This window comes from Zosterops lateralis (genome assembly GCF_965231275.1).
Source record: "Zosterops lateralis genome assembly, chromosome: 7".
In the NCBI taxonomy this organism is placed as follows: Eukaryota; Metazoa; Chordata; class Aves; order Passeriformes; family Zosteropidae; genus Zosterops; species Zosterops lateralis.
In genome coordinates, this window is record NC_139767.1 from 29,738,626 (window position 1) to 29,809,948 (window position 71,323).

General features: G+C 45.6%; 1 protein-coding gene across 2 annotated transcripts; it reads right to left on the reverse strand.

The window, feature by feature from the left end:
- Positions 1-45,420: 45,420 nt before the first annotated feature.
- MARCO (macrophage receptor with collagenous structure) lies at positions 45,421-56,421 on the reverse strand. Of its 2 annotated transcripts, none has more exons than XM_083864596.1 (15): positions 56,158-56,421; positions 54,139-54,240; positions 53,494-53,730; positions 53,068-53,103; positions 52,114-52,149; positions 51,646-51,753; positions 50,285-50,392; positions 50,143-50,187; positions 49,506-49,604; positions 49,361-49,414; positions 48,798-48,842; positions 48,548-48,655; positions 47,243-47,284; positions 46,738-46,917; positions 45,421-46,419 (listed from the first exon to the last, which is right to left on the reverse strand). In XM_083864596.1, exons 1-15 carry the CDS (start codon positions 56,336-56,338, stop codon positions 46,289-46,291), a joined length of 1,512 nt encoding a protein of 503 aa, XP_083720722.1. In that variant the 5' UTR covers positions 56,339-56,421; the 3' UTR covers positions 45,421-46,288. The 2 variants fall into 2 exon arrangements, with proteins under 2 accessions (XP_083720722.1, XP_083720723.1); XM_083864597.1 differs by lacking the exon at positions 56,158-56,421 and adding an exon at positions 55,285-55,495.
- Between the last annotated feature and the right edge of the window lie 14,902 nt (positions 56,422-71,323).

Sequence of the window (71,323 nt, forward strand, 5' to 3'; positions counted from 1 at the left end):
CTGTCAAATGGAAGTGTGGACAATGGCAGAAATTACTTTTAAAAATTTGTCTTAGCTCTTACAAACTGGTGGTGGGAGGGAGTGAAGTGAGAGGAGAAATATGATTTTGGGGTAGGATTGAGCAATCACCTCTGTCTGCAAAATGAGGTCCAGTTCTGCCCTCAGACCTTTCTACAAGGCACAAATACAAGGGCAAGTCTTCTATGGGCAGAGTGGCCTGGTGATTTCCCATGTGTTTCCCTGCAGGCTTCACTGTGGGTGGCAATTCCTTAGGCAGGCATCAGAGTTGGCATCAGGTAATGCAGAGAAAACCGTGGATTTAACAGATGTGAATCTGTCTTCTTCCTTTCTCTCTTTAATTCCTCATGAATAAGGAAACTATCTGCAATTGTAGCAAATGACATCCAAAACAACTGTGGAAATATCCTAAATATTGATCATATGATTTGGTTGAATACAGTGAATTCAAATCCTGCTGGGTATTGTACCAGGAGACCAGTCATGGATTGCCAGGAGGAACAGTGTTGTGAGGGACAGTTCCAAAGTGTGTCCTGTGCTCTGCTCTGGTCAGTGCCATCGTTAGTGCTGGGACTCATTAAGCAGAAGACCTGTCTGTTAAATTTGCAGATCGCATAAAGGCAGAGAAAAGGATTAACCTCAAAGTGGCTTTGACAAAATAGAGGAAATAGATGTAAAAAATACCAGGAGAGAATTAGAGAGATGCAAGTTACTTCTACCTGGAGGCAGTCCATGGCATGGACATGTGCTGGAAATTCAGAAGAGATGGTCCTTAAGGGCAAGAGAGGAAGGGAAACATGTTATTGAGATAATTTTGGATAGGGAAGTGTGAAGGCCTTGAGATGTAGTAGCAAGGTCAAACAGAAAGGGAAATTTTTGGATGGTGAGGCGTGGAAGCAGGTTGGGTGGGAAGGCTGTGGGTCTCTGGCACAGAAGGGCTCTAAGAGTGCACCAGACATCCATCAGACCTGGCTGGAACCTGTGTTGGGGTGGGGAGCCGAGCCAGACTCCTCAGACCATATGCACTATTGATTTTCCATCACCTTTCCTTTCTCTGTGGATCTGAAGAGATATATACACCCATCTGCTTACCAGTAATAGAGCCCTCGAAAAATGAAGTTTGGTGTGTTTCTGTGCTCTCTCTGCACACCAGAATGACTCCATCTCTGTTAGGTCCACTTTGGAAGGGCAGGTGGAGGTGCATGAGGTGATGGTGTGTGGGCAAGGTGATGCTGGTGGAAGGACTGTTGCAGGGAGTGAGTTCCTAGAGCTCCTAGAGCTAAGCTCTGTTATCATAACTCCAGACTGCCAGAACTCGTGATGTCCAGGATCCCCTCAAGTCCTTCTGAATGACTGTGCAAAGGTGTTCTCACTACACCAGGTGCTCTTTTGGCATCGCTTCCACAAATCTGAGCACATTGTTTCTGCATCTGAACACGTTATTTTTTGCATCTATGGTAAGAAGATGGAAATATGGACCTGCTGTTCAGCATCTAACACTCAGGTGCCTTTGAAGTTCATGAATTAGAGAAACTTAAATACCTCTGAGCTCCAGGAGTGCTGTGTGTACATACCTGATGCACCAGCACACAGCTCCTTTCACCCCAAGCAAGACTGAACACTCAGTGTTTTCACCATACTCAGTGTTTTCCCCATAGTGTCCTGCACCAAGTGAGAATGCCTCTGAATTTTTTACTTTTTTTTTTTTTTAATCTGTATAATCCACAGATTATGTGTTAAAGAACAACAAGCATAACCTGATGTATTTTCCTATGTAAGTTGCCACTGGTGACTGTGTGAGTGATGCAGAGGTTTATCTCAAAGCTCTGTATCCCTGCACACTTAATTTTCCTGTTCTTGTAGCCCCTTTGTCCAGCATCTCTGGCTTTGTGGGAGCTTTCTGAACTCTCCTCTTTGAGTCCAGATGCACTTCCAGGAGTGTCAATCCTACATGTAGAAAATATAATGTTCACTGAAGGAAAACTTGGAGATGTAAAAGGAAAGGGGATGGCACAGTCTGGGTATCCTGCTTGTGGATTTTTTTGTTTTCCCCTCCTATCTGCTCAGATTAACTAATGGAAAAAAAACCGATAATATTTTTCCAAAAGAAAATACAAAACTCCACTGTAAAAACATTCACTCTTTTTCAAGTCTCAGCTTGAGTTTGCTTCGACTTCCCTCCCAAGGATCTGACTACCCTTGTTTCCATCCCGGGCCCGCGGTGCTCTATTTAATCCTCCGCAGGACGGGGTTTACAGTGGCGGTGCTGACTCACCCTTCATTGAGAGTCACAAACAGTGACTCCTGTGATGCATCAGCCGCCGCCAGACCCCAGTCCCTCCCGCATCCCTCGCAGCCGGGGGCAGGTCCCGGCGCCCCGCAGGGCTGAGCCCGTCGTTGCAGGAGGATGTGCTGCCATCGGCCACCGCTGCCCTGGTGCTTGGCTGGGCCGGCATCACAGGTGGGGCAGCGGTGGGACGTGTTATAGTTGCTGAGATGAGATCATTGGGAAGTGAAATCAGATTCAATTGCATTAGAAATTCATGTCGGATAAAGCCAGCGGAGGTACTGCAGAACTATACACTATACATACATCTGCTTAATATATTTATTACATATCCCTCCCAGATTGATTCTGGGCTTAAATTAAAAAAAAAAAAAAGTTTATTTTTCCTCTTCTCTGTTACTCATCTGGTAGTTTTGTAATATTTAGCTCTTCCTCACTGTTTGATTGGATTTGTGAACTTCCCAGTTGTGTCAATAAAGTGATCAACAGAGAGATGGAGTTAGACTTGGCACAGGGAAATAGCGAGGCAGATTTCCCTGCTCCTGCACACCTCAGGTCTGGTGTCACTTGCAGTCACCAATACCAGGCTGGACTGACCTGTGGGCAGCTCATCTGTGCAGCCCAATAGTAACACTGATTAAAATGTGGCATTAGCAGGGTAGCTTGGACTATACTTCAAGGCCAATTGGGTTGCAATATGCCAGCAGAGTACAGGTGTAAAAGCAGTCTCCAGCCATGCCTGCTTTTTGTGCCCAATGGAGGGTTCCTCCTCCAGCCTCTCTCTGGGGTGTTGTCCTGTCTTGCCTCTGGCTCACAGGGACTGCATTTATTTTGGTGATGGCAGCATGCAGGGCTGTAGAGCTATTGGTGACTCATGGAGTTATCTGGACTTTATTCAAAGGCTGCTGGAACACAATCCTGAGTAATGTGTTTTAGGGGACCCTGCCTGAGCAGGGAGGTTGGACAGGATAACCTCCAGTGGTCCCTTCCAACCCTAACTGTTCTGTGATTCTGTGACTTTCCACCTCTGTAACTGAAATAGACCATGACCCATATGTGTCTCTAGGAAGACAAATCGCCCTTCTTTGGTGGGATTACACTTCTCACCTCCTCAGTGCACACTTTGTCCTCTGTGCTTTGGTGTCTGTGGAAACGTGGCTGGAGCAGGGGTGCCCAGTTCACTGCCAGCACCCAGACCACAAGCTAAATGTTGTATTTCCAATATTGCTTGATCTCATCTTGCTGGGACCTGGCTGGGACCTGCTGAGCCTGATGTGGTGACTTTGCATTGTTTCCTCCATGAGTTCATCTGCTTCCCAAACCACGTGCAAGGCTGGTGTCCACAACACATCCTCCAGTGATGAGTGATCTGTGCTGTGCACAGCAGTTCCTCTTCCTCTCTATCTGTGCTGTCATCCCATCACCTCCTTGGCTGGGTCCCTTCTTCAGTCTGGTGGGACACAGCTGCTCCCTCTGGGCTTTCCCACCTTTCTTATGCTCACCCCTTTCAGCTCCCGTGGAGAAAAGGGAATCTCTAAGCATGGACCCAGAGGGCAATACAGGTCACTTTGCTCTGTGTTTGGGGCCCCTGTGCTGCAGTCCATGCTTTGGTGCAGATGACCAAACCCTTTCTCTGCAAGTACTGCAGGGCCTCTGAAAAACACGTGTCTGGAATAGAGAAGTGACAGTGTCTTCAGCATTAAATAACCACACTGCCAATTTGCATGTTTTGGTGCAGTCTGTGCCACCTGGGAGCAGCCACAGGGGTGGGATCTCCATGGGACAATTTTATTTTAGCCTGTGCAGGCAGTGGGAGTCCATGTAGCCACAGGGTGAGAAAGTGAGGCTGTGCTTCAGAGAGGGTGAAACCTTGGCAGAACTCCCACCTTCTTCAAAAGGGGTCTGTGTGGTCTGCTGATTAAAATGATTTTAATGCAAATCAACATTAGCCTGTTCCACATTGCATGGAGGAAGGAGGGAGAAAAAAGAGAATGGTTTGACATGGTTCTTTTAGCCTTCTGATTCTCAAATTTTGGTGCAGAGTGAGGAAATGTCTGCTAATAACAACCCTGAGGGTAAAGCCTTTTAAAAATATTCCTAGTAGGTTTCTCACCAATTAAACTAAACCAGAAAAACCCTGCCCCTATATTCAGCAGTTGCACTTCATGAAGGGTATCTCTCAGATGTAATTTCATCCTTGATATAATCTAGAAATCAGAGAAATAAAAAACATATCAAAATTGAGGCAAAGCAGTGTTATCTGGAGAGATTAGAGCTGTGAGGGTCTGTGACCTGCAAAAAAATCAGAGTGCAAAGCAAATAGTGTTCTGTGTGTAAGGAACACTGATGAACATACATGGGGATGGGGAAGAAGAGTGCATCAAGCATTACCTGCTGATGCAGACACCCACCAGGCTTGCTTGTATAGTGGTTTGTGCACACACAGACTGGGCTTAATGGTTTTGCCCCCAGCTGCTGTATCAGAGGAAATCTTCATGCTGCCTCTGCCAAAGCTTAGTGGACAAAAACTTGTGGAGGAATGATGCATGGTCAGTGTGAGAGCAAAGAGTTATATTATCTCCTACTTCTTGTTGTACCTACACCTGAATGTTAATTTTTGCTTTCTCTTCAAGGGGAGCTGCTAAATGCAAATTACCTCTCCACCACCAGAGAAGCTGATAAGGTGATGATAAAAAATATACAGAATAAATGATGCTAAGCACTGTTATATTCTAGAGAGAGCAGGGGAAGGCAGAGGGCACTGTAAATATCCTTTATGTACATCCCTATGTAATCCCAGTGGTGTAGTGCGGGAGCGGGCACAGAGCCTTGGGGTTCACCCAGGCACTTATATAAAATAAGATGCAGCAGCAGTAGTGTGTGCTAGAGCTAAGCCATAATTAAACACCCCCAGGTAGTTTAAATGAGACGTACACATTTAGAAGATAGTTTTTAGTGGATCATGCTATCATCTGACTGCCAGAGAAAACAAACAGCTGTGGCATGTACTTTCCAGCACTGTTATTTGCACAGTGAGCATTGAGGGTGTGTTGGCTGTGGGTCCAGAAGTGTGTTGTGCTTGTGCAAGGATGTCAGAGAGTTTCAAGCTGGTGCCTTCTGCTCTCCTTCCCTGTCCTGATGGGTGTAACTCACCCCTTGCTCTGCCTCCATCAGGGCAGGGTGACAGAGGGCAGCTGGCACCTTCACTCACCAGCCATGTTCCTCTCCTGATGCGGGTTGGCACCTGGCAAAGAGCAGCCAAAACCTGAAACCTGAAGCTGCTCTCACTGTCATGGCGAGGATACTGGAGCTGATGGTTGAGGTGCAGCTGCCGGGTGGAGCTCAGGGCTTGGCAACTGTGAGCGACTGAACCAGGGTGCTCTAGAAAGCAACTGTCCCATCAGCTGGGAGTTCACCCCTCATGGGTGGGGCAAATGTGTTAGCTTGAACCTCCAGGAAGGTGGTTTCCTCAAGGCCTGAGCCACTGGAGCCCCTTGGAGCCAGACTTCAAATTGTTACAGCAATGACAGGATTTGCACATGGTTACTGCCCATCAGGTGTGAAGAAGAAACTCCCAGCTGAAGGGGCAGCTGCCTCCCTGCCCAGCTTGTCAAAGCTGTTAAATTGCTCCACCTTAATCACAGGGAACTCTTTGAGCATTTTCGAGGAGAGTATCTGATGAGAATGTGCATAAGCCTCTAGAATTCAATTTCAAGCCAAAAACGAGGAAAGAAAAGTTTACCTACAGCACTGTAAGCTCCTGGAAAGACTCAAAATGGCTAAACACCTTGTGGAAGTGCTGGCAGCTTACTGCAAACATATTGAAGCCTGCCTTTTTGCTCCAGCAAGGAACAGGAGTCCAGCCCTTTTGGTGCCCATCCCCTGTGCACTGCTGGGGTGCTGCACTGGTGCTGACCTGCTGGGACCTTGCAGAATTTGGGACAACGAGCTTTGGCAGGGTTATGCTCATTATTTTCCCAGCCTCGAAGAAATGAGCAATTCCTCCGTAGGATCATTGTGTTTTCCTCATCCAACCTTCTGCAGAGCCCCTGCAGAACAAGAGGCACCCCCCTGATGTCACCTGGCCTCTTGTTCTGCAGGTTTCTGCCGCAGGGACTCTGCAGGAGGTGGGATGGGGAAAACGCGGGATCTGTCCAGCAGTCAGCCGGCTGATGTGGCAGCAGTACCCTTGGTGCTGGGGGAGCGCTGTCCTTGCCTGCGGAGACAGGAGGGAAAAAAGCCTCTGTTCCCAGCGGCAGTGCTGGAGATGCCGGCCAGAGTTAGGACTGGCTTGATGGCTCCTGACGGTAGCAGGACAGGAGCCTGGAGGTGGTTTAACTGTGCCTTTGCCATTACCATGGTGGTTTCTTTGTGTTCTTGGCGGTGTTGTGAATTAAGGCATGCTGTTAGGATGCCAGGTGAGGTGGTCTGGTGAGCTCATTGCATCACAGCCCTGTGGCTGCAGGGGATGTGCCTCCCTGCCTTGGAGCTTTGCTTCAATATTTACAGAGCACGTTGACACGTGTTTAAAAAGCTTCAGCTGGAATGAGCAAGCCCAAACACGGCTGTGGGAATGTCACTGTGTCCCTTTTTAGAGACTGTGTGGGGGGCTGCCTGTGGGGCACAGAGCTCTTTTGGGAGCACGGTGGTTTGAAGGGAAGCTGAGTCTGTAGCTGAGTCTGTCCTAGCTTTTGCATAGGACAGAGGTGAGAGGCATGGAAGGGAAAGGGTGCTTAAGTCTGTGGTAGTAGAATGAGACATGAAGCCAAGATCCAGCTTTAAAGGCTTTGTAAGAGACATCCTAAGAAAAGCAAAGACCAGTTTGGGATAGAAAGTGAAGAGGCTTTGGGTCTACCAGGGAACCTTTAGAGATGCAGCAGAGCACCCTGACTGGGAATAGCTCTGTCCTGCCCAAGGGGATTATCCAAGGGCACCCTCAGAGCCCTTGCAATAACTCCTTGGTCCTAAACCACTTGGTCCTAGCATAATCATTGTCATGATTATTCCATGCTGGGAAAGCTTGATTTTCCTAAGCATTAAGCAGACAGATGAGGAAAGGGTGGTGTCAGCTAAACACTCCAAAAGCTGTTATGGATATTTTAATGTTTCTGTGGACATGTTTTCCAGCTTTCTCTATATGCAGCAGTTTGGGGTGCATATAGATGCACAGTGTTGAGCTTAGTGTCTCTTTACAGAGGGAAAGGAACTAGAGCATCACTTTGCTATTCATGTCCAAAGGCAGGATGTGCAAACAATATCAATAGTTATTAAACAGCTTTGTTTATCCCATGTTTGTAACAAAGAAAGTGACTTAGATTGTGGTGTTTGTCCTCTTTTCAGTGTCCTATTCCTCACCTGGGTTTGCAGGTTTTCCTTAATGCGTATATTATTTTCCTATTTTGAAGACAACTGTATCCTGAATATCTTAAAAAGGGAAAGTCTCACTTGGGTTTTGGTTGCCTCAGTGGTTATATCATTTCTGCTTTTAAGAGTCCCAGCTCTCACTACCCAGGCTCACAACAGAAGCTTTGTTGTCTGATTTTGCCCTTCCACTCTTCCTTCCTTCCCCTCAGCTGCTTTAAACAAACAGGGAAGTTTTAAGTTCAGTGAGACCAGTAAATTTACAAAATCTACTCCTATGAATGGCTTTTTTTTTTTTTTTCACTTCAGCTTAAATCTGATTTCAAGTGACACCAAGAAGAAGAAAAATATTCAAAAAACCCCAAAGCCCACTTACAGCATTGTGAGAGTGCCCAGCCAGCAGTTTCCACAGCAGCAGCTTTGCTGGAGGCTGTTTGCTGTGCCCCTTGCTGATGGGCACATGGAGAGTGCAGAGAGGGATTTCTAGATCTCTCCTGCTCTACAGAGGTGAGAATTTAGGCATTTACTCTTTTTTAAAGATGAGAAAAGTCACTCCCATGCATGGGGAGTCTGCCACTGCTTGTTGCATCCTTACACAAGACAGAAACACACTGTAAGGCATGGTGCTGCTGCTTCTGAAAGATCAGGACTGTTACCAGCTGCTCCCTTTAAACTAATTTTCCCAAAGTCAGTCACAACATGAGCAGAGGGATGATCCTGATGACACTTCCTGAACAATTAGCACCGGGAGCAAGGGGCACCAGAGGACTCACACTATGTTCTGTGCTGCATGTCTTTGGTATAAATAGTGTGGCTGGAGGATCTTTTGCCCAAAATTATGATGAAAGGGTGATTTTATGTTAATTCAACATGTCAGTTGTGTTTGAAACCACGGACACCAGAGCTTTCTGCTCTGCTTCGATCAGGAACACTGGACTGATTAAACTCAACATTGGGCAACAGGAGGGTTGTTCACAGCTGGCTGGTGGGCACAAAGGCTCTGGGGTGGGCATGTTGAGCAGGTATCTCCTATGTACCTCACAAACTGCCTGCTGTGTCCTCTTGCATGAGGAGAGGCCATTCTCTGCATGTGTGGATACAACTGGGATAAGGAGCACTCCTTTGCAACTGTGAGGATGGTGACCTTGTGATGAGGCACCAAAGGAGACCACAGGGCTGTCCCATCAGGAAAGGTCCAGTATGGACCAGCCAGGTGTATTAAAAGAGCTCAGCAACAGCCTGGCTCTGGCTGTAACTGCTGACAGACCCAGTGGTACCTGTGGTTTGCTGAGCTTGGTTTCCAGGTGTTTTGCAGGACAGGTTGGCAGCCACAGTGACCTGCTGCTGGTCCTGGAGGAACTACATTTTCAAGAGGACACTTGGCCATCACAGATCTCATTCCTGCACTGCCTTCCATAGGCAGGAGTCTGTGGAAAGGATGTAAAGCCCTTGGGATGGAAAATACTATTTACAGTGCCAGGAGTTTGCTGAGTCCTTGGCAGAGGTATGGTCCTTACTACATAAGAATTAGCACCCAGCCAAAATGACTCAGACCAGAACTCCTTCAAAAAGTCCCTTAGTGGATGGTTTTCTTCTCATTCCTTTTCTGTGTTTTGACCAGCTGTAGGCTAGTGGAAGGAGAGAGGAAAAAGTCTGTAGACCAAAGGTAACATCACCGTGCCCAAGGCAAAATGTACTGAACAGTGCCTGAGAGCAGGCACTCAGAAAAGTGCCAGAAGTTGCATGGGCAGAGATCCACAGTGATTTGTGTTAATTAGCTAATGAGCAGTCTGTTGGAGACAGCCAGATTTATAGACCCCTCAGCCTTTACTCATAGAAAGGCCAATTGCAGTGTTGAAGTCAAGAGTCAGGGTCCATCCTAAGTGGTGGCAGCATTTTAAGTATTTAGATCCCAAAGAATGATAGCAAAGGCTGGTGGAAAGACAGCCCCCACCTGCTTGCAAGGCCTGTGGAGTTTTTGCTTAAGCTACTCTAGTGGGGAGAATATATATGAATGTGAATATTGGCTGTGGTGTGTTGCAGCTCAACTCTTCCCATCACTGTGGGCTCCTGCCTTATGCTTTTAAGGCATCTGGTCCCTCCAGCTCATCTTTTCAACTTTAATAAGAGATGTGCATGTGCTTCCCTTCCCCCCAATGCGTTACATTTTCAGATCAATTTTAAAAGTAACCTCTTTAATATTGAATTATTCCTGATCTCTATTGTCACTTCTAGCTGATTAGTTTAAGGACTGTGCTTGGTTTGTTTAATAACCTCTTGACACTAAACAAACAATCCTGAAAAGGGAACAATTTGCAAAACAGAAGGAAAACAAATAGCCTACAAGGGCATCCTCTTCAAAATAGAAAGACTGATTACATTAAAATGGCAAAATAATTCCAGACATTAAAAGAATGTATATAGATATTGGCTTATCTATATTCAAGGAAGATTTGAAAACACCGCAAAGTTAAAGTTTTCATTAGCAGTACAGTGAAATCTCTCAATTAGAATTCCTGAAGCATATTAAATGGTATTTAGTTTCTAACTCAATGCATCATTTTCTGTTAAATAATTGATCGTGGTGCAGAGATTGTGTTTGTGTAGTTTAAGAAAGCGATTAGACCAAAGAACATTTGGTAGGAAAGTTGCATTGATAACTGCGACACTACTGGAGGTGCTCTCACAGCAGGGCTGGACACTGAGGAGGACAGGTGTTGGGTCTGAAGGGACTTGAGGCAATAAAAGCTGTACTGGACCACAAGGAACTCATCTTGAACACAGTGAGGAGAGCCTGGTGCCTTCAGGATCCTAAACTGCCCAGGGACGAGACATGGATGGGAGGAGGAAGAGCCTCTCACCCCAAAACCACACTGAGGAACGGAGCAGAGGGTGAAAGGCTGAAACTTCAGAGATGCTGAGAGAAGACCTAGTAAGGAGCAATAGCAGTCCTGGCAAAGGCCAGGTGTAATGAGATTAGCCTGGAGGACAAAACCATCACTAGGCTCTGGCACCTCTGTGACCAGTGCCTGAACCTCAGGGAGGTTATTTTTCTATATGACATTAATTTACCCTCTACCCACTTGGTGCCTGTGGTAGAGGAATGCTGTGATGTTACACCTCTCTGTTGCCACAGCACAAAAGACTCTGTCTTCAGAGTTGTGCATTTAAATAATATTTGAAATGCTTATTTCAGCCTATCCCTCAGCTGTGTTTGGACTAGGAAAAGTTTAATCTTCCTTTGTGGCCCTGCCATGACTGGCATGGTGCAATTGCAGCCACATGGAAGGTTCTGGTGGAATTCCCACTTGTCTGAGGCTAAAGCCAAGGTTTCTGTTGTGCCTTTTATGTGGACAGATCTCCTTGGAAACTTGCTGCCTAGGTGAGCAAAGCCATCTTCTGGGCTGCCCAAACACCACCCAGTTCTTCAGGGCTTCACCCCGTTTTACGAGGTATTTAAGCTGATTGAATGGCACAACACAAAGCCCATAATGTCTAGCCACCAAGACTTCGGGCAGCTTCTCCCCCCGCTCAAGTTTTTAATTTTGATTTGCTTATATTCTTTAATGAGATGCAATTACAGTTTCAGTGTAGTAGGTAGGAGGCTTTATATTTGTACTGCTTTGTAGTAAAGACATAATTACTGCTTTTATGAATCAAATCCCTTTATGTATCATAAATAGTTATTAAAACAGCCACTGGCAATTTTACCTCTACATGTTTCTTCATGAAGTAGGATTTATTGCCTACATAAAAATGCCAGTCTTCCCTGGATCTCCCTCCCCTACAATTGCTTGGCTTGCAGAATCCCCATGCCTGGTTCAGAGTGGTTCAGGAGGTGAGACACTCTACAAAGCACCCAAATATCTGTGTGCGTGCATGTACAGCTCGTGTGCCCTGAAGACACCTTAGTGATTACTGTTTGTGCTCCCGTGATAACTCCTGTCTGTCTTGCTCACAGTGCTGGGAGCAGACAGTAGTTGATGTCATCTTCATCTCAGCCAAGTTTGGGGCTGACTTGGCTGTAGCCTCTGCTCTGCCACCTCAGCCATGGCAGAAGTGTTTGCCCAGTTTGTTCTGTGCACTGAGCAGGGACAAGTGGATTGGTGCTTCAGAGGAGATGTCTCTATAAGTCTTTAAATTCTTCAGTTTTGTGCAGAAAGGTGGGTTTCATGCAAGTGAAGAAAGTTTCTCTTCAAATACAATTTGTTTCAAATTCAAGTATTGTTTCACATTCTCTTCTTCTTAACCTCTGACTGGTTAAGTGGAGTGTCTGCCCCATCTTTAGGGGGAGAAAAAGGCTGGGGTGGGAGGTGGGAACACACCGAGTACAAATCTGGGAAAGACTTGAACATGGTGAATTGTTTGACACTTAAGAGACTGCTGTCAGAAGGAAGATTTGATTCATGGACTATTCAAACAGTAGGAAAGGAGGCTTTGATTTCTGTAGACAAAAGTTCAGAGTCCCGAAGAGTTTAAAAGGAAGGTTGGCAAGGCAAAATCCTGCAAGGTGCTGCCAGGAAGTTCGTGCCAGATTAACCTGATTTGTGTCTCCTTGGCTAAGCTAACAAACACCTTCAACACAAGGGCAGTAAATCTCCTCCCTGAAAATGTAGTCTTGAGAAAGTACTTTACAAGAAGTCATTGGTGAAACTAGAAAAGTTGTTTCTCAACAGATGAACAAATAAGGTTGATAGAGAATTAATTTACAGGCAGACAGCAGCAAGCAAGGAACTTAATAAACATTTTTCTCAAAGGTAGGTCTTGGGACAGATTTTCTTTAGGGACATAAGGACATTTCTTTAATGACCCAAAAAGCCAAAATTTTATTTATCTCGTTAGCCATTGAGACACTTTTGGAGATCTGGTCAGTGTCACTGGCAGAATCACTTAATTTTTTTTTTTTTTTTTAATTTTTTTTTTCTCCCCCAAGAAGCAGCAGAAATGGAATGAAATATTGTGAGAAATCCTACATTTGGACATTGGAGACAATGCCAGGAGCTTGTGGTACACACTGGGGGCTGGGAGCTACTGAGGACAGCCACCCTCTTTGGCCCAGTTACCAAAAGGCAACAGTGACCTAAGGATGGCATGGACTTTCCCCAGATAAAATAAAATGACACATCATTACCAGCACACAAGGTCTGCACGAGTCCTTGCCTGGAATACTGCATATATGGGTCACACATCCTCAAGAAAGATGAATTTACCCTGGAATTCAGAGAAAGACAGATAGAAAGAGAGCAGAGGGGAGAGTTTATCCTGCAGAGGAGACTGGGAGTGCTCAGTGAGCAGGGACAGGAGTTCTTGTCTTCGGGTGCTCTCTCTGACACACATGGGGGTGCAGAAGGAACTGTTTGAGTTAGAGGACAGTGCTGGGTAAGGAAAAAGATGGATATAACATCATATAACTATAACCATGAAGAATGAGGGGGGTCAAGGTTTTTTACCTACCAGCAAAAGAGCTGGGTCAGCTCCTGAAAGGACGTGAGGAAGGGCACAGAGAGCTCCTGGCTCACCAACGGGGCGTGTAACTCAGACACATCTAATGGCAGGGGACAGTAATCCTGGGTATCCCTTTGGTCATCAAGTCACTCTTAATGAGCCCCTTTATGCTCAGTCCTTCACCAGCCAACACATGCAATTTAGGCTCACTGTGAAGGTCCTAACGTGCCTGCCCTAATTTATCCCATGGCTTTTATTCCTTTTTCATCAATAAGGAATAATGACACAATGAGGCCCTGTAGTTGGATCATTAATTAGAAGAGTTTTCACCTTTCAATTAACAAAAGAGAAACAAATGCCTCCTGGATCCTTTTGCTGCAGTCCCGGGGGAAGGGAAAGGCAATCACCCCACACAGGTAGGGCAGCAGAGGAGTTTCATTGAGCAACAAGAGGTGCCGTCTCCGGAGCTGATGGATTGGCCCAGGAAGCTCGTTTAACCTGATATCTATCTTCAAGACTGATCAGGCACAATGAATAAAATAGAAGGCGTCAAGCTCCTTAGTAAGGTGGCTGATAAACAGATAATTACACAAAGCAAAGCTGTCACCACAATGAATGTGTTTTAGCAAGGAGTGACCTCACCATGTGGGAAGCACAGGAGAGTTGAAACCTCACCCTCATCCGAGAGTGAGGGGAATGAAGGCAGATTTACCACATAGCACATGGCGCTGGCATTTGTCACAGGAGAGGTGCAGGATCTGTTCCAGCAAGCCCTAGTGCAGCCGGCAGGGGGTTGGTGCTCAGGGATTTGATCTGCAGTTTGATTTTTCATAGAATCACTGGTTTGGGGGGGGAAGGGATCATGAAGATCACCTCATTCCAACTCCCCTTTCATGGGCAGGGGTACCACCTGCTATGTCATATTGCTCCAGGCCCCATCCAACTTGGCCTTGAACACTTCCAGGCTTGGAGCTTCTAAAATTCCTCTGGGCAACCTGTTCCTGTGCCTCAGCACCCTCACACTGAAAATTTCTTCCTAGTATTTAATTAAAACTTTCTCCCCTTGACCTAACACTGTCTGCCTGTGCAAAAAGCTGCTCTTACAACCCCCTTAGGTACTGGAAGGGGTTATAAGGTCTCCCTGGAGCTGTCTCTCCTCCAGGCTGAACACCCCAACTCTCTCAGCCAGGCTCTGCAGCAGAGGTGGTCCAGCCCACTGGGCACCTCCATGGCCTCCTCTGGCTCCAGTCCAACAGATCCATGTGTTTCCTGGGCTCAGGACCCCAGACCTGGATGCAGTGCTCCAGGTGGATGTATCATGGTACCTGGGAAACTCTGGAGTCATTGGACAGACCGGGCTGGGACAGCTGCAAAGGGCACAGGTGCCTTGCACCTCTCCCGGGGATCTGTCAGGACTCTGTGCTTTCACCCCGTGCCCTTCCGCAGGAGCACAGGGAGACCTCAGTGCCCTCAGTGGGTGTGTATCCCTTTGGGCATCCTTCGGGGAAATGCGAACCAGGGGAGGCAGAGGCTGCCTGCGCTTTTCCAGGCTGTGCCCTCTGGCAGGGGACAGACCCTCCCGGCCTGGGGCAGCCTCCAGGCTCCATCCGAGGGGTCCCGAGGGGCTCCGGCGGTGGCGGGAGCCGTGCCCGGCCGGGCTGTCCGCTCCCCTCCTCTCTCTCTCCACAGGGTGGCAATGCTGCCTTCGGCTCGGGAGCCCGGCCCGCCGCTCGCAGCCCCGGCCCCGGTCCCTGCGCGCCCAGAGCCGGGGACAGCCCCGGGACAGCCACATGGGGCGAGAGGTGCTGCTGGCCCACCCCGGCACCTCCGGCCTGGTGCCTTTGCAGCGCCATGGGGTGTTCCTTGCCCATGTCTGCGCTTTTGGTCCGTCCCTGGCCATGCTCCCCTCTCTCATCTCCCCGCGTTTCTACCAGCACACACCGGGTGGAAGATGTCCATGGTTGGGATGTCTCTGGGGTGGTTCAAGATCTGTGCAAAATCCCCCATCACACGCTTGGACGGCAGCGAGATACTGGTGTTTAATTAGGCTCTGTGAGGATGTGTGTGCCTCCAATTCCAGGCCCTCTCCTGCAGAAGCTGCCGACTGGCAACAGAAGGAGATGCTGAGTAGCAGACATTAAGTAGATAAACATTAAAACTCTGATGTAAAGGCAAGCACTGGAAAGGCAGGTTCTAGGGAGAGGAGAAGCTCGGGGAAAGAATTGAAATTAATTCCTCTGAAGCAGCTGCAAGCGTTTGTTTATTACAAAGCACATATCTCCACATGCACAGAAGGATAATGTGGCCAAGCACAGGCTCACACCACTCCCATGGCCGAAGGTGAAGCCCTAAGACAGGCAGAAGCCCTCTGTGAGCTGAGCAGAGCACTCTCCCCTGACAAACAGCTGGAGCCCATGCCAGAGAGCAGGGCTGGGACCCCCCAGTGCTCCTGTCCTTGTGACCCAGGAGCAGCTGTGCCCTGGGAAGGCACCCCTCAGGGTGTTCTTTTTTATAACTGCATATTTGCAATATGCCAACCCCAACAGCAGAGGCAGGTGTTGTATTTTAAGGCATGCAGGAGGCTGAGTAAGTTGTGTACATAATTGTTCTCAAGGCTGAAGTAAAAATTCAACCCCATCTCCATTTCTGCCACGACAGGAGAGCCCAGATATGTCCTCTAACAATGTCATGTGTCAGAATTTCTTAATGACACTTTCCCCTCTGATTTCTGTTTAATTTGCCCCCTCTCCTTCTGAAGATCACTCTCTTTTTACATCCCTCCAAATAAAGAGCTTTTAGTTAGCGGGGAAGAAAAGATTGCCATTGAAGAACTAAGAAAAGCACTGGATTAATTCTCCGCCTGCAGCTAAACTGAGAGTTCGTCTCCTAATAGGCCATTTCAAAGCAGTTAGATTTACTCTTTTAGACTAACCATACTGTCTGAACAATATTTTATGCCTGTGTTAAAATATAATAGGCTAGAGAGACAACTCAAATGTCAAGAGTAGATAGTGCTGTCAAAGTAATTTGTCTTGGGTAATAGATAGAGTGACATGACTTTGAAACATTCTGAGAAAGAAATCATTCTACATTTGAATGGATTGTTTCTTTCCCTTTAAAAAAGCCAAGACTGTATTATTTAAATCGGGTCTATCAGGAAGTCTTTATTTTCTGTGAAAATAACATTGGTATTTCCAGTGATGGGGACGTGGCACAAAGGGACTTTGCAGTGTTTGACAGGGGAATTAGGCAGTGCCAGCATGATGCTCCCAGAGCATCCTCAGACCACCCCTCATGGAACCTTGGATACTTGGGGGAGTTTGGGAATGGATTAAAAAATTAAACCCAGTTCTCAGGGAGGCAGCATCAGTGCATCTGAGTTCAGGGGAGATGCCATTCAGCCAAGGTGTTTTCAGGTTCCCTAAGGAATGTGACACTGGCAGCTTTTCTTTTCCAGCATCAACCATTTAGATCAAAAATGCTACTAAACTGCAGGGGTAATTGTTTGTCACAGGTCTCCCCGTGGCAGAAATGGTATTATTACTGTTTTTAGACTTCTAAAGTTTTCAACAGCTTCCTCATAGGCAGTCAGTGAATACATTTATACTTGAGGGATATGGAGGACCTGTTATCTAGTCTTGTCATTTGTACAAATGTTCTGGAAGAAAGGCATAACTTAGTTCTTTGCTAAGAAAGTCTGTGTGAGGACTCAGAAAAAGTCAGAAAAGTCTTAAGAGAATTCATTGTCTTGTGTTAAAAAGATAAAAAGGAAGTTGGTAGGGTCTTGTTTAGCAGAATACAGACTAAGTAAGATTTTCAGTGTTTATTTAGTCCCTTCACACCACTGTGCCAGGTAAAAGAATGGTTGAGAAAGGAGCCAAGAACGTTATGTTCCCTTTAAAGTCTATTTCCACTGCAGGTATAAATATAACCAGCTAGCACAGCTGACAATCACCTCATTTGGCATATTCCCCAGTGCTTCACTGTGCTCTCCTGGGTTCATGCTGGGCTGTCTCAAGGCTGAGGGGGTTCTGCTGGGGCAAGGGTAGGGTCAGGGTATTATTCATCCATGGGGATGGGCGTTACTCCTTCTCCGGGATCAGAGTCTGGGGTCATCTCAGTCATTCCCGGGATGGGAAACCTCTTTAAAGGCACATAAAAGCCTACAGGCCATAACAAAATCATCACAGGACATGTAAATACTTCCTTCACCAGGAAAAGAGCCATCTCATTTGGAAATGAGTCCAGACAAACTCAGTGTGGAATGTTATAGAAAAGCACTTGTCATTTCCACTCTGCCTGATGGCAGCACAATGTTTGGATGGGGACCAGCTTCCCCAGGCAGGGAGGTGTCCACAGGGCTGAGCTTCCATCCATTGGTTCCTCTCTCTTGGCAAAGTGTTTGCAAAGAATCAAACACTACCAGCACCTTTTATTCCCCACCTCCCACACACCCAGGTGTAAACGGCCGCCAGAAGCCATGGGGCTGTAGCAATAAATGGCCTCATTTGAGGGTTTCCCAGGAACTTTCTATAGGGATGTAGACAGCCAGCCTTGACATCCTTGCTTTATAGAGGAAAAGACTGAAGCCTGGAGAGAGACTTGCCCTGCTGGATTTAGAGGCAGTCTGTGGGAATAGGGTGTAGGTGTAGCTAGGGAGTCTCATGTTTTAGTGACAGCACCAACACTTGTGGGCAAAAATGTCCGTTTTCAATTGCTATTTTACTGTCACTTGCAGTCATTTCTATTCAAGGCATGCTATTAGCAAATCTTTGGGGAACCCCTTGAGATTTTTGGTTGATAACTAAAAGAAACTCCTTTATGTTCGTAATGATAAAACAAAGCATCAAGTCATTCGAGTTGATTTTACCCAAGACATTTCCTGAATTATTGCTCTCTCACAGCTGTCATGGGCTTGAAGCTTTCAAAAGCCCATTTTGTTTCTGCTCGTGGCCCTTTCATCCTCAAAGGCTGGTGCTGCACCCCTGGGTTTGCTGGTGCAGCTCAAAGAGGAGAGAGAGATGCAGCTCCTCAAAGTTAAACAAAAATTCCTCACGGTTAATGAACTTGTCTAATTTTATGCAGAAAATGCTGCCATCTTTCCTTTTAAAACTCACTCCAAATTCCAGGTTGATACCAATGGGGATAGTTAAAAAAACATCTCAGACTTGGATACAACTCCCTTTGACTTTCAGCCAGACCTATACACTCTTACAGACTTTCAGGGGGAAGATTTTCAGCTGTCAAAGTCTTTTAGGCAGCATCACAAACCCACCTGGCTTCTTTTCAGCACTGTGGCCAGCCAGGAAAAATCAATGACTCTCTACTTAGCTGTGTAAATCCAATTTACTGTAATTACCCATGTAAGAAAACGATATGGCTCTACTTTAAGGTTCTCCAAAGTTGCTTTATGATCCTCCTGTAGTATTTTATCAGTGTTGTGCTATTCCCCTCCCCCCCCCCCCCACCTTGAGCAATGAGTGAATAAGAAACTAAAAAACCCAACAAATAGCCCATTTACAAAAAGACAAATAATGTCCCTAAAATGATTAAATTCCTCTGCAGGTGAGTGGGTAGTAATGCTCTTGTCTAGCCTGAAATCAAGCTGACCTAAATTATACAGTATAGATTATTGCATTTAGAATAATAATGGTGTGCTGGATATAGTGGAGTGATTTTAAACCAAGGGCGTACAGCCTTTGCTGAGATGCAGACGGGTTTCTTAATCTGATTTATGATGCAAAATTTAGGTCAGGTGGATTGATTCCTAATAGAGATATAATGAATCAAAATTTCTAGAATGGCTTTATTTTGCACAGAGGTGTCAACAAGCTGTACTTCTCTATTTGTGCACTTGGCGTGTAATGATTCTCTTGCAAAAATCATAATCCATCAAGTCTTCCACTCAAGAATATCAATCAGTGCCAGGAACAAGACTATTTTAGCCCAGGAGTTCTCAGTCATTTTGTTTTCCTCTTCATGAACACATAAGGTGCTGTGATATTTAAATTGTGCTTTGACATGTAATCATTAAATGTTTGAAAATGTCTCATTCAGTTTTTGTTGCCTCATCCATTTGTTTACACCGAGCCCTTGTTTTGCCATTGTTCCTGGGGTTTTTTAGCATACAATACCCATATTGTTGCCTCTAGTAGCTGGAGGCAGAGCCATCTCAGTTTTCTGAAAAGAAATTTGGTTTTAGTATTAGAAGGCTAAAATTAAAATTAATTATATATCAGTCCCTGCCTTAAAAGAAATTAAAACAAACCATTCCAAACCCTTCTCTTAACATACCTATCTTTGACATAACAAGCCAACATCAAGATGATTATCATAAAACTTGTGGTGTAAACATGAACTGTTTATCTGTGGAAGCTTCTTCCTAAGATTTATGCCCTATGTGTTATGTCCAATGTGTTATGTCCTGTGTTATGCTTTTTTTTTTTTTAATTTTGGACAGAGTAAAGCAAAGTTACATAATTGGGCCACTGTAATTTCTAACTTTCTGACAGTGTTCATCTGCTGGGCAGATTTCTGGCTACATGTGAGGATCTGATACCAGTGTTTGAGTTGGAAATACAGCAAATCCCTTACACTCAACAGCAGTTCTGGGCAGGGCTGGGTGTGATGAGGTATAGTTATATACTGTAAGTAGATGTACAGGCATGGCATTATTTATTATGGTTGGAATTAATTGCTATAAACAGTAACAGATACTTCTTTCTATTTTTGCTGAAACAATGTGAAATGTTTAAGCCAAGACAACAGCCTGGTGCAGCAAGGAGCTATGGAGTCACCCATGGAGAAGCAAAGCCTTCCCTAAAGAGCAGGACTAAGGATCCACATTATTTTTTAATTTTGTCATTGAGTTATGAAAATCAATTTAAAAGAAGATGAAGGTGGAGACCTCTATAAAGCATGTTGAACTGGTGTCTAGAAATGACATTAATACTTACTGTGCTCCTGAGAGTGTGCTACTGTTAAAAAAAACCCACTAATGGCATGACAAAGATTGTTCACTTGCAAGTTTCAGCCAAAATTCAGCTCAGTGGCGTGATCACTAATGTCCTGCTTCAGCCTCCACAGGCTACTGCCATCAGCCTCTTCCCTGAAGCATCCTCTGGCATTACACAGATGGTCAGGGACTAGGTGAGGGCTGGAGGTGATCTTCATATCTCTTTTCCCTGCATGAGAAAATTGCTGTTTGCAGAATGATTAGAGACCCTGGGGTACAGGAGAGCCCCATCCCCATTTCCCTGTGTGGAAGCACTGATGGAAGTGCAGCTTTCCCCACTGTAGCCTCCCATTTAAACAGGCTAAAAAACAATGGGTTGCTGTACTGGGTGCTGTTTGCCACGCTGGGTGCAGGCAGCTATGAGTGGCTCCTAAAATGTTTCTGTCTTTATTACCACCCCCCCCACAAATCCAACAGCCCAGCCTTGTGAACCTGCTCAAATCTCTCCCCCTGCAGCACGTGGCAGGCTGAGATGCTGCTCGCCTCCAGCCTTCCTGCAGATCACTGTTTCTTCTCCCCCCCTCCATCTTTTGTAATTCTGGTGTGTAACTGAGAAAATTATACCTCATTTCTTCCTTGGTGTAAATTGATGCAGCTGCCTTGGAGTCGGAGGGGCTGTGCCAGATTGTACCAGCCGCGGGCTTGGCTGGGAGCCAGTGCTTGGCACAAACTTGCTGAAAGCTGTGTACAAACAAGGCTTGTCACTATGTATGTTATTGCCCTTTTGTTTGGGATATAAATATGTCCCATATATGCCAGCAAGCCTCTCATTTGCTATTTCAATGGAGAATCCTGTAAAACAGCTGTCATGCTGTCTCCTGTCAAATCAGTTACAGATGCATGTGTCCTTCCCCATAATAAACAGGTATGAAATTGTCTTTATGCACTGCGCCAGCCCTTGTCACCAGGAATGCAAACGAGAGAAGCTTGGAAAAAAGAATAGCCCTGAAACCTGGTGCTCTGATGGAGCACCATGAAAGTTACTTAGACCTCTTCAAAGAGACTTACAAGCAGAAAATTTTGGGGCGTGAAGTAATGAACTAATGCTGATGGGTGTAGAAAAATGGGGTGAAGTCCTTGCTAGTCCATAAGGTTGCCTTTCTTGACACTAGTTGTAGGTGCATAGTGGCAAAGCAGCCCTTGTCCTGGCCCAGGTTGGAGTGGAACATTGGGAATGCTCCTTCCTGCATCCAGCAAGATGGAGCATGCTTTGAGAGTAATTGCCTGTGCAAGAATATTCCATTCTATAGTGGAAGGAAAGGAGATGGGCAGGATTTCAGGAGTGTTATGTCTTTTATTACTCCTAGACCCATTACATACATTGTTATTGTGAGGGGTGGCTGCTAAGTTTTGAGTGTTTTTGTCACTGGGTGACTTCATGTGAGAACAGGCCACCAGACCTCCAGCTCTGAGGAGCATCAAGCATGTCAGTATTCAAGTATCCAAAGTGTGTTGAGATCCTTCATGGAAAATTGTGCCCCACCTTGTCCTTGCCACAGGCCAGCATCAGTCTGGGGGACCTAAGCAAACACAGATCATGTGTCTGAGTGCCCAGCTTTTCCCTCACATGAGTTTGATAAAAAACCCCAACGTGACAAATGTCAAAAGCCACTCAAGCACTGACTTGCTCTTGCACTCAATGATACCCATGGGAGAGCTGGTCTTCAATATGAGTAGACAATTAACCTTTGTTGTTAATTTCTGAACCCTTTTGCCTCTACATTAAAATCCTACCTTGTACACCACGTGTTTTGTGGCAAACCTTCTGTTTTTGATGAAGTCCTTCTTTCCCAGTGGCTGACATTGGTCCTTCACATGAATTAAGTGTCAGATTGTGAAAATCTCCCATGCACAAATAGAGATAATGAGGCAGATTTGAAGAGATGAGGATCTGGCCCATACATTTTGTTCACATTTTCTTTGGCCATGTCCCTGAGGTGGATAATCACGAAGCTGACAGCACCAAATGAATTGCCTATTAGCTATTAGTATCTTGTTTCATGCAATAACAGTCAAATCTGCTTACATCTGACAGCAGCGTGCAAAGGTTTGGGAAGTTCGGGGTATCCATCAGGGAAATTTTTTTGCAAAGACTCAGCAGGTCAAAAACAAGTAGTTGGGGTCACACAATGACAGCTGGGGTGAGGAGCCTCTCAAGACAAGGCTTGAATGCTGACGTTGTTCTTCACTGAGCATGAAGAGAGCAATGTCTTAGAGACTCTGCAGCTGATGAATTACCCATCTCCTCCCCACTTCAGCAATGTGCTGTTAAAATCAAAAGACTCTTATGAAATTGGGTTTGCACCTGAGCCAAGGATGTTGAAACTGTGATGTACTGGCAGGACCATTGGTCATACAGCAATTAGTGAATTGCTCCTGGGCATGGCTCACCACACGCAAGTAAAACCTCTGAGACAGGATTTTAAACAGGGATGATGCTAAAAACACAAATCTAAGGAGAAACCAGAGCAAGAATGACTGTTCTGGACTCACTCCACCAGGTCCAGATCCTTTCTCTGCTGAACAAGAGGTGTTTTGTTTTGGACTCCAGTGATAGATGGTTTTAAAAAAGTTGTTACAAGTCTTTACTGAGGTGTGTGGTGGGTTAGATGTGAGGAACTGGCCTCACAAAATCAGTGGGGTGTGTGGATTTATTGGTGTGGCTGACCAGAAGGGTGCTGGTTGCTGAACAGACCAGGGGCTTAAGATGTCCAGGGAGGAGAAACTACTGTCCCTGGCCACTCTCTTTACTGCTGGCAGTGGGCAGAGTTGTGTCCCACTTTGTCCCCAGTAGCTCAGGTGACAGGTTGCCTTTCCTTACCAGCTTCATGTTGGCTGACACACTCACAAAAGCCCAACCCTGCTGCTTGATTTTTGCTGCCCACTTCAGACAAACCTTTGGCAAAGGCACATGGATGTTACTGCTAATATCCTACTCCACTGCAGTTAGCTCTGCCCTCTTAATTTTACTTCTCTGAGGTCAAATTTTACTTCTGTGAGGTCACTTTACCACTCCTTATTACAGCCAACCAAGGCATCATGCCCAACAAACTTGCTTTTACTAGGCAGGCCAGACTTGATCTAATAGATGTGGGTTGGAGCCTGATATATTCATTTTGACACTCCACACTAATCCAGGAGACTCTTAGTGCGGGAGTTTGGGGAGAGCATTGTCAAAATGACACAATTCTTGCCAAGGAAGACTGCAAGCTCTGAAATCTCCAAATTGTACCCAGGAAGTATGTGGTGATACCTGCTGACTTTTTGTACAACTGTAGATAAAAACAGCTGTCCTGGTAGAGGACGACAGGAGAGTTGGTAACTTACAGCTGAAAGGCCAAGGCAGCAGAAATAAAATAAAAAGTCTTCAGTCCAGGGAGCTTCCACTCTCCTTTGGGATGCTTTGAATGTTGGTGGTGGAAGAAACAGGGTGTCTCAGCATTTCTTTGTTTCATTGGGTAAGGACAGACATCTGTTAGGAACAACCAGTGTTCCTGATGCCAGGGAAAACTTGTATTATTGTGCCTTCTGCAAGGACCTGGCTGGGACAAGGGCTGTCTGGCAGGTCCCTGCTGCACCTTCTCATCCCTTCTTGATCCTGCTGTCTCAGGGGATCCCTGGTCTCTGTGGCAGCTGAGTTCATGTCCTGGCACTCACCAGGGAGCAGCGTGCCCTGCTGCTGGGGCACCACAGTGTACAGCAACATCGAAACAAATCAAATGGAACAGATTTAATTCCTGCTCTCAGGGTGCTGTTTGCTGCTTTGCTTTTGCTTGGAGATGCTGAGGATCAGAGGGCTTTGGAGGGGGAATGGTTTGGTTTCACCAGACTCATGTCAAAGCTGATGTGGGACTGGCTGCCTTTTTTTAAAGAGTGCAGTGGAGCAAAGCCCCTGAGCACCACTGTTGATGAAGCTCTGGATGTGTGAAATCCCAGGAGGTGGTAGCACATCTCTGAAGGGATCATGATTGCCTCAGCTGTAGTAGTGTGTCCGAGTTTATTGGAGTTTATAACTTTTTATAACTTTCCCTGAGATTCTTTCCCTTCCTCTGAAATATTGCAGTGGGTGAAGTAAGGTGCAAGACATTCAGCAGAGCTCTTCTGAACCTTGTAGAGGGCTGAATGCCCAGTGTTCTACAACCCTGGCTCCTCTCCCTCCTGAGTCCTGCTGGCAGGGCAGATCCACCTGCTCCTCACAACTCCTTGGGGAAGGACGATGCTCCCAAAGACCAGTGGTAAAAGAGTGGTGCCATCCCTTCTGGACCATCCTTGCTGTCATTCCATAATAGTGTCAGAGCTCCACACAGCTTTACCCTTGTACCCCTTCTCTTCTCCCTCCACTTCTCTTCAGGTTGGCTCATCTGCAAACTTCAGAGAGTGTTGGTGGCTCACAGTGCAGTGTTGCTCTCCCAAATCACAGCCACAGACTATCTTTTTGACATATCCTAGTGAGTGTCTGGTTGCCAGCTCAAGCCTTTTGCATCCAGGCTATGCCTATGCCCTACATGCTATTTCTGTACAGCAGCTACAAGCAACCACTTCTCCATTACCCTCTGGTGTTACATCTTTCCTCCAGCTTCCCCTGCACTCACCTCTCCTCCTGGCCAGACAAATGCAGCTTGATGAGCCACCATGGAGTTTCCCTTTTCAGTTGTCAGTGGCCATCTCTTCCCCTCTGTAAATCTCCCCATTCCTTCATGATCTTCAGTAGCTCCTTCTTCAGATGGTCCCACTCCAAAATAATCAGTTGATGGTGACTCAAGGTCATGGAATCATTGAATCATTGACATTGGAAAAGACCTCTAAATCACCTAGTCCAGCCATTGACCTGACACTGCCATCATTGAGTGGTGGGTGCTTCAGCCCTTGCTCTCACCCTGGTTGTCTGTAGCTGTCTCTGGTCTTGGGCTGGAAATCTCTTTTTAGTCAGTGCTTGCTCAGAGTTGGGCATGGGAGGCTCCTCATTTCTGAGCTAAAACTAACACATCTAACTACAGCTTTGATTACAAATGTAAAAGTACCCCTCCTCTGCCCCAAGAGCAAAGGGTTGGTCTGCATGTTTCCCAGCAGGTGGAAAAGGGATAAATTAGTCTTTATTTGTGCAATTTGGGGTGTGTCAGTGCAGGAGAGGAGCCATGGAACACCAGGATGCCCCTCCTGACAGCTGCCAGGTTTGATCTCAGGCTTGGGAAGCTCCGCCAGGGCAGGTCCATACCTGCCCCTCACCCCCCAGAGTGAACAGAGGGGATTGAATCCATCACTGGCTGGGCTGAGGAAAGAAGAGGAATTCAGGGAAGGAATCAGAGGGCAAAACAGCTTCCAAAACATGTTTTGGAAATTTGCAGGATTTTGATGCTCCTTTAAGAGTATTTTCATTTTGTGCAGACTGCTAGGACAGGATAATTAGCTAATTAGCTAAACATAATGTCTAAGTCTTTTTTTCATCTTTATGCCAACTTTATTTTTAAACTCTCTCCCCTCTAGCCAAAAATACAGCTGTTTCTCAAAATCATGTTGTGATTAATCTTGGTCCTTATTGTAATCAAGAACAAAAATCCCCTTCATTACACTGTGGCCGAGGTTTCTGCTAAGAGGATTTTGGTCAATGTTTTTTCAAATTGAACATTTAAATAAACATGAGTTTTTATTTTAAAAAGCAATTTGGGGATAAAGTAATCCTATTTAAAATATTATTTCTATAGATGTACCATTTACAAAACCCTTTGTGGAAGGATCATTCTTGATTTAAAAAAAAAAAATAAAATCATTCTGATTTAAACAAAAGAGCCTGGAGAGAAACTGGAATTTTACTGCAAACATTTTATATAAAAGCAAAGACTTGCCCTCACCCAATTCTTCCAAACTTAAACAAAGCAAGCTCAAAATTCAGCACAAAAATAGGGTTCTGCTGCTGTTTGTTTTGACTCTCTTTCTGGTTGATTTATTACCCTCGGCACCCCGCAGCACCATCTGAGCAGTCTTTCATCACTCTGCTCTTTTCTTTCGGACATGATGAAACTTTCTGGCTCCTTGCTGTCCTCCCAGCAGTGATGAACATGGAGCAGGCGCCCAGCTCTGCTGCCAAACACCCACCTTCAACGCTTGGGTTTGCTCTCGTCTTGCTTCTGCCAGCAATTTGGTGTGTGCCTGGGAGGATGGGAGATGGCCAGGAGGAAAAAAAAATGAAAGGCAATTAATTAAGTCAATTAATCAATTAAAAGTTAGTCCATGCACCAAGCCTTTCCGTCTGCTTACACACTGGTTTATTAAAATAAAAAAAAAAAAAAAAAAGAAAAAAGAGAGGGCTTCTAGGTGCAGTGGCCACTGAAGCATGGAGTTGTTTGGGTCTTGGGTGAGCCCAGCCTGGTTTTAATCATGTATGTATGTTGTATTCACCCTAGCTGGTGATTTCCACCTTAATTTTTCACCTCTCACCTAGGAGCTGGAGACTCAGAGTCCAAGGTATTTTCTAGTCCATTATGTCATTCTGAAATGCCAAATCCCATGGGTTTTTTTGTGCAGCTTCATGGCAATTGTTCTGTCCCATCGTGTCAGTTCAAAGCTGCTGGAGCTGGCACCAAGGTGACCTGCTGCAGGACCAGGGGTGTGCCCATGCAGGGCAGGTGTGCTTGCTGAGCCTTGGGGGTGAGCATGGCTGGGGGACAGCTGGGGGTGGCACCACCTACTGCCAATTATCACGTGTGGAAAATTAGAAATACCTGCTCAGGCATATCAGTGTACCCACACTCCTGATGTCTGGATGGGTCATCCATGAGACCTGCCATAAGTGTTCCAGCCTGGAAGTGCCACAGGTCATGAAATCTAAGGCCTTTCCTCGTTTTTTCTTTGTGGCAGCCTGGTTTTGCCAATGGCTTAGTACGGTCCATTCTCTCATTAATGAGGCTATAATTAGGCAGGGCTAATTGGGAAATGTTTTTTCCAGTCCATCAAACATACTGAGATCTTAAGCATTTCCCCATCCAGCCGTGGCTTAAACAGAGTAGGTTACAAATTTGGTTTAATTTACATTTTTCGAGGTGTTTTTTTAAAAAATGCTACGACGGCAGTCCCACCTCAGACAGTACAAAATGCCCCCAGCCACGATGTCTGCCCCTGTCTGCCAAAGGAGACCATGGGCAAGGCACAGGCAGAGACTGGGGGAGTGGCTGCAGGGAAGACTCTGCAGCAAAACCCTCATCATAGGTTGAGTCACCATGAGGTGCTCAGACACTGGCAAAAAGATCAGCTAATCCAAAAATCCTGGAAACGTGACCTCAGCAGACTGCACGGGTTCTGAAATCACAGATTAAAAATCTCTCTCCCAGAACATTCTTACTGTATGTGTTTTCTGGAGGCAGGGTGGCATCTAACCTGATTTTGGAATGCCTTGTTTTGGCAATATGAGGTCTCATTTCCACCCATCAGCAGCCAACACTTGAATATGTAAATTACAGGGTATAAATTAAATGAGTATTGTGAAGTTGAAAGGCATGTATTGGCTATTGCATCATCTAATACTGAGGTCTTGCAAGCTACTGAGTGATCCAGATAACCAAGCCCATGCACAGGCTGTGTTTTTATAGCCTGTAGTGATCCAAACAGCACTTTTTTTCTACTCCAGCCCACTGTCATGTGAGAGTACATGTAGCTTGGAAAATTAAAACCCACGCGTGAAACCAACACACTTTTAACTGCAATCCCAACTCTGTGCTTCTACTGATTCCAGTGAAGCCAACAGCGCCATTCATCCATCAGGAGAGATACAGAGAAGGGTAAGGGATGACCAAGGGCATGCAAGAGTTTCCATATGACAAACACTAAACAGACTGGGACTTTTCCTCTTGGAAAATAAATGACTCTGAGGGAGATGAGCTAGAAGCTGTGATATCTTGAAGATGATGGATGGAATGACCAGGGGATTATTCACCGTGTTTTTTGAACACAAGTATTCACTGGTGAGCAGCAGGTTCAAAGGAAACGCACAAAAAAAAAACTTCCTAGTGCTTCCTCACCTGATACCCAATTACACTGAGCCTCCTGTCTGCCTCCATGGAAACTTTTGTGTCTCAAGTGGTCAGTCAAGTGTTTTTCCTGTTGTTTTCAGAGTGAATAGAAGGAGTTGCTCTGTTACAGGAGAGGTCTTGGGTCGACAAGAACACGTTGCATAACGGGTACTTAAAAATATTTAAGCCACCAAAATCTTCATCTTCTGACTGTGCCCCTCACTAATGTGCTAGTCCAAAAGGATGGTGGGCAGCTCTAGCACACCAGAAAGCAGCAGCACCTGGTACCTTTCACCGTGTCACTTGTCAGTCTGGAGCAATCAGTCAACTGCTTAATAAGCAAAGCACTTGAAACCTTTGGAGGTATTTTTCTTTGTTGTTATGAAAAGGTGACACACACAGCTAAGCAGCACTGACTGGCATTGTGCTGCTTTATAAGAATGCACATAACCACCTGCGACCTGCCAGCCCCTCGTTTGTCAATGGGGAGCAATCATTCAGCCACTTAGCAATTGCCAGGAGAAATGCTCTGAAGCTTTCCAACTGAAAATTAAAGAACAGCACTTTGGTGAGCGATTGCAATTCCCTGACAAAGCATCCTGGAATCTCAAAAATAGCTGTGAATTTTTTGTATATATCTGTAAATAATTGTCAGTTGATTTCTTCCATTTCTCAGCGAGCTGGGTTAATTCTTTAATTAATGGTCATTAGGGATTTAGAAGACAAATGAGTCATTCATTATCTCGGTGTCCAAACTAATGAGCAATAAATGCTTATGAAAGACATGATTTATTTGGTATTCAGAATCTGTGTCATTATGTGGTACTGATGAAGATGCTAAGAAGCAAAGCTGACCCTTGCCTCACAGCCTGCTCTGTGGGACCACACAGATGCCGAGTTTGGGGAGCTCCCAGGAAGTCAGCAGCCTTCCTATTATTAACAAGGTTTGGCTTAGACAGCTGGGGCTAAGTTTTTCCCAATGTGAGGTGTTTTCCTAGAGGCTGAGTCCAGGAGGATTCTCCTGCCTATGTCAGGTCACACATCTGAGATCTCCAATACACATATGGCTCTACCATGGGCTGTATGTCCTTGTCCCAAAACCATTTTTGGACTTCTCTTTGGTAGTGTCCAGACAGACAAGCAACCCAACATCTAAGAATAGAGCCTGGCTGTGCTGCTGTCCCCATTACCATCCTGTTTTGTCTGTGATCTTTCAAGAAGGCTTTCCACCCAGCCACAGTTGAGGCGAGGAGTTGTAATAGTGCAGAACAAAGCTGACACACCAGAATGTCAGAAGCAGTGAGAAAAAAGAATCACAGAAGGTGCATAAGCTACATCTTATCCTGAGAAAAATTTACTTAGCATCCTTTTAATGCAAGCCAGGAGACACAAGCTGGGTGGCTGCTGCACATACCACAGGGTCAAGAGTTGTAACCCTAGCAGGTCCTTAAGGTAGGTAAAACTGGATTGCAGATGGCCCCAGTCACCAGTCCAGGCTCCTAAAACCTGCTGGTGCCATGTGGAGGGTGGCTCTCACCCCGGTAGGAGAGGATTTGTGGTCAGGGAGCAGTATATGTCATGGGTGCATATTTTGGAAAAGAACCTCCTGGCTTGATCTGCCAGGAATGACACCTCATGGAGCTGCTCTCAGGTGGCTTCTCTGGTCCCAAGCAGACATTTAGTGGACGAGACAGATCAACTCCTTTTCCTAAATCATCGACCCCCTTGTGGTGTCTGGTGGGGTAAGAGTCTGTGGATCTGCCCTGTGACAATTCCACTGCTATCCTTCTAAGTTTTGGAATCCTGACTTTTAATTAAGACTTTTAAAAAAGATAGATGTCATTGAAGTGTTCTGAAGGAGACAATTAAAATGTCTGAAAATTAATTCAAAATAAAAGGAACTCTTCAGATGTATAATTTTTTTTTTCCCAAGGGTCCTCCAGGGCACAACTAATTACTGCAGAGACCAGAGGCAAGACAGAGGTGAGCTTACTTTGCTCCTCAACAAGCCCCACTGTGTCCCTGATGAGAACAGGGAGTCCTCAGGCATGTGCTGCACACCAGTGGTGCTGCCCAGGGCTGGGAAGAGAGATGGGAAACAACCTCACCTTGTCTCTGTAGCACTACCACACCTGTGAGGGTTTGGAGTTGTTGCCAGCAGAAACAAGGCAGACAGGTGACATCTGTGTCACCTCTGTGAGGCTGCCTGCAGACCCCAGGCATGGTTTGGGGGATCTGGTGTGGGCAGGAATCCCTGGCTGCCCATTTGCCCTGGCACAGCAGACACACAGTGGCTCCTCTCAACTCCAAGGTCTCAAGAAGGATCATTGAATAGGCCAAAGGTTCTTCTGGCTTGGTCATGTCAAATCTCAACTTCTGGAGACTCAGATCATTGGGTCATGAGTGGCAAAGTACTGCCTGAGTGGGATAGAGTGATTTGTCCCTGCAGATATGCTTTAACCAGCCTGATGAGCTGTGCTGGGCTCTCTGAGCTGGCCCTTCCTGCTTCAGAGATGAGTTAATCTTGTCTGTCCATGGTGGAGCAGCTCAGATCTCATCCAGGAGCAAACAAGCTGATATTTAAATAAGACAATCAATTTGTGCCTTTGTGAAACATCAGCACAGCTCAATTTATGCCATTTAAGAAAGGCATTTATTGTTTCCTTGCATAAGCAGCAGCAGCAGAGGTAATGCCTTGCTGTTTTTCGAAGGAGGTTGTAGCCCTTGTTAATGTGTGACCTTCAAACTCCACAGAAAACTTGCAAATGAAAAGCTCCTGTGAGTAATCCTGTTTGTAGTCAATATAGCTGCATTCTGCAGAGGTTGGGTGTAAGTTTCTCACCTCAGAATAGCCGGTAACTAAGGGTGGGTTTTTAAACTTTTAATTAATGGATTATTTGGCATTCAAAAATCCTCCCTTAAGCCTAGACTCTGAATTACACTATTGCAAGAAATGTTTTTAATTTAATTGAAGAGTGGTTCTTAGAGACTTGGCCCTGGCCATGGTGGGTGCCTTTTGTCACAAAGCCAGACCTTGGTGATGCTGTTTACCTGTGAGGTTACGTGGGAGGGGGAAACCCAGTGTGCAGTGTGGGCTGCAATGCCTGTGTCCTCTGCAAATGCTTCTCATTAATTTACCAATGAATGAGAAAGTGGGGGGAGAATGGGCATTTTTCATGTCTTCCTGCTGCTTCAGTCAACTCTCCCTGTAAGAAAATCTCCTTCTTGGCAGCTTGTAGGAGTTCATAAAAAATAAGTGTCAGAAAAGTAAGTTTTTTTGCAGCTGCTCAGTCTTGGCAGGTGACCTCCAAGGGCATGTGGGACTGGGGTTCAGCAGGACATTTGCCCCCCACAGCCCTGGGTGAGCACTCAGACAAGGCCAGGCTGCTGGGGTGACCAGCACAGATAATTAAAGAGGTGTCCAGGTCTCTTGGTTATTAAAGTGGATTTCTGTATTTGCCTGCCAGGGCATTGATTCCAAACCTTGGCCTCTCTCTGGACAAAAAGGTTAGCATATTTTTCCTGTTTCTTTGGGGTGGTTTTTTTTTTTTTTTTTTTATATGTGTGGTGGGGACTGTGAGCTGACCTAGCCTGCTCATTCCTCAATACGAGAGTACAAAAACCTTATTTCCTCTAGCAAACAGTAAACAGTCACTGCATCTTTATTTTTAACATCTGCACAGTAAAAGCAGCTTGGGGCAGGCAAATAAATCCTGGCAGGGGAATAGGTCTCCTTGATGAGTGTAGCTGGGTGCTCCCATGAAAACTGGAACTGATTTAGCTGAGTTATGAGTCTTGGAGAGCTACAATTTATTCATATGCTGAGTATGACTGTACATCCACCCAGAGGAGAGGCTGGCTGTCCTCTGCCCGTGCTGGGGCTGAGGGACACTCCTACAGGGACATGACTCATCACTCACAGAGCTTCCAAAATCTCTGTGTCAGTCAAGTAGTGGCTGCAGCCTGGTGCACTGATCTGCCTATAAAGAGATGAAGCAAATTCAGCCTTCCCTTTGTTTTGGAGAGACCAGGTTTCGATTGCAAGGAAATAACTTTTTCCCATTAAACCACAGATCTAAATAATTTTCATCCTTCTATTCACCTTTATATATTAGGAATACTCTTCCTCTCTCACCTGATCACTAGACCAGCTGTCCCTGTTGCACAGTCATAAAATGTGAGCAAACCCCAAGCCCTTGGCAGAAGATGGGAGTGCTGAAACAGCCTGAGCCATGGAGCAGCTCCTGAAGGCTGAGGTTGCCCCATTTGTGTTCAGCATTTAAGGCCAAGCTGCAGAACGTTTTGAAGAATGGTTTTCAGGATGCTTTCTTGGGAGTTCTGGAGCATAGAGAACAAAATGTGCTTCTGCAACATGGCCCAGAGTGAGATCTCTGTCTATGGCATATTTCTTGGGCCAGGACTGATTTCAGTCCTTTAATGCTTGTTCTAGTTCAGTGGTTAGGAGGTAGGAGGACAGGACACAGGCCAAGTACAGGCTGGATTATTGATCTGTGATGGGCAAGATGTGTCACTTTGATCTATCCTTAAAACCAACCCAACGATCCAATGAAGGAAACAAAACCAACCTTGCAAAATGGTGCCCATTAGCAGTGGCTACAGCAGCAGTCTCACTGGTGGGCTCAGGGTGTGCTCTACCGGTTTTACATCAGAAAAAAAGTGATTGGTGTATTTTTGTTGTTTTCAGAATGTTTGGTCTGATTAAAATAACACTGCAGCTGGGATTGTTTCACCTGTCCTATAACAGTCAGGTCAATCTTGAAGTGAACAGCATGACTCCAGAGTGCAAAGTCATCCCATTTTGAAAGTGGAGGTGAGAACAGAATATTATCAGATTGATTCTTGAATGCATTGAAATCTTTTAATAGCTCAAACTTAAACAAACACCTGCTTTAATATTACTATAGTTAAAGGTATAAATTGCTATGTACAAACTTTTTGAATTCCCAGGACATAAAAAAAACCCCACCTCATCATCCAAAAATTAATTTTTCCTTAAGCTGCCATTACTACTAGCATTTTCCACCCTGCCAACAAGCAAAGGAATTTTCTCCCCTCTAGGTGAGGATAGTAAGATGCCTCTAAGATTCTTTTATTAAAACTTTTCAAAGTTGCAGAGGGTTTTTATTTATGGAAAATTCAAGTCAAGAGAAAACTTGAATTTTTGGAGCATGAGAGAAATTATGGCAATTTGGAAAAAGATATTTCAAGTTTCAAATGTGGTCTCTTTTTAATAAACACCAGTTAAAGAGCCACAAAAAAACCCTTAACAAAAAATGAAAAAACCCAACCCAAACCAAAAAACAAAACAGTGCAAAGCAAGGGCTGTATTTCAAGGCCTGCCATGGCAGATGCAGCTTCAAGGCTTTGTCTTTGCTTCCTTAAGGCTTTTCTCACCTGCTCTGCTTTTTGCAGAAGCGGCTTCAATGGGCTTTGGCCAGCCCAAAAGAGAGTTTGTGGACAAAGATCAGGCTTAGGTGCTTGTACAAACTCCCACCGCGGCTCCAAAATCATCTCCCTCCTTTGAATGGGGGGTCCTGGAATGTGGAAGGTCCCATTGTGAGTGAGTTTTGGGCCTCATGCTGCCTTTTTTGGGGAAAGATTCACGGGAAAGCCAGTTTCCCCTCTTTCTGTGTCTGTTAACTGCAGGAATCCAGACTTCCTCCTGCCTCAGGTGAGTGAATAACTGGCTTTAATTTTGTTTGTATCTCATGGGTGAGAAGTGATAAACACACTCTTTCAGAGGATGAATTGGGACCATATTCCTGCACCAAGAGGACCACCCTGGCAATAAGGATATTTTAATTGTGTCACAGGCATCCAGGGGCAATCACAAAGCATGGGGCAGGTCTTCTCTCTTATTTGGGGTGAAATAGCCCAGCTTCTGTCTGTGGGATCAGCAGGGCACTTGGGGTGCTGAGATCATGCAAATACCCCACAGTGCACTGCAATTGCTGCAACAGCATCAGGAGGATGCCACTGCTAAATGAACATGACGTCTTCCAAAGAAACAGAGGATTTGTGCCTTTATGCTGGGTCTTTCTAACATGCCTGCAGTGAAATTGGTCATGGGTCCCAAGGCAAGGAGAGTATGTTACAAAGCCCCAGCCTTGCTGGCAGCAGGATTTGGCCTTGAGAGTTTGGAAGCAGTGACAAGGCTCATTAATGTCAGTGGTACTGGATCAGGGTGTCCTGGGGCCCTCTCCCACTGAGGGCAGGAATACCTCCCAGAGCAGCAGTGCTTGCAGTCATCAGTGGAGGTGCAAGTCTTCTCTGTGTTAGGATGTCAGGCCAGAAGGAAGTTCATGTTTGGCCAAAGTTCAGCCAAAATATTCTTAGTACAGGTAAAACTTAAGTAAAAATAAATTTAGGCATCACCTGCTTAAAACTTGCGCGAGGCAAGAACCTGGTCAATATTAATCAATGGGCAGGTGTTAATTAACGTCTTGTTTCTCAAGCCAAACACCATCAAGCTGGTAAACCACTTTTAACCTCACTTCCAGGTAAATTATGTTTAGCTGCCCTTTTACCTGCTGTGCTTTGTATATAAATGAGCAGCAGCTCCCGGCAGACTCCAGCGAAAGGTTAGAGCCGCGCTCAGCATCCGGGATGAACGTTTGGGATCTTCTCCGTGCAGACAAGTGTGGCAGCAAAGAACACTTGGGTTTGATTAATTGGGACAAATCCTACTTTGATGGGAGTCCAGAAGGTACAGGGGCAAAAGCAGTTGTTAATCACTGTGTCTGCAGCTCGGCGTTGTGGAGTCCGGTGTGGGAAATATTGTTATGACATCAATACGCATCTCTGGGATGGATGATGCGTAATCCGTGTGATGCTTAAAGATATGCAGGAGAAAGTGGGAGAGTAACAAGGGGCCAGACCCTCATTTAAAATCTTTTCAGGCTGTGGATTGTCAAAATATCTCAGAAGGATTTTGGCAGCTTTGTCACTTCCCCTCCCCTGGTGCTCAGCTGTTATTTAATTATTAACGTGCGTGGCTCGGGGTTGTCTCGGCAGGTGGAAGAAAAGTCTCTGTTGAAAGTGATGGGAGTAGACTTGAAAATCTCAGCCTCATGGTTGTTGTTGTAGGACCTTTTGGAACAGTACGAGAAGATAAAATGTCATGAGAAGCTGGATCCAAAGTCTGTCAAAGTCAGTGAAGTATTTCCATCACTTTGGTTACCTCCAGGCCAATCCCCAAGAGTACTGATGAAAAAGGGAAGTGGAGAGATGTGGGAGCAATCCCAGCCAGGCTCCACTCCTGTGGATCATGTCCATTGCCCAACACTGCCCTACTAATTGCAGATTTGCCTTCATGCTTTTTGCCCCACTCTGGGGGACTCGCTGGCCCCTATGTCTGCTTCAGCAGTGTTACAGACCCCTTCCCAAGCCTCCAGCCAAAGACTGTCTCTTGCCAGAGACTTCTCCTGCTGCAGTAATGCCTCTCAGGCTGTGATTTTTAATGATGTTTTGATGGTAGCAGGAGCAGCAGTATCTGGATTCACACCAGCCAAAGAGTGTGTCTCCCTTCACCGAGGGAATGGGAAAGACTTTTTTCAGCAGAAGATGCCTTCAGAAGTGCCAGCAAATTCTTATTAGTGCAGACAAGATCTGGGGAGAGGTTCCCTCCCTGGATGACATTTTTGGCAGTTCTCTGAATATTTTCTCCTTCTGCAATGAACATGGCACTGGAGATGTCTCGACCATCAGCATTTCAAACAGAAATCTCTCTTATTGTGATTGACGCACTTTAAAATCTTCTCATCTGTAAAACATTTTCCCCTCTAATTTTGGAAGCAAAACTGCTGAGGCAATTAAGTCCCCTCATTTAGCTTTTCTAGGAGGTTTCTGTGCTCTTTCTGTTTTATCTGAGTCTCAGCAGAAGGTGCTGTATTCCAACAAACAAGGCAGAAGGAGCTCGTTAGGTGCGTTTGTGCACTGGGCAATGTATTTGTTAGAAAAAGCAGTTTATACTTCTAAGGATAACAGAGATGCATCTGTGCATTCATTCAGCAGCAGCATAAACATGCACCTCACGTGCAGTAATGGTGGAAATTGAGCAGTAAAAGAGGGGGAGCAGACCCCAGGGGAAACTCCCCAAAATGGTACATTTATGCCCTATTATTAGTCTTTTCACTTGCCAGTCTTTTTTTAACACTGATGTGGCAAGGGTAAAAAAAAAAATTGCCAACAAACCAACTCAGGAAAACACTGCAAAATTTCCTGCTCTTCCTTTAATTTCAAAACAATATCCTCATTGTGTTTACATCTGTAGTCAGTAAAATATACTGCAAGTGTTCCAGTACTCCCTGCCAGTCTGTTACTAATCCGCCTTTTCGTGTTTTCCCAATGACAGATGGTCACCATTGACAAAGTTTCTAGAAATTAGCTGGGATGCTCTGAAGTGCTTATTGGCAGGGTGGGTACAGGGATGTTAGGATTAAATTAGTTTTAGTGTGGCACAAACACAGAGCTGGGTGGGCTGAACTCCTTTTTTGGCCACTTCTGCCTGGGGTAGATAAGGCTGCTTTCCTCACTGCTGGACCATCTCTAAATTACTGTGGATTGATGACATGCAAACTTGGTAAAATCTTTAACACTCACTTTCTCTAGAAATGGTAATATTTTTGGTAAGAAAACAGAAAAAATTTGCATTTTGGCTCAATCTCAAGTTTTTGGTTTTTTTTTTAAGCTCGCAAAAAGAATCTGTTACTACTCCAGCTTTCATATCTGCTGTGCCAAGATATTTTTAGACCTGATATTGTTGGAAAAGATACCAAATTGAAAACTTTTTAATATAACTTTAGTCAGGGGTTTTGTTCGCCTTTGCCCAGGGGCAAAAGGAATTTAAAGTTTCTTTTCAAAGGACTGTTTCATCATTCGAGGCATGATGAGCTCAACATCTCAACAGACTGTGAGTAGCACAGAAAATACACAAAAGGTAACAACCATCAACGACCATGAGCTCCAAACATCACCCCTGGCATGGTCAGAGACACCTGGTCTGGTAAAAGAGAGATCAGAGAGCCAAGAATGAGAACCTACTTAACATTGAAGGCAAAGAGGTCGATTGCCAATAGGAAACCAAATACTGACAACTTCGTAACTTGGGACCAAAGAACATTGAACCAATGAATTTCTGTGGGTTTTGACTCTATAAGTAGCAGAAAAATCCGGTAAAATTCATGTGTCATGGAATGATTTTCTCTGCATAACGTGAGCTATAGGTGTAGGTGTAGGCAACGTGTAGGTGAAATGATTTCTGTTGCACATCCTGGCCAGAATAAAGTAATGCCTTGGTTCTCTAACACTTAAAACGTTGGTGGAGGGTTTTTGTTTTTCCCGCAGTTTCGGTGATGATATGAGCTTTCTTTTTTCCACAAATTTGACTTGATTGTGGTTAAAAATTCTTCTGAAGCCCAGACTCTAATTTTTAATCCCTAACTCCCTGAAAATATCCCTTTGTTTTCATAGTGATGTGGGATTTTGATGTTCTGTTGGAGATCCCTTGCATTTCTGCTCTTTCCTATGGAGTCGGTTTAGACTTACCTTTCCTCTGACCATTTTGAAAGCTGGATGTTCCCCTCATCTTTGAATTTCTCTCCTTTCCATCCAGGTACTGATCATATCACCTGCCAGGTAACTCTCAGCAACCCTCAAAAGGCAGATGGGATGGCTCAGACCCAGAATTTACATATTTGACTTACTCCAGTTTACCTGAAATGCTGCTGCCAGGACACTCACTCTCCTGCTGCATCAAGCACACAAAGGAAGAAAAGTGCTTGAGCTCCTTTCAGCTATATGTGCTTAATTTGTGCTTTTAATGGAGAAGAACTTTGTATTCTTCGATTTGCAGCCGTTTTTCTGTTGACAGCTACTGACAGCCTGCAATAACTTGTGTGGTCCTCTCTCAGACTGCTCATTCCTCCCAATTTTAGAGAGAATTGTAGTGCTCAAGCTTGCTGAAAATTACTCAGTAAGGGATTTTACATGTTCTCCTGATTCAGGAAAAATAACTGTGGGTATAAACGGTTTTGACCTCAACAGAGTTGAGTTTATTTACACCAGCTGAGCACCTGACTGAGCCTATCCAAACCTGACAGTGATCTCTTCCTTTCAGAGCTATGATTAAAATATTTTCTGTCTTAACCAACCTTAAAGGCCTTAGAGGCCCGATCTCTGCTCCCTACCTCAGCTGGGCTAAGATTGCATTAGTTGTTTGTCATGCAAGACAGATGAGTTTGGGTTTCTTTCAATTCAACAAGACTTTTGCTGATCAACAGTATCAGTGTTTTCAAATACTGCCAGCTACCACGACCTTGTTTGAAAAAGATTGAGTATTTGGAAATAAAATGGCAGAAATATGAACAGAGCAGGCAGTACATACAGGTCTGAAAACAGATTAAGAGTTAAAGCCTTTGAAACAGTACATGAGTTTTCCTCCTTAATGTGAAAATGATGGCTATCGTCTGGTTTGTAAATTCATATCAGATGAACATCTTGGAACAGTTAGAGCTAAAGAGCAGAAGATGTACAACTGAATAGAAGGCAAAAACTAAAACTATCCTCTTAAGATAAGGGAAGGGACTCACAAATACTTCATTAGGTAGGGAAGGGATCCACAAATACTTCATTAGCTGATGGTACCTGATGTTAGCTGGGGAACAAGCCCTCTACATTGGAGGAGGAGTTTCTTCTCTCCAGATGTGGGCACCATGATATAAGAAAGATATTAAACTTGGAGAGTATCCAAAGGAGGGCAACAAAGATGGTGAAGGCATTGAGGGGCAGCCATATGAGGAGCAGCTGAGGTCACTTGGTCTGCTCAGCATGGAGAGGAGGAGATTGAGGGGAGATCTCATTGCAGTGCACAAGAGAGCATTGTGAGGGAAAGAGGAGGAATAGACGCTGACCTCTGCTTTGGGTGACCAGTGACAGGACCTGAGGGAATGACATGAAACTGTGTCAGAGGGGCTTAGGTTGGATATTAGGAAAAGGCTCTTCTCCCAGAGGGTTCTGGAAACGCCAAGCCTGCCAGAGCTCAAGAAGCACTTGGATAATCCTCTGAGGCACACGGTATGATCCTTGGGGTGGTCCTGTGCAGGGCCAGCAGCTGGACTTCGATGAGCCCTGTGGGTCTCTTCCAACCCAGGTTATTCCATGATTCTATGAAATATGTCTCTTTTAAAGTAATTTGGATGAAAGCTCTACACGACTCTCTTCTATGCTTACACTTCAGCAAAATTTTATCTTTCCAGTCTCTATCACCAGAATGCATTTCATCACTTCACATTAAGTGAAGGAATCACAATCTTTGAGAGCTCGATGGCACAGAGATGAAAGATAGCTTGGGACTACATCCATCATAATGGGGCAAGCAGCAGTAATTAGGGTTAAACTGCAGAAGTGTCAAGGTGGGAGAAATTTGGAACCAGAGGTGTTGATGAAATGCTGTTGTCGGCAGTTTTACAATGCCTTTGTGGTGTGTGATTGAAAATTACTGCGCTTTCTAATAATCAGTGCAGCTTGATTTAAAATGCCTTGTTTAAGTAACCATTTTGGAAAGAGTCCCTATTATTTTCCACACTAGAAAACTTCAGGATTCCAAGGCTTAGGCATGCTTTTCTGGGTTGCCCAGGCATTTGAGGAAGGACTCACTATTCCTGCCAGGTCTCTCATCTTCCTCCCAGGCTGCTGGGCAGCACACACAGCCCACCATCATGCCCAAAAGCAGACTCACCAGGAGCTAAGCAGTGTGTTAGAGAGCTGGGAAAAATAATAATAAAAAAACACATATCAAAATAAGGCTGAGTTTTCAGCAGAAACAAATGCATGTATTTCCCCAGTTATCAAGAGAGCGATGTTGATTTATACCAGCTGCAGATGTGACCTAGGTCACAACTCTCTGCTTCATCTCCCGTGCTGGGTGATGCTTGGAGGCCTTTTGCTGAAGTCTCATCTCTCAGGACCCCTCACTGAGCTGGGCCCCACATGTTTACAGAGGACTGTACATTTTACCCTCACATCCTCAATGTGCTGAGCCTGTCCCACGGGGTCACAGCATGTCTCCCCCGAGCAGGTCACAGCTGACATGCTGGCCTGTAATGGGAAGTGGCACTGTGCATCCGGGAGCAACAAAAGGAAAATGTTGAAAAAGTGACTTTTTTTTTCACATTTCCCTGTCTATGATGTGTAAAGTCAGAGTGTGCCAGAACAGTGTCAAGAAAAGAGTTTCTTTTGCCCCTCTTCATGCCAGCTTGCACTGGGGGACTCAAAAAGACTTCTAAAGCAAATAAACTGGAAGCAGGGGACTTCCCCACTCTTAATCTTACAGTTTTGAAGTAAAAACACAGGAGAAGCAAAAGGGTGTTCTTCATTCTCTCATCTACCCCGTAACCACAGCCAGATCCATTTATAGTCTTATGCAGCTCTTTCAGTCTGGTTGAAATCAGTGGATTTTCAGAGACAGGGTATTTCCCTTCCCTGCAGCATTGCTGTAGGAGTCTGTCCCTGCTTGTTACTGGAGAAGTTTTATAGCCCTGCAAGTTGAGTCAACAGTCTTTACCCATGTGTGGAAAAAAACACCCTTGTTCTTTTAGCCTTGGGATCCTCCTCTCTCAGCCCTGGGTAATTTGGATTAGCTGTTACGCATGCAAACAGTGACACTTTAGTTTAGTCTGATCTCATTTCCACCCAGGAAAGAGTTTGAGGGCCTCAGAAGTGTGCTGAGAGCCTTCTACAAGCTCCTTCTCTCACTACTCTGTAAAGCCAAACATCTCCTTTAAAATCAGAGAGACTGCAAAAGCAGAGTCCCAGTGTTCATGTGAGCCACAGCTATTATGGCAAAAGCCTTCCAGAAATACCCTTTCAGATGCTGAGCAGAAGTAAAACTATCAAGGTCACCTCTGGTTTGATCTTGGCATGTGCTGCACATTCTTCTGTTTCTCTAAACTCTGGCAAGGGCATTAGCAACCCTTTAGAGGTGTGCTGCTTGCTTGGAACAGTAAGTAGCTCTTCCAAAACCTGTTTGTGGGCTTGTCCCTGCCAGGTGAAGTTAATTGTGTTAAGGAAAACATATTTTATCTTTTAAGCCTTGTCTGAGCAGACTTCAGACAATGGCACTCAAGGACCTCAGCTGGCTCCTGGTGTCCCAGCACAGGTCAGGAGTGGAGTCACTGGGAGAGAGCTGGCACATTGATTAATAAGGCAAGAATGTGGTGGTTTTTAAGAAATACAATGCTTTCTTTGCTTTCAGAAAACTTTCAGCCAAGGTAAGACACCTTCCTAGAAAACAAACTGTAGTTTCAAAATGATGTAGAAATCCCTGGGGGAGTTTTCCTGCCCTGCACCACGCAGAAGATCAGATGGGATTATTACAGTGGTCCCGCTGGCCTCAACATCTGTGAAAGTTTGCTGCAGTTCCTTTGAATAGTTACTCTGCTTAGTAGGAGGTGACTTTTTTTTTTTTTTTTTCTGTTGGCATGTTATCAGAGGAGATCAGACTAATTGTGTATTTATCTAGAATTACAGTTATGAATCTGCTCTAATAAGGCAGTAATTCATATCTTGAGTGATTTATGGCCTGAGCCTGAAAGCCCTCTGAATCCCCTGGCTCCACTGGGATTTCCTAAGGCAAGGTCATTGCAGAATTGTGCTTCCTTTTGCTGCTCATACCCTGATGGTGTAGAACCAGCACCTTCACAACACCACTTATTTGTTAGCGTTTATACAAAGCATCACAAGTGGACACAGAATAAATAAATGCAATTTGTATACTATTTTCTTATACACCTTATTTAAGTGCTCCTAAAGTCCTCTCCTGCCTTCCTCCGGTGGGGTACCTAGGTGACTTGGGAGGAGTTTTAGGAGGCAATTCTTCACACTGGAACTTCTGCGGTTAAAATTCATTTAGCTCCAACAAAGGAGAGTAAGGAGTGTTTATAGTCCCTGTGAAGTAGTTTTAACCTAGGACTCAAAAGACAAAGACGCTGTTGAATAGCAATGTTTATTTAGCATTTTAGCATTTAAATCTTTCTCTATCTGGATGTGTCTTTCCTTTTGAACTGGAAACATAAGTTTCTCTGTTTGCCTGCAAAACTCCTTTTTTTTTTTCATCTCACTACTGAATCCCCAGAAAATCCTCAAATATTCTTGTAAATCTCAAAGATACTAAGGAGTCAGCCCCCCTTCCTCCCCATTTAGACCTTTGAGGGCTGGTGTGACTGGAATGATTTTGGAGCTATAGTTCAGAGTCGGAATAAAAAATGAAGGGAAGCATTTTGCAACACCGCAGCCTGTACAATAACTAATTACTTATAGATTTTAGGTCACATTTGAAAAAGACAAATACTGAAATAAATAGATAATCACTTGGAGCTACCATTAACAGTTTGTTTAAGCACTTTGGGTTAAAATCAGCTCAGTGTCACAGCAGAGCAGCTGCCTGCATCAGTGCAGGATCAGCTTCATGCAGCCTGTGAGAGCCAAACTGGCTCCTTTGCAGGACCAGGAAAACTTTCAGCTTGGGCTTGTGTACTGCACTGGATGGTTGGTTGGGACTTTGCTGGACCATGCTGGTGGGAAGAGTTAACCGAGCAAAACCTGACCAGTTCTGACACCAAGTGAGATAGAAAATAAGTCTTAGGGTTTTGCAGCCAGATGCTGCCCTCCACTGTGATGTTTAACAGAAAAAAACAAGGATATGTGCTGGCAGATTTGTGGTGATGTGATCTAAAACAGCAGAAGACTTCAGAAGAGAAGGATGAAAATACAATTAATGACCTATATATGATGTGATGAGTTTAAGCTTTAGATGTAGCCTGCATGTGTATTAAAATTGTTACCTGTCTGTAATATGAATGTAATGCAGAAAACTAATTCCTTTATTGCATATTTTAATACATCTTAAATGCATTAATTGCCTTTTTTACCTTTACAGCTGGAATCATCAATAATTTTGCTAAGGAGGCGTGTTGTGATGCATTCAGCACAAACTTCAGGCTTTGGAAACCTGGAGAACTGGCTTTTAGCTAACAAACGTTTTTCTCTTCAGCTTCTCTCCCTTCCTGAGGGGCTTGAGATGGGAAACCTCACTTCAGTTGCTTCCCTGTGAATTTTGGAAAATCCTTCCAGCCACACACATATCCCACAGTGTCTGGCTGTTCTGCATTCCTTCAGAGATGACATAAGGCTCAGTTTTCTTCCCAAAAGGAGAAAACTATCAGCTTGGCACCAGATAGCCTATATGAAATGAAATGGATCTTCTTGGAAAACTGATGTCAGATACATTGGAAATGCTGTTTTAGGGCTCCAGAAAAGATTTGTGTCCTCAAGGGTCTTTGCTAACTTACCTCATAAATACATGTGAGACAGCAAGATGGGACAAAACTACCCCAAGGACCCCAATTCATCCCAAATCTCTTCAGATCATGAGGAATGGTCAGGGACAGGGATGGGAGCATCTGGAAACAACATCATTCCTAAGGGAAAGTGTTCAATTTTAATTAATTGCATCCCTTTTATCCATGACAGTGTAATTGCATTTTGCTTAACTAAGTCTTTTTAATTGGTGCTGGGCATGAATGATAAGCAAAGCTGTACCACTCCTTATTGGCTGTCACAGGCAGCTCTTTCAGGGCACTGCAGGATGGTTGGGAGACTTTGAAGCTGGGGTGGAAACAGCTGGAACTGGATGTTTGGGAGGGAAGGTGTGTGGCCCTGTGAACCAACCCACAAATCTCAGGGCTACTCCTTTCTGTAGATGCAAAAGGATTTTTTGTTGCTCACCAACCATCCCATGGTGACTTGTGGCACTCTTCCTGCCCCAAGGGACCTTCTCTTAGACTGGAGGAGTGAACATGTGAGCATGAGTGCCTTCCAAACCTGCTGCACAGGGATCCCAGTGCTGAGCTTCAGGCTCCAAATGCCACTGCTGGGATTTGTGTCCTGCCCCCACAGTGGTGAGGCTGGGGATGAGCTGTGCAGCTGTCCCTCCTCCAAGGGGACACCTCTGACATGTTGGCAAAATCTGAGGGTTTGCCTTAAAAACTGTGTTTCTAGCTATTAAAGAGTGGGGAGCAAGGCCTGTACAAGTGTCACAGCTCCCCAGCAGTGTCTCACAAATCATTAGGCACAAGAAGCTGCACCACAAAGGCCTAAAACCATCTGCTCTTATATTGCAAAATCCCTTTCTAGGACGACTGGTTGCCCCCTGCTGCAATTACAGAGGGCTGAAACCACCACAGCCTGCCTCATTCCCTCAAACTAAGCACCCCACTCTCAGGTTTTGGTCTCACTCTGTGTGCTGTCAGCTGTGCAACAAGGATAAAACACATTTTAGTCCTTTCCTATGACACAGGTGGGATATCACAGGCACTCTCTGGATGCATCACCAGGCCTTTGGGGCCAACGCTGCCCTCCCACTCCTGGGATCATAGAATCATGGAATGATTTGAGTTGGAAAGGACCTTAAAGGCCATCTAGTTTCAAATCCCTGGGCAGGGACATCTTTTACTACACCAGGTTGTTCAAAGCCCCGTCCAACATGGCCTTGAACACTTGTAGGGATGGAACATCCACAGCTGCTCTGGGCCACTCTCACAGTAAAGAATTTCTCCCTGATATATAATCTACACCTAATCTCTTTTAGTTTAAGGCTATTCCCCCTTGTCCTATCTCTACATGCCCTTGACAAGAATCCCTCTCCAGCTCTTTTACAGATATTGGAAGGTGCTCTAAGAGCTCTCTCCTCTCCAGACCGAACAGCCCCGACTTTCTCAGCCTGCCTTTCTGTGAGAGCTGCTCCAGCCCTCTGAGCATCTTCACAGCCCCTCCGGCCTCGCTCCAGCAGTCGAGGGGTCTCAGGGCCGGACGCGGTGCTCAGGCGGGGTCTCAGGAGAGCGGAGCAGAGAGGGATGCTCAGGACCCCCCGGTTCTCTGCTGGAGAAGGGATCGGGGACTCGGGGAGGGGCAGTGTCCGGGCCGGGCCGATCCGCGTGTCTCCCGCAGCGGCTCCGCGGAGCGGCGGCGGCCCTTGAGCTCCCCTTAGTGCCGGGAAGGAGCATTTGAGAGGAGCGGCGGGGTGGGAGGGATGCCGGCAGGCGGCCCATGGCATCCCGTCAGGAATGTCCAGCGCCTGTCCTTGCAGGGGGACCTTTACTTATTCAACATCAATTGCACCAATCGCATGGCATCCAGGAAAGCCCATTTCAATACTTTCTCCCTAATATCTACAGGTGTCTGTGTATAATTTTATTTCTTTATCTATCCGAGCATTTGTTTGCTTATTTATTTATTTATTTATTTATTTATTCGATTCTTTATATTTAACACCAATCGATAGCTTGTTCATGATTTGGTTTTTTTTTTTTTTTTTTTTTTTTTTTTATTTGTTATCATCTTGCTTTACTGGAGCATCTAATTTCTAAAGGTATGAAAAGCTTAGCTTTATACACCAGGTAAGTAAGTGCTATTGCTCCTGCAGACAGCTTAGGAAACGCTGGCAGAGAAGGGAAGAGACTTAGCTATGTCAAAAACATACTGTGCTAAAGCAGGATCATATGGCACCTAGAAATCAGGCACTTATTTTTGCACTTTAATGTGTGATCAGCGTAATTTCTGAAGAATATTTATATTTGCATGCCAGAGAGATCATCAGACGATTTCTGAGAATCTGCTCTCTTGTGTGTATGCACTTCCCTGGGGGTTTTAAGCTCAGGTTCACAACTGTACTGTGATGAAGATGGACTGGCCAGCTCAGCTGCAGTAAGGGCAGGTTTCTGCACACTGATCCTATTCTCTTGCTGCACTGAGCTAACGTGGACCATCCCCTCCCCTGTGGACTTGGAGGTCACACACATGTGAGCTCCTGCAGATAAGCTGATGTCAGGTAGCTGGAAAAGCTGTGAACTGGCCCACATGCCTGAGCTCCAGTTGTTTTGTGACAACTGGGATGTTTCAGGTTATCTGTGGGTCTTGCAACTGTTACTGATTTGTGAAAAATTCAACTCTCTTTGTCAATATTTCTATGACCTGGTAAAGATGCACAAAAGCACAGCCTGATGAAACTGGGTTTGCATCATGAAGAAAAGCTCCATGGAGAGCAGAGGCAGCAGCAGCTCCCAGGACAAATTCAGTGTCCCATCAAGCACACTCCACCCCAGCATCCTCGCTGTGGCCGCAGTTGTGTGAACCCCAATCACGCTTGCTGCACTCTGCGATTGTATTTTCAGTCCCCTTGCAACTTACATCGTCAAGCCAAATTTGTCCAGTACCTTTGGAAGATCAAACAAACAAAAAACAGTTGGATGGGAGAAAGAGGAACGTTGGTTTTTTTTTGGGTTTTTTTTTTTTTTTTTTTCCTAAAGAGAGCCCTGTGGATGGTGGGTGTATTGGGTTGTGTGGTTGGCTTGTTGGAAATCAAGTGTTTGGGCACAGTTCGAGCAGCACTTGACATGCCTCATCCCAAGAGGAATGAGCTGCTCTGTTGAGATCACTGGCTGCTCGTGTAGGTGACCCTGCTGTGGTACTTTCTGGGTGTGTGTAACCACCTCTGCCACACCTGGAGAGGTGTAAAGCTATTGTGGACTCACCTCCTATGGTTGCTGTGAAGGCAGAGACGGCTCGGTTGAATCCCAGCATTCGGCAGACCACGGTGGCCTCATTCCTGGTCCAGTTATCATCACATATTGTCCCCCAGGACCCTTTGTGGAAGATTTCCACACGGCCCTTCTTGTCTCCTCCCACGAGCCGTACAAAATTAATGAGGCCGACTGAGAGTTCAGAGGAGAAGAAAATAACTCCATGGGTCATACAGACATGAGGAAAAGGACATGGACAGACAGAAGCAGTGACCACCCAAAGCAGAGGGATGTTCCCATCTCCAGGGTGGAACCAGAGGTTACTGGTAGCTCACATCCAAACAATTTGAGCCCTCCCTGCGTTTGGAGACACGAGGCTGCAGCTCAGAGCACAGACTCCTTGGCTCTGTTAGCTGTGCTGTGGGTTAACCAGTGTGAGCAGAGGGGTATTTTGGTCCTGATCTCAGGTAACTCTGATACCAGAAGGCAAGTGAGAGAAGAAGTAAAAGTCCAGTACCTTCTCCTTTTTCACCTTTGCTCCCTTTCACTCCTGGAGAACCTGTTCCAAATTAGAAAAGCAAACATTTGACAGTTGCTTGTGGAAAAATCTGGTTATTATCTAGTTCTGAATACTCGTGTGAGTTAGAGATGTGCAGACTCCTTCTCTTGTAGAAAATGAACACCCTGAAGTGACTAAGGCTATGTAAAAGAAACATAGCAGGAAAAGTAGGATAATATACAGCAAAATATTCCCAGTCTGAGACCCAAGAAAAGGGCCATTTTTAAATCCCATATATTTATTCACTTGTAAGAAATGTATCTCATTCCCACTGTTACCTGTAAAATGACATCTCTGATAGACTCGAGATCTCCAGAAGCAGGCATGGTATCTCCCAAATTACTTGCAGGAAGACCTGCATCCTGGGATTTGATCTCCAGGGAGAGCAGAAAGGTGCTCTCAACAGTCCTCCATCATTTCTGCGGAGAATCTTGGTCTTGAGGGCAGGGGTGTTTGAAAAAACCCGATGAGGTCTTTCCCTCGAAGCTACCTCCAGAAAATACTCATTGCTGTCTCCTTCTGGGGACCAGGAGATGAGATGCACCCAGAGGGCAGCCTTTGGCCTGGAGCCAGCCCAGTTACACTTCCTCCATCCTCCAGATGCAAAGCTCCAGAGGAGGAGTGCATGGAGGAGCCTCACATAGAATCTAGTTTATTTCTGAGGACTCTTGCACTATTTTGTGTGGACTATTAAAAGAAAAAAAGCATCTGGAGCACTGTTTGCTTCCCATGGGCTGTTGTAACAACTGATTGGGTTTTTTTACTACAGGTCTTATGTTTTTATGAAATACTCTGTGATAGGAAGGGAGGGGGGTTAGGAATGGAGAGGAGCTGTAGTGTTGGCCCTTTTGAAGAACTTTTGTGTCTACGGTTAGCAGGGTGTAGTTAAATAGCCTCACTGTTAGGTGTTTCCAACAGCTTCGCTATGCCATGTTCCAATTGCCATGTTTACATGGGATAACAGGGTGTCTCTGATGTCCCTGAACAAAGCAAAGAGGAATGAGGGCTGTTCCACTTTTCTGTGAAATCAGAGATTTGAGAAAACCTAATGCATCTGTGTACTTGCATGTCTTTTAGCACACCTCCCAGGGTGTACAACTGACACCCTGAACTTTCCTCTGCTGGGAAGGCTGATCTCTCTGTTGAGTTCCTGCAAATCAGCTCTGAAAACACACCCCAGAGAAGCTTTGGTTGGTCTGTGATCTACAGTCCCAAATCCAAATGTGCCAACATCTCCACAGATCCTGTGGCAAAGAGCCTTACCAGAAAATCCAGTATCTCCCCTGGCTCCTTTGAGTCCTGGTTCTCCTTTCAGACCCTTAATGCCATAATCCCCCTTGGCTCCTTTTAGACCAGCTGGGCCTGGGATGCCTGGGTGGAAAGCAAAAAGTCATTGCCTTTGTCTCTTCCCTGGGAATGGACATGACAAACATTTCACATTGATGCAGAACAGTGGAATGTGGCACCTAAAGTTCTTTGCATCATCAGAATAAATCATGCTATAAGAGTTTACCTTGTGGGCCCTGGTCTCCCTTTTCTCCTTTTTGCCCTGGAGGTCCTAAGATCATCAAAACAATCAATCAATCAATCAATCAAACAAACAAACAAACAAACAAACGATGATGTTTATACATTTATAAAAGATTATGCAAATTAGTACTTACAATTGATTTTAATTCATCTAGTTTTGGTGCCTACACTATAAGCATCTATTTCTGAATCAGGTGTCTTATTTCACACCATACTTAGTCTAGACCATGTCAAAAAAACCCACAGGCAGTGGAGAAACATCTTCTCCTGAAGTTCACCTTAAACTGCTCCTTTGTGCATTTTCAATTTATACAAAAATTCAGGCACCATCACCTCCTCACACATATTACAGATGGCAGAAATAACCCTCTGGTGAATAGTCAGCCCCCAGCAGCCTGGCAGAGCCCCAGGAGTGCCATGGCATCCTGGGATGCATTGGGGGTCCAAGAAGAAGACTCAAGAGATCTCCTCTTGGTGGTATAGTTCCCTTTCCAGTGTCTGCATGATGTGTGCTGTTCACCCAAAACCTGCTTTATTCTCCTTTACCTGCTATTCCTTTTTCTCCCTGTACACCTTTGAGTCCAGCAATGCCTTGTGCTCCTAAAATAAAAAATGAATCAGTACGGCTGAGCCACACAAAGTGAGACCAGAGTAGAAGGTCAATGAGTTATAGGTTTGAGCAGGGCTGTACCTGGGCTACCTGTGGGGCCCTGGTCCCCTTTCTCCCCTTTCTGACCAGGTGTGCCATCAAGGCCAGGACTGCCAGGAGGTCCACGTTGTCCAGTTGCACCTTGAGGTTGAGTGAAAGCAGCACCATTAAAGTGTAACACAACACATGAAGGAGATAAAAACACAGCTCTATCACCAGCCCTTGCACACTGAGTTGAGCCTATGAAGGCAAAACTAACACTGGCTGTCTCCAAGTTGCAATCCTGGCAGTGCCAATCTTAGCAATGCAGTGAGGGATGATCTGGAGTGAAAGGCTGCATGGAACCATGTTCTGGCTGACTGCCAGCCTTGAAATGCACAAGTTCTTTCCTAAAAAAGCAGACAATTTCTGCCCTTGTGTGTGCACACACGTCAGGGAGGAAGACATGCTTCTTTCCCCCTCAGGCTCCTGCACAGTGAGTGGGGCCTGGATGAGACAGCCAAGGCTGCTGGATGAGTTTGGACAACATTGAAATGTTGACATGGTTTCTTCATTTAATCATCATCTTGTCTTACCCATGCTGGGATCCAGACTGGCTGCAGTTTTCCTTGTCATGAAACACCACATAAAAGAGATCACTCATGCCTCTACAAGAAATTGCACCTTCTGTGCTGCTTACCTGCCTCTCCTTTTGGCCCAGGAGGTCCAGGCTTCCCCGGGCTACCTGTAACAACATCCTGGCATCAGTGCTAACAAGGCTTAGCCCAGCCCCTCAGCTGGGGTGGCCCTGCACCCTGCCACACTGTGTCCCCTACACTTACCTTCGTTACCTGACTGTCCTGGGAGTCCCTGCAGTCCCTGAAGACCCACAGCTCCCTTGGGCCCGGGGTCTCCCTTCTGGCCCATGTCACCTTTCTGTCCTTGGGGACCTATCAAAGAGCACAGCACACATGCATAAATTCAAAGAGCCAGATGTGTTGTCTCTGCAGCCTGTGGAGCACCTCTGTCTGCCCACACCAGTAGGAAGGTTTGGCCTCACACCTGCATTTACCATCTGGTGACATATAAAGCTGTAGGGGGATAGAGCTGGTCTGTCTGATCCACCTCTGGCTCTGTCAGCCTCTCTGGCCAGATGTTTGTCTGGGCTGCTGTTGAAGGCTTGCAGTGGTGCCATCACACCTCTCCAAACTATCCCTGTTACTGGACTGTTTTCTCCCCTAGTTAAATATCCCTTACTGCAGTCTGAATGCTTCCCTTCTGCTAGACACAGTGGAGATACAGGGCAGCACATTCCACCCCTGTGCTTCCAGGGAGTTCTGTCATCTCCCATTAATCTTCTCTTCTCTGAACAGGTGATCAGCATGCTCCAAAAGAGCAGAATTACTTGAAACTGCCTCCTTTGAAAACTTCATATTTCTGCTCCAGAATTATCCCAACGTCCTTTTGGTATTCCTCCTACAATCACTCTTCTCTTCTGGAGCATCTTGTGCTAATGAGAGCATTGGGGCATTCAGGATCTGGTGGAAGCTCTGGGGAAGCTCTTATCAACCTGTCCAATTGTCCTCCCTGCCCTGCACCATACACATCACCTGCTTTCTTTTCCTCTCCTGCTTCCAGCCCATGTGAGACCAGTGAGTAACAGCAATCCATAATGCATGTTACATGGGAGAAACATTGCATAACTCTTCTACTTCAGGTGTATAAAGCCAGGCTTATGTAAGATATAAAGCTCTCAGAAACAGGTTCCACTAAAATGAGTACTAACATCCACATGCCTGTGCATATAAATTATATTGTATTATTTTATACCACGGAAATCCTACTGCAAATATCACTGCTTTAATCTAGGGTAGGCTGATAATTGAATATCTGTGGCTTTCATTAGACAAAGGTCACTCTGTAAAGAAACTTCCATGGTGCAGAGTCAACATTTTGCATGGCCCCTTCCCCCAGACCTCCTTTGGGAGATTTGCTGAAGCATGACATGAAATTAAACCCCTTCAGATCAGGTCAAGTGTCCTGTTTATCCAGCTCCCTCATTGGCTGGCAAACCACACTCAGGGCTGCTTGGATTTTTATGAATACTGACCCATGAAGGCTTCTCCTGGTGTTTTATGTAGAATGAGTTTAAAAAGAAATACGTGTGAGAATTAAAAATGTTGAGATAGTGCAGAAGTCTTACCTTCAAGCCCCATCTCTCCTTTTTCTCCTTTCACTCCTGGTATGCCACTTGGGCCAGCAAGACCAGGAGATCCTTTGCTCCCCTTCTCACCCTTGGGTCCATGTGCCCCTGCAAGGACAACACCATTTTTCTGATGCTTCATGGGGTGCCATGTGTGGTGAATGCCAGCAGCAGGACACCCACCACAGCTGTGAGCATAAGCCAGACCCCACTCTGTGCACTGGAGAGTGGTGCTGGTGACAGTGGGAAATTGGCCCACTGCGACTGTTGCACACTGACTTTAAAAATAAGTTTTTTTCCAGCTAAGTTTTGCTTTTGCTCACATTAGCTTTATATAGGTTTATTTCCTTCAACTCCAATGACATTCTTATTCACACCTTGGCTGAGGATAAGATTGCTCATAAAATCATCCATAAAGCCACTTTATGTTCATCCACAGAAGTAATTCAGGTGTCAGAAAAGCCTTACCTTGGTCTCCCTTTGTCCCTGGTGGTCCTCGTAACCCTGGGATTAAAATACATATATCAGCTGACACACATCATCTATTCACAGTAATGGCCAAGAAGAGGAGACAAATTTTTTAATCATCCTTTGCTCACACAATTTCAGTCACCAGCGAGGCCAATCTTCAGCTGGCAGGGACCAGCACAACCACTTGAGTGAAGTCCTTGGAGCTCAGCTGAGTGCTCAGCTGGTCAGGGGCCAGCTTGTCTTCCTGCCAAGCCCAGCTCATGGGGACCATTGGGGAGATCTTTCATGAAAAGGCACTGAACGATTGGGCTCTGATGTGTAATAACACTGCTTGGCAGGAGGTGCTGTTTCAATGTCGTAAGTGCAGCCAGGAAGATATGAAAACACAATTTTAATTTTTTTTTTCCTTCAGAAAATCTCATCAGTGCAGCCAAGAAGTAGGGATGGATGAGTTACAGACCTGACCTAACATCTTAGATCATCATCACAGGATCATAGAAACTGTTGCCTGGCCCAACCTCTGCTCAAAGTGGAGCCAGCATTAGATCAGGACTTTCTGCATCCTCACAGTCTGGAGATATTTACCTCCTATGGCAGGTGGCAGTTCTACTCCTATGGCAGTTCTACCCAAAGCCCCAGGTACCCAGGGCAGCAGCTTGTGCAAGGCTGTGGAGGGCAGAACTTGCACCCAGCTCATTCCTGAGTCCATGCCAATGTTTTCCTAGGGACAGGGTGGGCATCGACCTCGTGGGAGCACTTGGACTAGCCAAGGCTCCTGGAGGATCGGTGAAAAGATACAGCAGGTCTCCTCATGACCAGGGCATTGGGTGTCTGCACTCTGGGTAGGATCTGGGTCTGGAGACTGGAACCCCAAATCCTCACTTAAGGTCTCTTAGAGGAAATAAAGAAGAAGAGGAAAAGAGGAGAAGTTGTGGCTCATCACCAACATACCTGGTAGACCAGGATCTCCTTTGCGTCCGGGAGGCCCTGAAATAAATATTTAATGGACATTTTTCAGTAGCCAGCAGTCAGTGAGGAAGACAGCAGTATGGGATTGGCAGGCTTGAGGTGTGGGCTGGAGACACCACCCTTCTGGAGGGCACCTGAGTCTGAATCTACAAGTCACAGGAGGAAGAGGAGCCCAGAGCTACATGTGCAGCTGCAAGGGGATCTGGGGGTTTGCACAGAGCTGCTCCAGCTCCTATAGGTGCTCCCTGGTCTGGAATTGACTCCAGTCCTGGGCATGGGGGCATCACTAACTGACAGGAAGATAAAATCTTGCCCTAGTTATTGGATCATCTAACTGGGTTTTCAGCCCTGCTAGTGATACAGAGGAGCCAGGTGTCCCCACTGCAGAGCCAGCATGGGCAGCCATACCTGCAACCAGGGTGATGTTGTCCATCCTCATCATCAGGTTTGCATTGTTGCTTTTAATGATGGTGATTTCCTCTTCTAAGCTTCTCTTCCAGTTTTCTTCAAGTCCCATGAGAAAGCTCTTCCCAGTAGAGCTTCTGGACAAGGCCAGATGGTTGGCAAAGGAGCTCTCCAGAATCTCCTCTGTGTAGGAGGCATTTTGCTCTTGAAGTTTCAATATCTCTCTCTGCATCTTAAATACTGAGGAAACAAAAAGCCCATGCAATGAATATTCACTGCCTGGTCTGGCTGGGAAATGGTTGTTTGGCAGAGCCAATTCCTCAGCACCTGGGGAGGGCAACGGGGCATAAAGGCCACCCTGTTTGACCCGGGGAGGTGGTTTTCGTGTGCCAGTCCTTGCTGCAGCCAGGAGTGCAGCTGGGAGTGCTTTTGCAAATGCAAAGCACACACACACACACACACACACACACACAGGGTGGGGGGAATTGTTCCCTGCAGCCTCTGCTTTGCCTGGCGGTGTGCAGAGGAGCCTCTGTGCTCCCTCAGAGGGTTCAGACCTGTGTGCTCATCCCCGCTTGCCCCTGGCCCCAGGAGCACCCAGAAAAGCTCTCCTTTGATGCCAAGCCCGCGGCGGGGTTGTAGCGTTACCTTTGTACATCAGCAGCCCCTGCCCGGCCGTCAGCAGCAGCAGGTACAGGCTGAGGGCTGTCCGAACACAGCATGGGGATGCCTTTTTCTGACCCCGAGGCTCTAAAAACCAAGAGAAGAAAGGCAGACGCTCTCCCACATCTCTCCCCTACAAACTCTGCTTGCTTCCAGCCTTTTCAGGCGTGCCCACAGTGCTTTCCAGCGGTGTGGAGCAGCAAGGTCCCTGGAGAGTGCTGGGTCCTGCCAGCAAGGCAGGCTGCCTTCCTCTGCTCCAGGCTTTGCACTGCAATCTGCCTGGCCATCTTTTCCTTAGCTAATTTAATCAGCTCAGCTCCATCGAGACTTAATCCAGCCTGTAACAGTGTGAATGTGGTGATTTTCCCTTTTCTGCATCAACAAACTCCCTGTTTCCATCGCTTTTAGTTGTCCCAGGATGGCATTAGGAGAGTTCCTCAAAGCAATTCCCTCCATCCAGAGCACTGCATACATGTGATTCCAACAGTGATGCATGTATGCATCAAAATAAATGAAAAATCAATAAGAAACTGAACTGCAGGACAAACTGAAACAAGTCATAAGATGTAAAATCAATCATTACCAGCAAGTGTAAAAGAAACAAATGGCTTTGTTGAATTTTGGCCTTCAGGGAGAAAAAAAGTATTTCAGAAGCATTGGTGACTGCGTCAGACATTCAGTAAGTTACCCTTAATTGAGGCTTTTCTTTTTTTCTTCAAAGTAATGTAATCAGGAATTTAAAGTCTTAGTTTTTAAAGAGCACAGTATTTTAATTGGTTTTACAATAGAATGGCTTAGTCAGCAATGATGTTTTTATATTCAGCTAAGAATTCATAAATTTACATTTTCTTATTGAGTCTGGTGATTTTAGTATCTTAACTATTATGCATGAAAGTCTTACTCAAGAAAATTAGACATTTTCTAAGACAGGAAAATAACTATTTTTTTTTTCTGATACTCAGCATCAGCTTTTGGCTAGAAAGAGTAGTTTGACACTTCTACTTTTAAATGGCAGTTAATTTACTGGCAAAATCACTGCAAAAAGCATTTAATATGCAATATTTCATTTTTATGTGTTGTTTTAGACCAGATAAAATCCATATAAATCCACTGAATAAAAAGAAATCTTACCACTTATCTGAAAGGTTGTGATAGCAGGTGAGGCAAACCCAATCTTTTCTGAAACACTGAAAGAGTTCATATCACTGGAATTTCCATCTTCCCCGCATTTGTCTTTACTTTTCATGACAAAGTTCTTGTGGCTAATCTAAAACCTTGCCAGATTATGGACAATAATAAAGAACTGGAGGTACTTCCTCTCTGCCTCCTGATTTGGCACGCTTTCTGATATGCATTTCCTATCTGCTCAGCTTTTATAGACTACTGAGAACTCTGATGTGGTAATTTGAACAGTTCCTCAAAAAATCCCGCAGCTAAGATGCTGAGCTGCTCTCATGTGCTCAATTGGAGTCCAGGGAGCCTTGGGCAGAATTCTGAAAGATCTGCAGCCTGGAGTTATTCTGCATTGTGGTGGAGTTAGGAATGGACATTTTGTTTCTAACACAAGTAAACCTCCTCAGGTAGCCAAGAAGGTTCCATGTTCAGTGTTAGCTTGGCAATCCCTCTCCTGGGAGGGGAGGCTGAGGACTTTGCCATAGGTGAAACACACAGTGATGCGCACCAAGGTGACACCTCAGTGACTGTGAGTGACTCAAGTGCAAGGAGGCAAAGAATCAGGGGGAGTTGTAAAGACAAGCAAATGATGGTGGGATGGAGGATGCTGAAACCCAAATGGGTTTGGGATGACACGGAGAAGAGACATTTGCAGCCTCCCTGACAAGGTCTCTCAAGCTCCTGCTTCCTCCCTGACAAGTTTTTCACACAATTCCTACCTCTTCACCATTTCTTTGCCCTCATCCTGCCAAACTCCCCCCGGCATTTGTCATTTTGACATCTCCACTTGCGTTGGGTTTGATTTTGCTTTTTCAAAGGGAAGTGACTCACCCAAGCCTGCAGGCAGGAGCCGTTGGTAGGAGCTGGGCAAAGCCCTCCTCATCCACGCTGCCACCACCTTGTCCTGCCCTCTCTGAGGTGCCAGGCAGTCACTGTCACACGATTTGGTCCTGGGCTGCAGGTCTATGCTCATCTCTGGGGCTGCTGGGTCCTCACCACTTTGCTTGGCCATGGAATGAAGTGTGGCAAATCTTCAGGTAGGGGTGAGCTGGAGATGCACACCCTGACAGTGCAGAGTGAAGCCCTCTGTTCTGCACCTAGTGTACAAATCTCTGAAAGCCTTAAACCACAAATACATGGGGATTTTTGAATCCACATCTGTGTTCTCTTTTCAAATGTGCTTGTGCAGCTGTGACCTGGTTTGTCCTCATCAGGGAGGAAGAGGGATCCTCCATTTTTAAACATTCTGCTACACTCTGTATAGGAATTTGGATAATTTGCTTCCTTGCGAAGGTCTCAGGCATGAGAATTGAATTAGGGAGGCTTGAGAGGTTACCACTGATCAGCTGAGCCACAGTAAATGCTTGTGCATTCTCTCCCATCCCAGCACCACCTCCCCATGGGAGTAAGGGCTCATATCCAGCCCATTTCTGATGGTTCTGGTGGTTCAGCTGACCATTCTGCACAAGCCTGGAGCCGTCTACTCTTGCTGGGTGATGAGCTGGGAATGACTGCGCTTGTGCTGCCAAGTGGATGTTTATAGGATGGATGTGATTCAGGTGCATGCAGAGAGTAGATTTATAGCAGAGAGGCTTTTAATAATACTTCTAGTCAAATCTATTTTATTTCAAAGTATTAAAAATAAGCTGGCAGACATAGTTCTCAAAAGCCTGCCTAAAGACAAAAGGTGCAATGAGATCTTTGTGTCCTCCTTCCCTGAGAAAGAAGCTCAGGGATAAGTTTTCACATGATTCATGGTCATGCTGTGGCCATGCCACTCTCAGTGGCCCAGCTGGCATGGATGTAAAAACAGGGGTAGATTCCATTGAGTTTTACAGCCCTGAACTACAGTTCTTTGGGTTTTAACGTCCAGTTCTCCACTATTGAGGGAAACTCATGATCCTTCTGACCCAGCTGGTCAAACCTTTATTTGTATTTGATGCAGCCCCATGCAGTTCTGTGAAGTGCCCCATTCTCATTGCTCAGGTGAGCCTCTGGCTGCCTGGGAGGTGGTGGTGCATTCCTATCTCGGTGTCACCCCTGCCAGCAGGGAGCAGATTTCCCAATGCATGTGGTGCCGAGGGTCTGGGCCACGCCCTGGCGGCAGAGATCGTGTCCCAACATGCTGGCTCAGCCTTTGCCCGTGCTGCTGTCCTGTTCTCTGCTGTTCTCTTTCATTTCTCACTATACCATCAATGACTGCAGCAATAGGTCGACTTTGATTTTGCAATCAGGGAAGGAAAAAGAAAAGAAACTGCTGATTCAGTGCAGTCTCACTACGTTGATGTTTCGCTGAAGCAATGGGGTTATTTATAGGATAACAGATTCCAGCTCATTATGGGACATGTCTGCTGGGGCATCAGCCTTATCCTTCAGGCTGTCTGTGAGAAAGCCCTGGTCCCTCTCCTCCTGCTGCTTGTTCTGCTTCCCCTGACATGTTCTGCTGACACTCAAGGAAGAGCTTTTAATCCTCCAGCCCATCCCTTTCCTTCCTACATTCATACTGAAGATGCTCCTCATGTTCTCACTCTAAATGTGCACCAATATGTGAACCAAGTTTATAAACTGACCACAGCTGCCTCAAAGTCACGGGCCTTGGGGAACTGCTGGTGGAGTGAAAAGGAAGTGGCCTGGAAGTGGCTGGTGCATCAAAAAGTCCCTGGCCATACTCACCAACCTTTCTCATCTTCCATCACTGTTGTCCTCTGCAGGCATTTGCCGCCACCAAGAGCTCATGGCAAAGCAAAGGGATGCAACACCAAACTCCAGCCTGGCAATAGCTGAACACATCAACAGCCTCCCAGTAGTGATTCTGCCAGGGAGCTTGGGCAGACATCAGCCTCCTCAGGATAACCATTTATCCTGAAAGGACGGAAGTTGCGGTTCATTAAAGACTTTTTTTTTTTCCCCCAGGTGTGAAGATATCCTAGCTCAGAGGTGTTTCTCCATTTATCCACAAGATGGTAATTTTTCCAAACTCATCTATTTGATTGCAGACTGTCTTAGGCATGATTGTGAAGCATTTGGGAGGCTTTCATTCCTCTCCAAGGTATGGCATAAACAGGCCTGATATTGGGTAAGTTGGTGCAGGAACCTTCACCATTTCTGCTGTTGCCTCTAGACTGAAGTGAGGGTTGCAGCCAGGAAAGGTGACAGCCTACCCCTTATCCTAATACCTGCACCCGTATTTCTGCAGATGGGCTTCAAAACACCAAAATGTAATCGTGCCCCAGACCACACTGCTCTCCCACAGAAAAAAATGCAAGTGGCTGTGGTTTGACCTGTGACACATCCCATCCATGTCCACCACAAAGCCAGCAATGACCAGAGCTGTACAACTTCCTTGTCATAGCCTTACTAGTAGACTATCTTGGTTCTTTCTCCCCCTATTTTACCTGATTTTTCAGACTTTTGTCTTTTTTCAATGAGCAGGTTTGGTGAATTTTGACATTCCAGCTCTTGTGGTGGGTTTACTCCAGCCATCAGCCAAACAGCCACACAAATGTTGTCTCAGTCTTCTTGTGCAAAGGATGGGGAGAAAATGGAAGGTGAGAAGACTCGTGAGTTGATATGATGACAGTTTAATAGGGAAAGAAAAAGATGCACTTGCAAGCAAAGCAGAAAGAGGAACTCATTCTGTACTTCCCATCAGCAGGCAGATAGGCAACTGCTTTTGGGAATCAGGGCCTCAGCGTGCGTGATGGCTTTTTGGGCTGACAAATACACAAACCACAAATATCTCCCCTTCCTCCTTCCTCCCCTGAACTTCTAATTTCTGAGTTCGACATCATACGGTGCAGAACATCCCTGGGGTTGGTTCAGGTCACAACCCCAGCTGTGTCCCTTCCCAACCTCTTGCTCAACCCCAGCCTACTCCCAGGCTCAGTGCAGTATGAGCTCTGCTCACCAAGAGCTAAAACATCCCTGTTAGCAACACTGGCTTAGCCCTAAATCCAAGGCACACCACCCTACTGTGTTTGGCTGCTGTGGAGAATGGTCCCTCCATCCCCGTTAGACCCAGTGCAGCTCCCCAGTGTGACAGGGTCTATGCTAAAATGCCTTGTTCTCCCTGAGGAAGGAGCAAGGACTCTGATGCCTGTGGACATCAGGAGGCACTGCTGAATCCAGGGCATGCCAAGGCAAGTTGTGGGTGATCTGCCCACCAGTAGATCATGGAGGTACCGGATTTAGGATCTCCCTTGTGAGTGTCCCACAGACTGCCCAGCTCATCCCTGGTCAGTACCCCCTGAAAAAAAAGTGTATCCAGCTCCAAGGGCAAGAAATGGTGCATTAAATGGAGATTTTCTGTGTAGAAGAGAGATTGAGGCCAGCACATAAGTTCTAATGCCAGGGCATTAAAATAAACCTTGAGTCTGAACCCGTATGGAAGCAGAGATCTTGTTGTGAAGCCCCCCACATCCCCTCATACCCAGAGCTGTGCTCAGGGGGTCTGGCTGCTGCAGTAGCACCTGGGTACTTCTGGGACCATGGAGAAGCACTTGTGTTAAAGCAATAAAACCTCTAGCACTGCCTGGCTGACATTTCTCCTTTCTAGCTTGATGTGTTGCTTGGCTTTGTTGTAGAGATTGAAAACAGATTTTCTTTCCCTTCTATGAGTTATGTTAATTTGTGTTTCATCAGAACTTGCCTCTTCTCCTCCTCTCCTTTTTTTTCTCCCTTTAGGCTGGATCCAGCTGCACCATGAATTCAAGGAACCACCTGCAAAATATTTTAATGACTTCAACCTGCTCTTTGAGGTGAATTAATACCAGGACAGCCTCTGCAGCACAGTGAAATAGTCAGGCTTGGCTAAGCAGGCCACCCTCAAAGCTGGAAAATATGTTCTGCAAGGCCGATGTGCCTGACAGGCAAGTTTGTTTTCAAGGTCTTCATACAACATCTTCCTCCTCACCTCAAAGGCAGTTGTCCCTTATTCAGGTAAGGACTGGAGGAGACAGGCTAAGAAACAGGAGGGATAACAAGACATCAAAAAACCAATCACATGGAGGGCAGGTTAGATCTGTTAATGGTCTGCTACAAACAGCAAAATTACAGCTGAAGGGAGGCACCTCCCAGGCCTTGCTCTGCATTTAGCAACTCGGTTCTGTAGGGAGGGATCAGCTGCTCCCTAGGCTCGTCTTTTCTGGAATGCTTTGGTTCATTACATGCTTTTCACAAAGGCCAAAAAAGATTTCTCTAAGCACAGCTCACAGTGTAGTCACATTCTCACTTTCCTCCATCTCCCGGGCTTTTAAAATCCAAGGGTCATTTTTAATTTGCTAAGCAGCTACTAACCATATCAAATGATGCTGCAGGTGCTGTTATGGTCCTTTCTGCCCCACAACCAACCCAACCAGGAAAGAAGATCCTTAACTTGCCCTGATGTTTTTTTTCAGCAAAGTCTCTGGGATTATGTGAGGCTCAGGGTCACTGTATTTTTAGATATTAAACTAGTCAGGTAGTCAGCACATTGTTCAGAGGGACATTCTTAAAGAGGTTTATTATTGAGTATTGTCCTTGCACTGGGGCACATCCCAATTAATTGCCTGCACATCAATGTGTAACTGTACATTTATCTCAGGGTAAACATATTAAGGAGTTAATACTTGGGCTTCCACTAAAGGACACCATGGGATGGTTTGTCTCTGATAAGGTTTCTGGCACAGATTCCCATGTCCTGAGTGCTACTGGCAAACACTTCAGCTTGAAAATCCATTAACCTGTAATCACCCCATGCCCCTTATTCAATGAATGTAGAGAGCAAACATGTGTGTGAGCAGCTTTATACACAGACTTGAAACCATCCCTGACAGCAGTCCATACAGAATTAACTCAAAGCAACTGTCCTGTAAAACATGTGTGCAGTGCAAGGCATTAAAGCTCAGACCCAGAAAATGCTCCAGACTTCCTTGCCTCTCAGTTTTCCACTGTCCCTGGAGAGCAACAGCCAGCCCTGCTGTTCAAACCATCTCCTGTAATTGCTGTGGTGGCACTGGGTGCTTCAGAGACCTGAAGTAATGACTTTTCCCCTTGAATTTCCTTCCTTCATCTCCTGCCCTCTGTTCTGACGTCCCTTTGCTGTCCCCTTGTCCATCTTCTCTGACATGACAGCATAGCTCCTGTCTGCTCCCACAGCTCTGCACAAAACCTCAATTCCCTCTCAGTGCCTGTGACAGCCACATGTGCCTGAGATTGCTCCATCTCCTGCTAGGAAGTGATAAGCTCGGGTGTGAAACTCCCAGCATCAGCACAGGGTGGGGAAAGTGATGGAAAAGGGAAAGGTGCCTTTATTGGGAGCTTCATTGCCATCCTCCAAAGCACAGCACCCATGAGGAACCACAGTCAGTGTGCCATCACTGCATTGCTCCCCACAGATCTCACCTTTAGACCAGTGTGGGTTGTTTCTGATTAATTAGAGCCAATAACTGATTGCTGCTTCTTTATTATGGTCTTTAGCATGAAATAGTCACTAGATAACTAGTTACAGACAACTAATTTTTAATTAATTCTTTTGATTCTCTACTATTTCTCAGCATGAAGGTGTTTGTCTCAGGAGGTGTCTCAGGGAAAGGGAACAAGAAGCTGGTGAAAGATGGCAGGAGTGGGTAGAAGCACCCATCAGGGTGGAGCAGAGACCCTCATCAGGGTAGTGAGGGGCTGGGAGAGGACAGTGCAGTGGGTGCTGCTGGCTGAGCACATCAGTCCCACAGCACTGGGAACAGGTCCCTGTCTCTGGGGACAAGTGTAAGGCTTGATCCTGTCCAGTCTGAATACACCACCCAGGGGTTAGGGCTGGAGTGTATGCGAAACCTGTGGACTCACCTTCTCACCTGCCAGTGGCAGGCAGGTGGTCCTCATAGTTCCTGTTTTCTACAGTGCTTGAAAGGCAAGTGTCATTGCTGCTTCTTTCCCACACAGAAACAAATCAAAGCCCTGGTTCAATGCTCTCCTTGGAGCTGCTCCCAAAGTGGGCTAGTGCTAGTAGCAGAAGTGATTAAAGGTGGTATAAAAAGAGCAAAAAAAAAATAAAAATTACTATTTGTTTTCATGCTTTCAGATGTTTTATTTCTTTTTAAGAAACTGAGTGCAAGTGTCCAAATGCCTGGAGAACTACAAGATGCTCAGATCTTGCCAGTGGCTAACTTGCCTGAGGTGTGGGCATGTTTTTCTTGGGAAAAAAAAGTAATTTTGTACTGACCTTCGGGCTCTCTGCCTCTTTCCATAATCAACACACACCTTATTTTGGGAGCTAGCTGGGAATTCCCTTCCTCCTGCTACACTGGCAATGACAGATCAAGCACAGCTGAATTGCTTTGATCGCTTTGATGAATAAAACTAGAATTTGCCCCACAGCTTTGACTCTTGCCTAATTCCAACCTCTCCCATTGAACTGCCTTTTTTTTTTTTTTTTCTTTTCTTTTTTTTTTTTTCTTCACCAAAATAACTGGGAGCAGTGGGCCTCTAGGATTCTCACATTTGAGTAAGGCTGGAGCCTTTGACACCATCAGTTCAGGAGTACTGCCATTCTCACATGCCTATGAGTGTTTGAGCAGGGTTTTGACAGAAACCTGACAGAAACCAGGCTCTTCTCAGTGGTGCCAAGCAATAGGACCAGAGATAATGGGCAGAAACTGATGCACAGGAAATTTCACCTGAAGATGGGGAAGAACTTCTTAACTGTGCAGGTGACCATGCCCTGGAACAGGTTGTTTAGTCGGGGTGTGGAACCTCCCTCACTGGAGATATTCCAGAACCATCTGGATGCAATCCTCTGCCATGTGCTCTGGGATGAATGACCCTGCTTCAGCAAGGAGGCTGGACCAGATGGGTTGCTGTGGTTCCTCCCAGACTGCCCCACTCTGTGATTCTGTGGAAAGGGGTTTGCATGCCACTGCCCCTGAATTGTCCCCTGCATGTTGCCTGGGAAAATAGGTCCGTGTGGCAATGGTGGGAGGTGGCAGTGCTGGAGCAAGACATAGCCAAGTGCCATTGAAGGTTGGTTGAATACAGATATGGTAATCACTTAAAAAAAAAAGCATGGTTCTTAATAATTTCCCTCTGTTCTAACCACCAGGGAATCTGGCATAAGGCACAATTTAAGCTAAACCAAACATTGAAACCACACATGTATATGTATTTAAAAGAAACAGGGGAGGAAAGAGAGAAATCAGTGAGATAGGCTTTCATTATTGGTCAAATATTTAACTCTAGCTCAATAAAATAGTAACATTGGCTTGCTGTTACTTGACTTTATTAATGAGTTGGATATCTTTAGTTCAATACAGCACTCTTGGTGGCCTTGAGGAATTCTGTGTGGAAGCCACTGATTTACATTCACCATTGTGTTCAAATGAGCTGAGCTGGTGAAAATGTCCACACTACAGGTTGATTAACCTTCCCAAGGTGTCTGAAGATTTAAGGCCTCACTCAGAAGGTGTTGGTTTAAACCAGCTGCTTTTGGGATGTCATCTGGCTTCAGGTCAGGCAGGACCAGGGAAAGCCATGAGAGGACCTTCAGTCATGGTGTGAAGCTCAGCATTTCTGTGTCTGCTGTTGCTCAGTGGGGCAGGGGAGCTGGAGAACATTGGCCAGCCCTGGAGCTGTGATGGCCCCCAAAGCCTCCCTCAAAGCCACCTCCTCAGTAATGTTGGGGCCACAGGAGGACAGGGCTGGTACCTCAGACACCCTTTCCTTCTCAGCGAGACTCCAGCAGAAGCTCTGGCTGACTCCCCACCCACGTTCTGGGGCTGAAATCCAAAGGTTGTGAGTGTGCATGGGGTTTGCTGTGTTTGCCAGCACTGGACTGGGCAAAGGTGGAAAAAGGAGGTCACCCTAACCAGAGGGATTCTAAAGCAGGCAGCCTGGCTCCTGCTCCTCTCCCAGCCACGTCCGAAAGGCTTTTGCACAGACTCTGTGACTGAGGCTTCAATACTCTGTCCTTGCCAAAACTATTAGAAAAGCATGGTAAGAAATTAGAGCTATGGGTGTCAATAAAGTGTGTGACAATTGCAGTGGCTTTCTGGTTTTCCTAATTTCTGTAATCAAGATGCACCAAGGGAGCAAGCTGGTAAGCAGATTTCCCTGCACTGTAAGTGCATAGCTGAGTGAATTGGACCAAGGTGCCACATGTTAATCATTATGGGGTTTTGTCTGCACAACATCAGTCTTGCACAGATCTCCTTATGAAATCATACCTTTCCCATTAAGGGCAGTTTGTGTTTTAAAGGGGAATTCAGATTGACTTGGCATGAGCCTTTGTACATGGCTAAGGAAACCTGGGAGAGATGGCCCTGCTTTAGGTAATGAAAAAAAAAATTAACCTGACTTCTCTTCTGTGGTGCACTGAAAAGTCTCTGCTTAAGGAGTGTGGATTGATGGAGAGGTCTGAGGTGGGAAGATTAAAAAAGATGTCAACATGCCAATAAATGTGTGTGCCAGAAATAAATGCATTATATGTTAGTCCATCAGAACAAGCTAAAGAAAGGTGTTATTTTAGGGAGAGAGACAGTCTGGTAGCTCACATCATTAAAGAAAAAAAATGATCAAAGCAAAAATGAGCTCAAATTTCCAACTGTCATCTCACCTTCAGAGTTCATTCCCTCAAGCAGTCAAGGGCTGGATATTTGATGAATAAGATCCAGAGGGGATCTCAAAGCTGCAGAGACCCCGGGGTGTAAATTGTTCTTTAACTGTCCACTGCTTTCCCTCCATAGGTTACCTGAAACTCGGGATCAGAAGTGGCCTTTGAGGATCTGTCCCAAAACATTTCCCCAGACCAAAAAGAAGACTAGCAAAATCCTACAGCAAAATGAAAAGAAAGTGGATCAAGGTCATAGATTTCATTCTCCAGCTTGAGCACGTGATAGATCCAGACTAATGACAAGCAGATGGAAACTTAGGCACGGGTCTAAGTTGGCTGCCTTTTGCAATAGCAGTAGGGCTTGGTCTATAGTGCAGCATGTTTCTGGTGGAGGCAAGCTGGCTGGGGAGAGAAAAGCACTGCACCTCCTCATGGAAAGCTGAGCCAAGAAAACTTTTGTTTTAGTGTTTTGTCAGCCTAGCAACATTGTTGGTAGAGATGACACAGCTCTGCTGGCAAGAAAACCATCAATTGGTACACGCAAAGGCCTGGTGTGATGTCTCCAGTAGCGTGGCCTCACCAGGAGGTGATTTATCGTGCTAACAAGCTCTTCCTTGGTGGTCTGCATGGGGACCCTCTAGCTGGGAGTCAGCTTGAGCAGCTGGAGGCAGCAGGAGGGAAAACCCTCACTGTCCTTGTCTCTCAGCTCTGAGCCCTGGTACCAGCACAGTCAGTGGGGTAAGAGATGGGGGTCTTTTGTCTGGTTTGTCATAGATAAAGCCCTCAGCAAGGATAAATCCTAATGCTTTTTGGCATGTGAATAATATCCCTGGAAAACTCTCTAGGAGTGACCCATCAAGGGAAGGGGACAACAATCAGCAGCTCATGGTCAGTGTTGTATTGTGTAGCTCCACTCAAAGTTCAAGTCCTCAGTGTACCAATAAGGGCCTTTGAGATTCACACAGAAAAAAAAAATAAAAAGGAGAAATATTTTAAAAAGTCCATGTAGAGATGTCTCCTGTCCTAAGAAATAAAAACATCCCTGGGCCTGTGGCAGCTCCCCAGCCTGGCAGCAAGCTCAAATTACTTAATTATGATATGTTGCATATACCAAATAGCAGGGGAGAAGCCCCCTCCTTTATTCTCACAGTCTGGCATGGCTATGTCTGCCTTGCAGCTGTTCAGAGCACATATATCAACACGTCTCAGCATCCCAGCACAAGCAGAGGTGCTGGGCATGCAACCCTGGAGAGAGAAGCTGCAATGGGGAAGCCCTAATTTTATCCTTAATGGTGCAAAATTGTGTTCTTTCTTTCAGAGGCTGATTTCCTTCTCTTAAAATACAAGTTTGCTTATAGTTCTTTGTAAGGTGTTTCCTCTAAAAGCACCAGCTGCCCTTTTTTCTCCACTCCAGCTCCTTCCTGCAGCCATCCTGTAGCAGTGCAGGGAGGACCAGCTGGTGTATTACCAGCAGCAGGACTCTGTGGACAGTGAGAGGAAAAATGCTGGGAAACGTCAACACCTCTGAGAAATCTGGTCTTGTGCATCCCAGGCACACAATCCTGTTCTCCTGCATTTATTTTTCCCAGTGAAAGGCTCAATTATACCTCCCATCTCTGTCCTGGGCTGAGGACAGAGCACAAAATCTCAAAATACAAAATAATATTTGAAAATACAATTATTTTTATAAAATAGAATATTTGGGGGAGACAAAGAAGGGTCTTATACAGACTGTTGAATCCCCCAGTGCTCCAGGGAAGAGACCAGGAATGTGCCTCCCAAGGCTGTGGTAACCAGAGCCATGGTTGTAGCAGCCAGACCCAGGGAAGATGCAGGTCTGGAGCACCTGGATAAAAACCCAACCGGGGAGCCCAGAAATGAGAGTTTGCCAGTGTTCCTCCTGGCTTTGATTAAGCTTATTGTCATTTTGGTCAACTCCCACTCCCCTTCCCTCCCTCTCTCTGTCTTTTTGCCCTGAAAGTCTGTTCAGCAGATTGTTCCCAGCTCTCAAAGATCAAATTTTAATTAAAGTCATTCAGTGGTTTTGAATGACTAATGACCTCTTATCAGGTATTATGCTACAAATAACAGGCAAATGACCTTCTCTCCCACTCTTCATTAATACACTTTTTTTTTTCTACTGCCTGCCCTGCCAAGATGCTTCTTGCCTCAAAATAACATGAGAATTGAAAACCTCCTTGAAATACATTTTAGTTCAGTGCAAAGGGCACAGAGGCCCATGAATGAAAATGCATCTTTACAGGACATCTTAAAAAATCTGGCTATGGAGGGATAGAGCTTATAACCTAATTTTCTGCAAAGAAAATTCAAGTCTTATCGGATTTCTAACACCAAGGTCTGTCTCATGGGAATTTCTGTCCATCATTGGACAACAGGTGTCAGATGCTGGCCAGGTAAGTGGGGCTCAGGCTTGGGTATCCCTCAGTCCTCCATGGAGAACCAATAATGCAATAGGAAAAAAAAAACCAACACATTTCTATTAAAGCTTCAGAAAGGACAAGGATTTAGGATGAAAACAAATCAGTAAAAATTCCATTTTGCATATATTCCTAGTTTCCTCATTGTTTATCTGCTAAAGGTTTTGATAGTGGACAAAAGCCTCTGTGATCACTGTCCTGAGCCCCTGAGCCCCACGTGAGGAAGAAAAAGAGCTGAGATGAGCAGAGGTCATTGGTGTGGCCTTTGCTATGGGATCTGTCAGAACAAACAATACTGAGAAGTAAGAAGAAGAAGAAGAAGAAATACCCAGAAAACACAGTTTCTTTTCCCAGTGGCAGTTCTTTTTCTCTTTCTGAGGTGTGGGGTGGGTGTGGCACCTGGCTCTGTTACCTCCGGGTAAGTGACTCTGAGCTGCTGGGCAGCACTTTGCTGTTGGGAGCAATTAAACCTTGTATTCCTTCTGTGCTCCTTTGCTCCTTCTCATCCCTCAGTGCCGGAGATTAAAGTGTTATGAAGTTTTGGTGAGTATCCATGGGCTGAGCTGGGAGGACAGGACACCTCTGCCAGGCTCCCAGAGCAGCAGCTGCTGTGGAATGATGTTTCCCTGGGGAACACCATCACACAGCTTTCCAAATCTGTAGGCACGTGAAGACCTCCTTACTAGAAATTCGCAGTGCTGTGTTGATAAGAAATTAAAATAAAGTTGTAGGACTGTTGAACAATTATTTTTTGTCTTCTTGGAGCTGTGTCATAAACACAAACCAAAACCAAAACCAGGTGAGTTCATTGTGTAACTCCTCCCTTGTGAATGACTCTCTGTCTAAACACGGAGACAACTTCTGGCCATGGGTGACAACTTGGGCTTGTTTTCAAATACTTGCCTTGATGCAAAGTCTTCAGACTTGCCATTTTGTACTCTTTTGGTCAAACTCAGACCCGGGCACATGTTAAACCCAGACATCTTTCAAAGCACTGGCCAGAGCAGTCTCTGACTGTGGCTTAGATCTGTCCCACTCTGTATGAGCTGAAGGAGAGCTGAACTTGCCATTGCTTTTCATCAGCTGTTTATCTCTTTCTCTGTGAAATGCTCAGCCTGCTCCTGTACACACAGCAGCCATGCTGCTATTTGCTCTGGGTTTATGGCTTGAAGCTGTGGCTTTTTCCTGATGCACCTCCAGCCCAGGGTGGAGCAGCTCAACACAGAGGATGGAAACATCCACAGGCTTAGATTTTCCCTGCTTGAAGCCACAAAGCCAAGGTGGACCTGACCATGTTAGACATGAAGGTATGGTGGATATTTTAGTGAGAATGACAATTTTTGAGCAGTGTTTTTGCTGCAGGGGTGGTGCTGACACTCACCCACCTGCTGGTGCTGCCAGGACACAACGAGGAAGATCAGTACACCCACTGTGTGCCCTCTGGTTTCTTGGTCAGCCCAGCTGCAAGGAAGTTCCACCAATTCATGCTCTGCTTTGTGCCAGTGGGTAATGCTCATACATTTCCATTATTGATTTTCTGTGCATTTGACAATAAAGCATCCACATGGCAGCTCTGAGCAAGGGAGCAATAACTGAGCTTCTATAATAATGACAAGATCCCTGCAGCAGCCATTACACAGGCAGGTTTGTTCTGCCCTCAGCATCTGATCAAGGCAGAAGCAAAGTCCTGCCTTTCCTATCAGGTTTCCCCAGAGATTTGCTCACAGTGGGATAGCCCCAGGGCTGGTGGGAAATGAACTGTTTGGGTCTATACAAGCCCCAAAACTCTGGGAGTGGTAACCTGCAGCACTGTGGCCACTCATGGCAATACCTGGCTTTGGGAAGGACAAGACTTCCCAGGATGAAGATCCTTTCAGGCAGGTGGAGTTGGGTCTGCCAGTGCTCCACAACCTGAGCAGGACTGAGGGTGTCCTTTCTTTGGATGAACTAATAGGAACCCCTCCTGAGCAGAAATTTCAGCTGAAAAAGGACCTTTGATTTTTCTGATCTATATGAATTGCCTGGGATATCTTTACAGCAGCATAGCAAAGAAATTTCAGCTCCTGCCAAAGACATTAATTCCATCCATGACTGTAGTGTTTCGTACCACACTAGTGAGAGAAAGAATAGAGAGATAAAGAAAAAACTGCTGCACACGATGCTTCATTTGGGGATGGACAGCCCCCAAGATAAAGCCACAGATGAGCACCTTCATCTCCTCAGCTACATGGAGATAAAATTGCATGTAGAACTGAATTTCTTCCTTGCTGTTTGAGTGTAACTTTTCTGTTATGTCCCAAAAATAAAACTCCCAAAACTCTGGAGACTTTCTCCCAGTGAAAATATTAATGACTTTTCCTCATTCCATTTCACTTGTTCTTGCTGTGGCCAAGCTGTAACTCCACTCGCTTCCTCTAAGCAGAGCACTGCCTTCCTCTTCTGTCAAATATCAGCTGCCAGCTCTTCATTTGGGTTAAAAATGGCCAGGGACAGTAGTACATTATTGCAGAACTCCTCCAACCTTTCTTTTGGTACAGGCTTCAGCCTGTGAATCTGTGGACCACGTCCTAGAGCCCCTGAAAGACAACTAAAAGTGAGTGGTCAGAAGATTGAAACACCTGCCTCTCACCAGGAGCTGTGGGAAAAAAACCTACTTATTTAGAAGAACAAATCCTGTAATTTTCTAAACCCTATGCAGTCCAATTCATCCCCTCCTTTGACTGCAGTGTGAATGAACACATGGGCTCAAATGGTCTAAAGCCCTACTTTGCCCACTGCCCTGCTTGAGGTTTGCCAGAAAAGGGAATGCCTAGGAAAGAGCAGGAAAAAGAGATAAAAGAACATATTTATGATGTTTCTCAGCCATTTTCTGAGCCTCCACTCACTCTCAGCTCAGGGATTCCCTGAAATGACTGGATGTTACTTCCAGGTATTTGCAGTTTCTTGGCATATTTCTTTTTTTTCAATGAACTCGTGCTGGCATTTGCCATCTACTTCCTCTGACCAAGCAGTCCCAGTTAGTTGCCCCAGGGTGCTGCTGTGCCCATGACTCTGGGGTGCCCAGCTGCTCCATGAGGCCTGATTTGAGGGGCTGTTTTCACTGTTCCTGACCCTGCTTTAACACTGAAATTAAATCAGTGTTGGTTAAGCAGAGCTGTGGGTTCATGTTTACCCACACACCCTTTCTGAGGTGTCCAAGGTCGCTGCTGAAGTGAGGCTTTAGAAAAGGCCACCCCACATGCTGTGCAAAGTCCCTGCCAGCCTAACTAAGACATGAGCAAGACTTAAGGCCTTCCCCCACCCACTCCTAGTGCAGCAAGAGACAGCTCTGTACAGAGATAAAACACTTCTCACAAAACCTGAAACTGCTCCTGCAGGCAGAGGGACAAGGAGCTGGGATGGACAGAGCAGAGAGGGCTCCTGGGAATCAAAATGGGAAAGGGCTAGGGCAATGTAGGAGCTAATAAAATTGAATGAAGAGGCAGAGGCACCTCTAATGGTGTTAGAAAAACTCCAAGAACCACATCTAGATGGGTGATGACTGGGGAAAATTCTCCCTAGACACAGAGAATCTCTCTGCCAAACTTCATCCCTGGGGATGTGAAAGCAAGACCTGCAGGAGGGAAAAGTTGAAAGCACAAAGGCAAAAAGCATTGGTCTGGGAGGGTCTTAAGATTATTCCTGACATATGTTTATGCTGTGCGCCTTTAAAACTCAGAGACTCCAAGCCCTCCATGGATAACCTGTTCTAATGAGTAATTACCTTTGCAGTCAGAAAGGATATATTTTTCTCCCAAATGCCTACTTAGAAGTCCTATTGCTAAATGTTCAGCTCATTCCTTTTTTTTCCTCCCCTTGGTAGCTATGGAGAGCAATTGCCTGCTGCCCTCTCCATAAAAATCTCTTGCATATTTGAATACTATAATCAAGATCCCAGTTCTCTTTTCTAGTCAGTCAAATACTTTGTTAACTCGAAGAA

Excerpts from the sequence above, each read along its gene's own strand:
- MARCO (XM_083864596.1), bottom strand. The coding sequence starts at position 56,338 with ATGGCCAAGCAAAGTGGTGAGGACCCAGCAGCCCCAGAGATGAGCATA. Across the intron at positions 49,605-50,142 it reads TGGGCCAAAAGGAGAGGCAG|GTGCAACTGGACAACGTGGA; the intron begins GTAAGCAGCACA and ends CTCAACCTCAAG. Across the intron at positions 46,918-47,242 it reads CAAAGGTGAAAAAGGAGAAG|TCGGCCTCATTAATTTTGTA; the intron begins GTACTGGACTTT and ends CTGAACTCTCAG.